The sequence below is a fragment of the Amblyomma americanum genome, chromosome 4 (genome assembly GCF_052857255.1).
Source record: "Amblyomma americanum isolate KBUSLIRL-KWMA chromosome 4, ASM5285725v1, whole genome shotgun sequence".
NCBI classification, from domain to species: domain Eukaryota; kingdom Metazoa; phylum Arthropoda; class Arachnida; order Ixodida; family Ixodidae; genus Amblyomma; species Amblyomma americanum.
This window is the reverse complement of record NC_135500.1, coordinates 169,704,136-169,776,224: the sequence shown is the minus strand read 5'-3', so window position 1 is coordinate 169,776,224 and position 72,089 is coordinate 169,704,136. Positions and strand designations below refer to the sequence as shown.

General features: G+C 44.8%; 1 protein-coding gene across 1 annotated transcript; it reads right to left on the bottom strand.

The window, feature by feature from the left end:
* Positions 1 to 14,536: 14,536 nt before the first annotated feature.
* On the bottom strand, positions 14,537 to 23,162 carry LOC144129909 (uncharacterized). The gene is made up of 2 exons (XM_077663968.1): positions 22,678 to 23,162; positions 14,537 to 14,663 (listed from the first exon to the last, which is right to left on the bottom strand). The coding sequence occupies exons 1-2, from the start codon at positions 23,160 to 23,162 to the stop codon at positions 14,537 to 14,539; spliced, it is 612 nt and encodes a 203-aa protein (XP_077520094.1).
* Between the last annotated feature and the right edge of the window lie 48,927 nt (positions 23,163 to 72,089).

Below are 72,089 nucleotides of genomic sequence, written 5' to 3'. Positions count from 1 at the left end.
ATGGACACAAGACCGAAAGTGTGCTGACGATGAGTGGTGAAAATCTAGCTGCTCAATGTGTAACTGCATTGCAAGCATTAGCAATATTAATTTGTGGAATAATTGTCTCATTAAATGCTTTTAACACCTCCACCTCTATTGCATCGAGTTCGTGTTGCTCATGCATAAATAATGAATAACACACATATTTATTCTCGTCATTTTATATAGTGTTGAAAGTTACGATGATTTGCAAGGTTACCTTGATCTCTTCAATAATTATAAGGCAGAGTTTCGACCAGCGAGCTTAAATGCGGAGAATCTTTGGTGAGAACAAGTACCCTGATTTGTTTTCTTCCATTCTGAACAAAAGGCGAAGATTAAGGATCAGTCTACCCCTGAAAGGCTTTTCGTTTTTTGTATGATGTTGACATATGAAAAAAAGAGGCACTCTGGAGCATTGATTAAAAACTTCGTGCTCTTAATTTCGCCAGAATCAGGCAGACAACTGGCAGCAATGGCTGCGAAAGGAGCAAGATCTTGCGACGTCAGCGGCACAAACAGCCAATACAGGCAGTGCTCCAGTAGCAACCACTGGATGTTTGTTGCGTGCCTAAGATTATTCCACCTCCTTCGAATCAAGCCTTTTTAACTTGTCGCAAATTCAGAGAAGTAAGTGTCTGCGCAGCTGGAGCGTGTTGTCTAAGTTGCGGCATCAGCAAGCGTTCGTCCAAGAGTCCCATTACCAAGCGTTCGTGACAGCGTGAAGTTCCAAGAGGGCATGGGTGGCCGTAAACATTTATTTGCATATGCAAATAGGCTGTCCAGCAGAGCAGGATCTGTCGCCATCTCGACGACGCTGCAGGTTCGCAGGAGTTGGAATCCCTACCTCTTAGCGCAACTGATGCTGAAAGGAAAATCGGACTTCGCATAGTTACTCTGGAGTTCTTAAAACCAGTCTTCCGTTCCTGGCAGTTCGGAGGTTGCCAATGGAGATGAAGTCACACTGCAAAAATTAACCGGTTAGTCAATGGAGACACCTTGAGTCATAATTAGGTAGGTATGTGTGCGCCCCATGTGTTATTCTCGGTATGTCCTTAAGAGTGCCCTCTGAACGGGGCTCATTTTTTGTAGGGATAGCTACATTACGGTAGCATTTCGAGCCTTCAGCGTGGCGGCGCCGCCACCCCGTGGCTGCGCCACCACGCTGTCACGTGGTTCGTCACGTGGTGCGGAGCTGCTTCCGGCGGCGCGGTGCCGTGGCTGATCACGTGGTTCGTCACTCTTTGCTATGGCCTGCAATCTCTATTTCTTAGCTTACGATTCAGTGTAATACTTCCTGCCTTCTCACTTTCTGCATAAAAAGTGTCATAACCATGGGCTGCAGTGTCTGCTGTGAAATAGATTGAAACTAAACATTTTGACAGATTTGCCTATCTGGTTGGGTTTGAAGACTTATAATAAACTGGACATCTCCAACCAAAAATTTAATTTGAACCCAACGTTTTGATCCGGCTCGGCTGCTTCATCAGGGGTGACAGAGAGCAGTAGCTAGCGTCCTTAAGTAGGGAGGGGAGGAGGGGGTCAAGGAAAGAAAGCTGTGATGCGAAAGGCTTGGGGAAGGGGGAGGAAGGGCGTTAAGGCTGTTAGTCACGTTGTCGCACTGTGGGGAGGCGGTCAATGGCAACTTTTTTCTTTCGTTGAGTTGAAGAGCGAAGTCCGTGGGCATATACTGGGGGCAGGTTTCCTTTTGTGTGGTTGATGTTGTTTGGGGGCGATTTGGACGTGCCAGGCTTCTCCTGGAATCCTGGCACGTCGAAACCAAACCAATAGAAGGAGTGTCATCATAAACAGGGAGTCGGCGACTTCGTCGTCGGCAAGTTCCTTCTTAAGATGCGAGGATGCGGCAGTGAAGCCGGCTAAAAGAAAAGAAAAAGAACTGGCGGCCGATCTCAGGTAAAATATCCTGCTCGCGCAGCACTCTTTAAGACGTACATTTTTGTCGGTGTTGCCATGCTTTCAGTTGCCGGACATTCAGTTGTATGTGTGCTGCAGCTTTCGGAGGCTCGTGCACTCGTCAGAAGACTGGCATGTTTCTAGCCATCAATCCCTTGTAAGCTGTTTCCCACAGTGACTTGCCGGCGCGGATTTGGTCCGTTATTAAAGTAGGCCAAGTGCAGTGGTTTTATTTCTTCCGATTCAGTAAAAAGGTGCTTATAAGATTCGGTGTATGTTCGCGAACAGCAATATATTGAATTATTACGATATTACGAGCAGCTTATTCTGAGCATAGTGATCGAAGCGGATCCGGAGCACGTCCTAGTATACGGCCTCAGTTTTTCTCTTGCGTCTGGCACCTGCACCAGCGTCTAGCGCCACGCAGCTAGAATAATGGTCCCTGCCCCGGCGCTCAGTGCCACCTCTCAACTCGTGGACGCAGCTGGGTGTCCTCCAGGTCAGGTCAGACGTCGTGTTCATTTGGTCTGCATGCAAAGCATGACGGGTCCAATAGGCACGGTCGCTCGCCAGCGACCTTCTTCTTCTTCTTCTTCGACCTCCTCCTCCTCCTCCTCCTCCTCCTCCTCCTCCTTCTTCTTCTTCTTCTTCTTCTTCTTCTTCTTGATCTTCTTCTTCTTAAGATATGGCACATACCCACATGGGTGGATTGGCCAAGGTGTAGTGGTATAAACAAGGAAATTTCCATAGGAGATTACGACAAAAATATTCCACCAAGCGTGAATATTTAAGAATGTAACAATAAAACCGACAGAAGAACATTTAAAGTAAAATTACAGACAGCATTTTGGTTAAAAAAGAAGAGCTCGAATAAATTTAAAGGAATTAGCAAATCAATCTACCAGTTACAATTTTGTAATCATGGAGAGTCCCACAAATTACACCGGATGTAAATCCTTTGGCGCTCGCACCGTACAATAACACTGGCAGAGATAGCGGGAGCCCTAACCTGGGGAGAGGGACCTCCAGGTAAACCTTTCTCTGAAGTGCGAACTGTGGAATGTAGAGGAGATAATGGTCTACAGATTCAACTTCCCCGCATCCGTCACATAGGTTTGTCGGTGTCAACCCACACCTGCATAGATACAAATTCAAACTGGGAATCCTGCACCGCAACCGCGTCATTGATACCTCACACAGCCTGGTGTTACACGGACGTTTTACAACGGACGTTCCAATTATATGCTAAGTGCTGATAATCTGTGGTATTTAGTAAGGAGTCACGTAGCCTGGCTGCGATAAACCATCCTCCTTTTTCTCGTCGTTCGGGAGCCACCCTCAGATTGAGGCAACATCGTAGCCCCAGCTCTGGTGACGTACTACTGGGGAAAAGACTTAACGGGAAGCGAGTTGTAGGAAAGACGCGTCTATTGTAGCTCCACCTCGCTACCCAGTCGCCTGATATTGTGAAGAGAGAAAGGGGCATTTAGGCCTTTAATACCTTCATACAATATCAGGCGACTGCGTGGCGAGGTGGAGATACAAATAGACGTCTTGTTTAGAACTCGCGTCCTGTTAACTCTCGTCCCCAGTAGTAAATTGAAGTTACCTACAAAATATATTCCCTCGGATAAATGCAGCGCAGCAACTTTCTCTAAAAGAAGTCGCAGCGATCGTGGTTGACACCCGTCTCAGGCCTCTGATACGCCATGGTCAGGATCCCTCTGCGGCCCCTCAGACTGCATCACAACCTTACTACCTATTCGGTGATGTTGCAGTCTGCTACCGCATCCAGTTTCTCTTTTGGAATGTCTCAGCGAACGAACACCGCAGTCTGAACCTCGGCACATGTCTTCGTGCCACAGGCATAGTGCATCACCGGTTGGAAGTACTCCTGGTTGCAGCTAAGCTGGGGTTTCTGCCTTTTGTTTCCTACAGCAGAAGAGCCGCGGGCATTCATACGGAATTCCAAATGCAAGCTTTCCTTGCGTAAGCATGAAGATGAAGAAAAGGTGCCGTGAGCATCTTCACAATCGCTTGTCACCCGAGCACGAGCTTCAAGCTCATTCTGTTTGTAGGCGTTGGTCGCTCCTGCTTGTTCTGCCTTAACTGCTTTGTAGCTTCTCCGAGAGCAGTAAATTGATGATTCATTTCGCAGAGGTGCTGTGAGTCTCGACCGTGCCGTCTCCCTAGGAGCCGAAATCACACGGGACCCGCTCCAGTGGCGGACCCGAGCCAGCAGACCTCGGCGCTATGCGCCAGCGGGATCCAGCCATCTACAGTGGCACTAGCGATCAGGATCTAGAGGAGTGGTTGTCTGATTCCTAATGGGCTAGCCAACACAACAGCTAGGGCGATGCTCTCAAGCTCAAAAACGTATATTTTACTTGCGGCGTCAACAACCACTGGTGGTTTATACATTGTGATCCCTTTATGTTATATTTGTAGTTTTCAACCAGGCCGTATTCCCCTTTCCGCCCCCCTCCCTCTAATTACGCTCGCAGCATATAAAGTGGCGATTGCCTCTCGTATATTTTAAAAACTTGTTTTGTTTCAAAATCACGAAATGGCTGCGTTTTCGCGCACAACAGTGCATGCTATATTTTTAATATTTGTGACTGCATGTGGCGTCCTGGTCCTTATCGGAACGGGATGTTTGGTTTATGATTTATGAAGGTTTAACATCCCAAAGCGACTCAGGCTATGAGGGACGCCGTAGTGGAGGGCTCCGGAAATTTCAACCACCTGGGGTTTCTTACCGTGCACTGACATCGCACAGCATACGGGCCTCTAGATTTTCGCGTCCATCGAAATTCGACCGCCGCGGCCGGGATCGAACCTGCGTCTTTCGGTCCAGCAGCCGAGCGCTACAACCACTCAGCCACCGCGGCGGCGGAACGGGATGTTAAAACGTCCAGTGCCATGATTATTTTGGGTACCAATATTACAAATAGAAAAGCCTACTTAGTGCTAGTAGTGAGAGACGTAAAGAAGTGATGGTTATAAATGAAATACACTTTTTTTTGCCACTAGTAAAGGGAAGGAAATGCCACCAAATCGCAAAACCAAGTGAGCGACAAATAACCTGGAGCATCCTCTTAGTCCACAGGTTCAGGGGATGGAAGGAATTATATCATCTGAGGAAGAAAAATTGGCAACTTTTACACGAGACTAGAACCAAGTATGTCGCCTTAACGGTTCGTCGCCATGCTTTGCATGCTTCAGCCTGCCGAGGGTTCGCATGCATTTGCTTTGTTTGTCTCAGTATTCTTCATCTTCTACGGATAACGCACCTCTATCTATTGAGCTTTTGGCTTATATTTCTTTCGCTTTTTCAAGTGCAGTGAGAGGATCTTTTTTCTCTTCAAGCAAGAACGTGGGCTGCAGTGTAATAAAATTTTTGTGGCAGCTAATCAGCGGCATAATGTGCAGAATGAATGGCTAGAGTGAATAAAAAAAAAGATTCAAAATGGCTGAGCAGTCAAAGATTGAAAATATCAAGCAGTCTATTCAACTGTTTCAATATTCCTGAGTTTGCTAACAAGTATATATTGAGAACAACGCTTTCTATACAGGTTTCTGTCTGAGGTCTTATGCAACCCTTTCACGTTGCATCATGGTTGGATATCGTTACAGATATGAGTAAATATGACTAAGCAAAACCGTTACCATTTCATATGAGCAGGAAGAGAGAAAACATCTTAGTTCTTCCACGTTTAAGTGTTTTCTGAGAAGAAACAGTATTGCAGCATCTTCTTGCACTCTTCTGTATTGAGCTTCTCTATCGCAGGATTCGCTTCTTTGCGAAAGAAAAATAACGCAACACTTTCAAGAATGCGTAGTCGTTCGAGTTGCCTTGAAGAGTGTCTTTGAACTTGGTGCGTAAGAATTCCCTGGCGTTTCGGCGCATTCTGCATCTCGGTAGCGCCAAATGTGCGTGTCGCGTCAGTCTTGCATCGACCGATGCTTTCAAGTGCTTTGCGAACTTTTTAATAATGATGGGGCGAACAACTTCTCTTCTTGAATAAAAGACTCCCGAATGCCAAAATCGTAACATTTTAGCGCGTGTGGCTCAAGAGTTTCAAATTTGTGGTTTCAATTTTGAGCAATTTCATATATTCTTCGGTGTAGAGAAGAGGCCCCAGGTTCCGCCTTCATTGACAAAAAATCATTTCCTATTTGGACAGCTTTTCATAGTTGAACAAAGAAAACTTCCTCTGAAAAGGCGTCGGTCCTTAATAAAAGCACTCCTGATGGGGTAAAATGTAGGATGACGACATCATATGAGAAGAAAGGAAATAAAAGACACGGCCGGCATTCTGTTGGCTTCTGTGAATGAGACTTAGCCCCTTCTCGGACGACGCTAGTAACTGTTTCCAACCTTAGTACGCGCCTAGAGAATACGCCGATGTGTTCGAACAGCGAAGGCGTTGGCCACAAGTGGGCACGAAGATATTAACCTGGCGTTAATACGGCCATTTTCGTTCAGTGAACTCTGACACTAAAACAGAGTTGTTTGAAGCAGCTGAACGCCTACCCATAACCACCGTGTGCGGCTCCAAGGTGAGCACGCTCCCATCATCGGCATTGCCTACCGTGAATTGGTTCTGCGTCCTTCGCCAACCATTTTCAAACGCTGTGCTATCTCCGTTCCACACGTGGTGGGTGAGTTGCAGCGCCTCTCACATGCAGGCGAAACGTATACCGTTGTTTAAGAGGGCGTATACGCCTGACTCGCGGTAGAACTTTCGTCAACAATTTTTATTCAGCTCAATAAAATGTACACGTGTCTCTGCTGTCAAACGACTTCTCGGCCTACAATAAATTTGAGCCTCACACAGTGGCGAACAAAGAACAACTTCTTTCGAAATGAGTTCATTGCTTTACGGGAGCGCTGCTTTTGGACCAGTGGAGCTGCCAAATCTTAGACGTGGTGGTTAGACGTGGTATTAAAGCCAAAGCTTGAAGGGGGAGCGATTGTCACGATGTTTCTTTCTGTTTTCGTCCGTCGCAAATTTGTCGTTTCCTTGTATATTGTTCATATGACGCCGCATTTTTGATAAACTTGCGGAGTAAATACTACCCGCTTTCACTTCAATAGCGAATGGTTTGGCTCTTATTGTTTACAATTTGTTTCCAGTTTATACAGAACTTGAAAGCGCAGAACAGATGCCTCTGCGGTCACTTTTACGATGCTTCTGACGAACACTGTCTGTGACTGTGGCCGCTATCATCTGAGAAATCCTCCGTGTAGAAGCTTCTGTTTGCAAAATAGCACTCAACCTTTGGCGAAGGCACCACATTCTGCCAAACACCAAAGTACATGCTCATTGGCGGAGCTACATGCTATTAATAAGAAGCAGCTGCAATTGTTTGAAATTTCGTGCTTGTTCAGCTAATTTCCACATTTTTTCTTTCCTCTTTCTCTCTCCTTTCCAAAGCCGTTCCCCTACAAAGGCGCTTCTTACAACCGCATACTAAATACGCGTACACTGAGGATGCAAGGATGTATCTACTTCAGTTTCACTTTCTTTCTACCTTTCGAACAAAATGCATTTGCGTGCTATCTCTGCTATTGCTGAACAGGCAAGCACCATGTAGATCCCCTGGGGAAATTTGTGCGCTTTAACAAAGTTACTGAAGCTGACGTCACGATGGCTACTGACGGAGACAAAAGCCATAATAAGTATTTTTGCATCTGAAGTGCATTTTAGAGTGCTTCATATATGCAACCTAAGAACATTCGAGTTGAATTGAGATGAGAGATAACTAAAACTAAACAGTAAAATACTAACAACTGATGTTTTCGCAGAATACAATTAATTTGTAATTTCCTTGTAGTGATATCACGCTGTGGAAGCACTTTCAGCTAGTTTCTAAGCATATCATCGACATGGGCCGCATTGCAAACTAGTTTAGAAACCTATATGCGAACGCAGCTTATGAAGCAAAGCCACGTACAATTTTCCCTGTGAAGGTTGTGGTTTGGTGAATTTGCCTATTTGGCTTGTCTTACTGATCAGCGATCAATATGAGCTTCTTGAAAAAAGCTTTATGATGTTATTCAGTCCTGCCTAGTGCTCTAGACTTAATAGGCAATCTTTGATAGTGGTTCACTGAGTAATGGGTGAACGCATATTATTACAATAATATGCGCGCGTATTTTTCAATTCATATGTTACTGAGCATCGGTGATTGCACCAGTATTAAAAAAAGCAGGTTATTTTGAAAGAGGCAATATGCGGGCAGCGGGAAAATACTTCTTTCATATTTGTGTGGACACGGAAGCACATAGCATTTGAACACTCATTTTTATGCCTGTACGTCTGCTATTCCTAGCTCCTGTTTTATTAGCAAATCGTCCTTTAACGGTGAACCCTATTAGTCCTACTTTCTCATGACTACACGCGAGACATTAATCAAATCTAGGCACTCGTTCATCATTGGGAGATACACTACGTCTATAAAATGCGGCCGCAAAAATTCCCCATGTGCAGCTTATTTACCGCTTAGTTTAGTACTAATTCTTGTTCTGGAAAAGGGCTGCGTTGGTGAACTCGCAGTGGAGCTCTCTCTGCGGTCCTGCATGCTTCTGTTTTCATCACAAGAGAGCAGTAAAATATTTACGCGCTCTGAGGGTTTGTCTGCCCTTACAATTAGGTCTCTGGAGTTTTTAATTTTTGTCGTTTACTTAAGAGAAGAGTTCTGGAGCAGAAAGAATTAAGTGACTCCTGCGGCTAGTGAAACATGCGTTAAATTGTAAGAAATACTTTATCAGCAAATCCACGTGGCAACTGTAGCAGTTAAGGCTTTTTTTGCGATTCTTGCGCAGATAATTCAGTGTTCTTAGCTTAGTAGTATGTTTTTGCTGAAAATACAAATTAAAATGGGATACGGAACACTGAATTGAGGTAAAAAATCTTTCTTGTGTGGCGTAAATATTGGTAGTGATACTCAAGTGGTCTCAGATTTTCAGTTTGGCAGACAAAAGTATAAAAATGAGCGACACGCAAGAACATACGTACCACAGAAGCCGACAGCCAGTGAAACGAAGGAAAGTAAATACGATTGATTTTATTTTATAATGGTCTTGATCGACATGAAGTTAATAGTATTTTACCCGGAATACTTTTTATTAGAAGGTAGAAGAAAAAAAGGCAGCCAATTTAGCTTGGTTAGGCGATAAGTGAATTAGATGCACTAGCATTTCGGTTGCGGTTCGAGGCTCGGTTTCCAAGGTAAAGCATGCTCGAGATGAAGATTTGCGAATTCGGATTAAGTTCCGCCTTTAGGGTATGACATGATAGCGGAAATGGCTAATGCCCATGTATGTCGAACTTTTCATTCTCTGCTTTATATTCATAGATCCCTGGGAAGTCATCATACCACTCCTGGTGCAACGGTTCAGCGGTGAAGCCATACGCCGCTGCCCTGCAATGGCAGCACCTGTCATTGCAGGTGCTGGAATGTTTAGTGCTAGCGCAATAAAAATTTGATCAATGCTTAGCCGTTGCATTTAAGCAGCAATGCTTAAGCGCCATCAGCGGCTCCTCCGGACGCTAAACCACGCCGTGTAAAACCATGGATGCTCGCTGGAAGCACACTTTTAGTCGGCGCTCGTGTGTCTCTCACAGCGCTGTTGAGGTGTCATTCGGCGGTCAGCTAGTTATTCGTATTTACTCAGATACATTGCAGGGCTACGCCAGGATTAAAAGGGCTCTGAAACACCTTCCGAGGATAGCACGTCCACTCGCTACATCACTGCATTTCCTTGTCCTTAACAACTCATCATATAATGCACTTCTACGCGCAGCAGGGAACTAACAATCACGCGTGAAACTTGGCGAGGCTTTTCAGGCGACATTTCATGCTCGCATCCTCTGTGCTCCAACCGCTCGTGCGTGTATTAGTTAAGCGATGGTCATTAGTTAGATTTTTTCAGACGTCGGGCAGCTACCACCGCCGCGGCCAGTCAGCGTCGTAGCTCCGGCGGGTGAGGAGGCTCCGCTCCCGGAGGTGAGCCCGGCGGTGGTGCGCCGACCATTCAGCGTGGAAAAAGTAACGAAGGAGGGAAAGGTGCGAAGACGATGAAATTCAAAATTTGTAGCAGATAATTCAGCTTCATAGCAAATGTCACTATTTTAGAAACAAGAGCGCGCAACCTTTTTTGATAAGTGTGCACTAGCGGATTAAAGTGGTAGTGCGCATCTTTCTTTCTCTCGTAATGGTTGCTCGCATTTTTTTGTGGTAACGGCTATATCAAATGCGTCATTTCTAATTCCGAGCTGGTACTTGGATATCTACAGCGCCAGTCTTCGACTGCGCCAGCTACGCGTGAGCTACCGTTACATAAAAAAACCGCAGCATGCGCTATTAAAGCTATTTCAAAATTGTCCTATCTTTCTTAAGACACCAGCCTTTTCTCTTTGTTTCAGTTTCATGCGCATACAAAAAAAGTATTTTATATAGCAGACATTGATTGCCCTGTCGTGCGTCGTGTTGATTATTCAGCAAAACTTATATTCTTAGCATGGCTCCTAGAACCTTCTAGCATGTCCTTGACCCACGAAATATGCTAGCAACCATCGTTTCAGAATGGTTGTAGCATCTTCCGATAGCAGCTTTTCAATTGCTCGTTCATAAACTCATGTTGAGGGGTACTGATTTTGTCATGATCCATCAGCGGAGGTCATATTATTGCAGGAAAAATTTTTCGCTATTTTTGTGCATTTGAAGCTTTTCGTAATTTCAACTTTCTTTTGCATGGAATATATTAGCTCGGAAAATCTTTAAGCAGAAAGAAGAATAATTAAATGAGCAGAGTATGAAACACTCAACCACAAGCACGTAATGCATGTAGTAGTTAAAAGGCTGTTAAGAGGTCCGGAGTAAAGCACGAATCTGAAAGGGGACGTCCTTCTTGAAATCCACAATCAAATAAGTTGTTATCAAATATCCAAACGGTGCGATGAGACTCCGCAGCACCTAGTTTCATTACGCTTTTGTTTAGAGTCACTTAAAAATATACATGCGGTCGACTCAATGTTTTGTGAATACAGTTATGCAGTGATATTTGGCGACAACCGGCTGTTATTCATTTGTATTTGAATGAAGAAAAGAGGAATTTTGTGGTCTAGGGGACAATTAGCTTGATGGCGCTTACTGGAATAAAAAAGTTACGAGGGGGTGTTTTCTTCGTAGAATTGATGTTCTGAGGTTCAAATTTACGTTTTCATTCTATCTGAGAGTTAATATACGTACTACGTACTACGAAATACGTACTATTGAACTTCTATTGAGATTCTTCTTATTGCTATGCATAAAATACGTGGCAAAAACCTAGGTTATTCTATCGTTCTGTTTTTCTTTTTGCTCGGTCATGAGATGTGGCTTAAACTTTTTACGGCATTGACTGAAGTAGCATACTGACTGTTATATACGACGATGAATGCTCATGCAGTAGGAAGGGTTGAATAGCTTGCAACATTTTTTGCTGGCTTCATTCCTCTAATAAATTATAAATCACCTTAGAGGCACTGACTGAATACTGGAAATGCAGTGCTTTTCAAGAAAAACTCGTGATTCCGATGTTAAGTCTTGCAGTTGATTACCGTTAATCCGTGAATAATCGTGTGTAATCATGATTCTTTGCCTTTGCAACGCTTGCATTTGCATGTGATTTGAAGCCAATGGCGAAAAGCATTTTTCACACGCGGCTTGACTTATTATGCGTCTTATCGAACTGCCTCCCTCCGAGGCCGTGGTTAGGGTGGACCCTATTGGCATGCATGATTTTCTCTCCAACTTGTATTTCCGGCTCCAGGAGTCATCTGAGCAGATTGAGACGTACATGTAGCGATATGCCTTTATCTACCAACGGTCGGAAACGGTCGGAACTGGTAAGTACTATAACAGGTAGTGAAGCCAAGAACGGAAACATGACAAATGCAAACGCTCTCAAAAATATACTTCGTGTATTTTTCTTAAGTTTTGCGGCATCGCCGGTTAAATGCATGTTATAAGCTCGGTTAGAAACGTCCAGGGCCTAGCCTACCTGTTTCACATGACCACACAAGTCGTTTTCTCGATAGCTCTCACTTCCCTTGACGTCCTGAGAACCGTGCAAAATATTGGTTCATCTATTGGTCAACAGTAATGACGCATAGATAAGCACGGCGTGTTTTAGATCACTGCATAATACCAAGTTCATCAGTTTAACAAGTAAAAATGCTCCCGTAAAGTTTGCTGGAAAATGAGCGTACAGTGCTTCATATTTTGATTTTATCCAAAAACACAATAAGACTGCTTCAAGCCTAAAGGGTAGCGATGAAAGATCGGTTCACATTTCGAGTGACAAGAATGTTTGCGAAAAATAGAGAAAACAATATTTGATAGGAAGGAGACGAGGTGACGGCGCCGCAGCAAGACTTTGACTATTCTTTCTCGCTTCCTTTACGCTTGGCTTCCACAGTGTAAAAGAAAGGGCAAGAGTATGAAGAAAAAGAAGACTATCCAATCACGTTCCTGCCCTCGTTGTATAATCATCAGTATTCCCCTCCGACTCCGTTTCAGCATGTCGGTAATAACTTGCTCTTCATTTTCTCACAGTGAGAAATCATGGCTTAATTGATTGCCTGTTCGTGCTTAAGCACCTAGAAGGTTTATAAAATATTGACGACGATTTATATTTTTTCCCTGATAAGCCTCAATCTTGTATCGGTACGAAAGAGCCCTGTGATATACTTTAGTAGTACCTGATCATGAACAGAAAAGGATAGCGTACTTATTATTTCAGTTATTGCGTCAAATAAACAGCGCATTGAGGTGATGAGTAGCACGTGTAGTTGATAATTACGGACCGAAAAAAGCCGCAAAACAGTTGCCTACTAATTGCATTACCGTTCTTTGGAATTTATGTTGTGTTAATGTTAAAGCATTTTCGCGCACTATGAGCAGTCTCCAAGCGTCACCTAGTATAAATGTTGTTGGGGATAGGGGATTTCTGACAGTGCGCGTGCGTGTATTTACGCGCGATATCGGGCTTTTTAACGCGAAAGCCTTTCTTGGCTAATGAGTGGTGCCCGCCGCGGTGGCTCAGTGGTTAGGGCGCTCGACAACAAATCCGGAGTTCCCGGGTTCGAACCCGACCGCGGCGGCTGCGTTTTTATGGAGGAAAAACGATAAGGCGCCCGTGTGCTGTGCGATGGCAGTGCACGTTAAAGATCCCCAGGTGGTCGAAATTATTCCGGAGCCCTCCACTACGGCACCCCTTTATTTATTTCTTCTTTCACTCCCTCCCTTATCCCTTCCCTTACGGCGCGGTTCAGGTGTCCAACGATATATGAGACAGGTACTGCGCCATTTCCTTTCCCCCCAAAATCCAATTATATATAATGAGTGGAGTCGACGGAAGTTGCAGACAGGCTGTCCCCAAAGTGTCCGCAAGAACTGTAATTCATAAGCTGTATGGTAATTAAAATAAGAATGTAAAAACTGATTACACAACAGTTCATAAGCAACATAAGTGCAATCAGTCAGTCAGTCAGCCAATAAATCAATCAATCAATCAATCAATCAATCAATCAATCAATCAATCAATCAATCAATCAATCAATCAATCAATCAATCAATGTTTTCGGTGCCCACGAACAACCCAAACGTCTTGGTGCTGATACACCATACACACGCACAAAATGCAAATTCATTTCCCCGCAAAGGAAGACAATCAAGTGAGGTAATGCAGCAGTCAAGGCGATAGAAAAAAAAGACATCAACCAGGCGTGACAGCGAGCGTAAAGCATAAAAAGCGAAACAAAGAAAACAGCGAGAACAGCGGGAAATGGAAACAGCTAGAACAGGCAACAGTCATATAAATAACTAACAGAAACAATAAACAAAGGGAATAAACACAAAGAACGACCTGTTACAGTAAAGTACAGCAATATACAATAAAAAATAAACCAATCCTGATATGAACGAATATGAAATATCTAAAATGCAAGCTACAAATACAATCATGCCCAATAAGAAATGTAATTAGTGAACGCGTTGCACACAATTAAATATGAGTACACAGTTTTAAAGCAGTAATATTAATGAAAACAAGTAGAAGTGATGAAACAATTAAGGAGAAAAAACTAATATAATACAGGTGGAAATGCACAAGTGAAGTAAAGACAAAATCATTGAAAGGGGAAGTTAAATATGAAATAAAGAGTAGACATAGTAAACATAGTTATAGATAGTGATAATGACAGTTGCCGATAGTGATAGTGCTAGAGATAGCGATAGTGGTAATGATAGCTACTGACAGTGATAGAGATAGTGATATTGATGATAGTGTTTATAGCTATATTGGTAGTTGGTGATAGCGATGATGATGCTGTTAGTGATCGTGATAGAAATAGTGATAGTAATAGTGATGATGATAGTGGTGTTGTTAGTGGCGATGATCGTGATGATCATGACGATAATGACAGCAAAAAAGGTCGCGGTTTCGAATCCACAAAGGTTGTGGGTTCGACTTGAGTTCCGCAAAGATCTTGGGTTTAAGTCCCCTGGAGGTCGTGGGTTCGAGTCCCGCAAAGGTCACGGGTTCGAATCACTTGAAGATCATGGGTTCGAGTTCCGTGAAGGTCGTGAGCTTTAGTTCCGTGAAGGTCATGGGTTCGAGTCCCGCAGAGGTCGTTCGGAAGTCACGAGAGTCATGAACGTCGACATAGTCACGCCTACAAAAGGCAGCATAGTGCCACCTGCAGATCAGTTCACTCCCAGGCGCCGAGGACGGCTTTTGCATTTCCACTCTTAAGCAGAAATAAGTTCAATCCTTTAATTTTTTTAACGCAATAATTCGGTGAAAGTGTCGCTATCCTTTTGGCCTTACAGAAGGGCTCAAATATTGTGCCTGTTTCTCATTACGATCTTTTAGGCAGTCTTTGTCCGGAATACAACGCCTAATAGCTTTACCATTGAGTGTTTGCGAGAGAACCTTTTTACACCTTTTTGCGGAACGAAGCTTGCGTTTCGGATCATCGTGTCTGGAGTGGAAAAGAAGTTGCTGATCGGGAGACATTAAGGAATAAGTCAGTGGCTGCCTATTGCGCGGGTGGTGTTACGTCTCGCCTACAACGCGCGGTATAGCCGGCGCGGATGCAACGGACGCCGCGGCTTCGTTCATCGCGGCCGCAACGCCTCCCGCCAAGCGCGTCCAGGCAGGTTTCAGTGCCACGTGTCGTCGTGCGTGCGTGTGTGTGTGTGTGCATGCTGGTGCCCACGCTTGTCAAAGCGCGGCAGCCGGGGAGAGGAGCTCCCCAACTGGGAGGCGAGGAGGTCTGACCGGCGCCGGCCTGGCGGACGCGCCCGTCACGTCTGGACATGTTGAAGCAACGCCGTATCGGGCGCCTCTTCCCAAGCCGTTCCCTCTTGCCCTCGACTCCGAGGGTATAAAAGAAGACAGCTGCGCCGGACGCAAGAGAGGGACTCCGATTTCTTCCTTCGAGTAACGTGGTCGCCCTGACCGGCTGCTCTTTTGCGATGCCAGAATAAACAAGTTGTTCTGTTGCCAGTCGACTCATCCTTTGCCGGGACCTTCGGATGTTTCCAGCTTTGCCCCAGGCCGCCAGGCCAACGCTACCCTTGGGGCTTGCAACCCATTTGCAACAACTGGTTGCCAGCGGTGAGATCGCGACAACGGAGGCCAGCAGCGAAGATATGCGGTCAACTGTATGCTGAGCAGCTCAACGACCATCCGGGAGCAGTGCAACGAGCCCTGTGTGATGACTGGTTGCCTGCAGCGGAACGACTGCGCTGAATTCTTGGCTGCGAGGTTTGGTGAGTGCGGGACTTTCTTCTTCTGAGTTTCGCCAGGCTTTTGTTAGTGTCAGAAACAGAGCTGGTAATTGTGTTGTCGTTGTTGCCGGGTTAGTTTGCGGCAAGACAATAGTAGGCAGTAGAGAAAGCAGCATTCGGAGCAGCCATGGATTTGAAGTCGTTGCGCAAACCGAAATTGCTGGAGCTTGCAAGAGAGTTGGGTCTGGATGTCTCAGACAAACTCAGAAAACCAGAACTGCTAAGGGCTATTCTTGAGTTGGAGGCTGAGGATGACGAGCTGTCGGAATGCCTTGAGACGATTGAGGAGAGGGAACAAAAAGAGGAGCGCGAACGTAAAGAGCAAAAAGACGAGCGCGAACGTAAAGAACAAAAAGATAAAGACGAGCGCGACCGTCAACACGGTTTGGAAATGAAGCGTCTCGAGGTAGAGATGGAACGCGCTCGTAATGGAAGTCAGGCACACGGTGCAGGAGAGCGGGTATCGTTCAAAATGACTGACCTGATGCGGCCGTTTAAGCTTGGAGAGGACATTGGTTTGTTCCTGGTTAACTTTGAGCGAACGTGCGAGAAGCAGGGGTTCTCTCGGGAAACGTGGCCACAGCGCTTGCTCACTTTGTTACCCGGCGAGGCGGCCGACGTAGTCGCTCGCTTGAAGAGAGAGGAGGCAGAGGATTTCGACCAAGTGAAATCGAGTCTGCTAAAAAAGTACAGGCTGTCAGCGGAGGCGTTCCGTCGGAAGTTTCGGGAAAATGAAAAAGGCAGAAATGAGTCATATACAGAGTTTGCCTACAGGCTTATGTCAAACATGCAGGAGTGGCTCAAAGAAGAGAAAGCGTTTGGTGACCACGAGAAAATTCTGCAGTGTTTCGGGCTGGAACAGTTTTATAGTCGGTTACCTGAGAACGTGCGGTACTGGGTCTTGGATAGGCCAGACGTTGGTACTGTGGCTAAAGCCGCCGAGCTAGCCGAGGAGTTTGTGACGCGTCGGGCTCGCGGAGCTAAGGACGGTCAAACGGGTGAATTTCGCTCCAAGTCTGAGAGGCCGAAGTTCACACCCATGAGAGCAAGGGGGGACACGCGTAGTGCGGATGCGAGTGAAAGCAGTCCGACCGAACGTAAGGAGACGGCGGCGGCCGAAGCCGAACGCAGAAAGCGGTTCGAGGCGAGGCAAGCGCGCGTGTGTTATACGTGCCAGAAGCCGGGTCACTTTTCGGCGCAGTGTCCAGAAACAAAAACAAAAGTCGTGTTTTTGTCATTATGCAGCACTGACGAGAACATGAAGCTTCTCGAGCCTTACATGCGAGACTTCCTCGTGAACGGGAAAGAGTGCCGAGTGCTTCGTGATTCCGCAGCTACAATGGATGTAGTTCACCCCTCTTACGTAGAACCCGATATGTTCACGGGCGAGTGCGCATGGATCAAGCAAGCCGTGGAAGCTCACAGCGTGTGTCTGCCCGTAGCAAAAGTGGTTATTGAAGGACCTTTCGGAGCAATTGAGACGGAGGCCGCAGTGTCATCTATGCTGCCCCCCCAGTACCCGTACCTATTTTCGAACAGGTCCGATCACCTCCTGCGCGAGAAGGGGCTTTTGTTTGGTGAGGCTAGCGTTCAGGCCTTAACCAGATCGAGAGTTCGGGAGCTCGCTGCAAAGGCGGTAGTTGCGGGGCCGACGTTGTCGAGCAATGAGAAAGGGTCGGAGGCGCAGCAAGCTGATATTCAGAGCACGTCCGAACTGAATAAAATTGAGCCTGTAGCGCTTAAGGCACCAGGTACTGGAGAGGAAATGCCCGACACGGGAAAATTAGAAGAGCTATCTGCAGATTTGCTCATCGCGCCTACGTCCGATGGACTTAATAGGTTGCTAAAAGTCAGCCGGTCGGCTTTGATAGCCGAGCAAAAAAAGGATGGCAGCCTAGAAAACATGCGCTGCAATGTCAAGGAAGGTATCGCCAAGAAAAATGTTCGTTTTGTGGAAAGAGGTGGGGTCTTGTACCGGAAGTATCTAGACCGCAGGGGAGTCGAATTCGATCAGCTGATCGTGCCTCAGTGCTACCGTCAGGATCTGTTGCGCTTGTCGCATGGCGGTTCGTGGTCCGGACACCTAGGAGTTAAGAAGACTAAGGACCGTCTCTTGCAAGAGTACTATTGGCCAGGGTGTTTTCGTGACGTAGAAACCTTTGTGAGGACATGTGACACCTGTCAGCGGGTTGGCAAACCAGGGGACAAATCGAGGGCGCCGTTGAAGTTGGTGCCTATCATTACGGAGCCTTTTAGACGGCTCGTTATTGATACAGTGGGACCTCTGCCGGTAACAGCCACGGGGTACAGACACATTTTGACTGTGATCTGCCCAGCGACAAAGTTCCCTGAAGCAGTGCCGCTTAAAGAACTCAGCTCAGTTGAGATAGTCAATGCACTACTGTCCATATTTGCGCGAGTTGGTTTTCCTGCGGAAATCCTGTCAGATCAGGGCACAGTGTTTACTAGCGCTTTGACGACAGCCTTTCTCGAAAGGTGTGGGGTAAAGCTGTTACACAGCTCAGTGTACCACCCACAGTCGAATTCCGTTGAGAAGCTCCACTCCGTCATGAAGCGCGCGTTGAGAGCATTGTGTTTTGAGCAACAAAGTGATTGGGAGCTGTGTCTGCCTGGGGTGATGTTTGCATTAAGGACCGCGCCGCATGCGGCTACGGGGTTTTCGCCAGCTGAGCTGGTGTACGGTCGCTCGCTGCGGTCTCCGCTTCGCATGCTTCGAGACTCGTGGGAAGGCAGGGGCGACGACCCAGTCGTGGTCGAGTACGTTCTTAGTCTCCTCGAACGCTTAAGAAGGGCACAGGAGTTGTCAGGTGAAGCAATGGCAAAGGCCCAGCAGAGGGCCAAGGTTTATTATGATCGGACAGCCAGGGCCCGTCGTTTTGAGGTGGGCGATGAGGTAATGGTATTGCGCACATCGCTAAAAAACAAACTCGACGTGCAGTGGGAGGGCCCAGCACGGATTGTTCAAAAACTGTCGGATGTTAACTACGTGGTGAGTCTGCCAGGAAAGCGGAAAGCACAGCAAGTTTACCACTGTAATCTGCTCAAGCCCTATAGACAACGGGAAGCAGTGGTGTGTATGATGGTAAACGTTCCCGAAGAGCTTCCGGTCGAGCTTCCGGGACTAGGCTCAGTGACGAACAGGGAAGACACTGATCAGGTCATTAGTGACTTAATCATTAAAGCACCGCTGTCAGCTGAGCGGAAAACCGAACTACACCAACTCGTACAAGAGTTTCAAGGTCAGTTCTCTGAGAGGCCTGGTAGGACTTCTGTCCTTACGCATGATATAGAACTTACCTCCCCAGAGCCAGTACGATCCAAGGCGTACCGGGTGTCACCCCGCCAGCGCGATATTATGGAGGCGGAGGTAAAGAAAATGCTACAGCTCGGTGTTATTGAGGCGGGTGAGAGTGATTATACCTCCCCTTTGATTTTAGTTGAGGTACCGGGCAAGGAACCTCGTCCTTGCGTCGACTACCGCAGGCTTAATTCCATTACTAAGGATCAAATTTATCCGATCCCTAACATCGAGGAGCGCCTTGAGAAAGTTAGTAGCGCTCAGTTTATTTCCACCCTAGATCTTGTCAGGGGTTATTGGCAGGTTCCACTTACAGAAGAGGCTAGTAGGTATGCGGCGTTCATTTCACCAATGGGAACATTCCGTCCTAAAGTTTTGAGTTTTGGTTTGAAGAACGCGCCATACTGCTTTTCAAGCCTCATGGACAAAGTGTTACGGGGACAGGAAGAATTTGCTTTACCGTATTTAGACGACGTAGCGATATTCTCCGCATCCTGGTCTGAGCATATGGCACACTTGCGGGCAGTGCTAACCCGCCTGCGCGAAGCGGGCTTGACAGTCAAGGCTCCCAAGTGCCAATTAGCACAGGCCGAGGTTGTCTACCTCGGTCACGTGATTGGACAGGGTCGTCGCCGCCCCTCTGAAATAAAAGTGGCCGCTGTGCGAGACTTCCCGCAACCGCGCACGAAGACCGATATTCGGTCGTTCTTAGGTTTCGCCGGCTACTATCAGAGGTACATCCCCAGGTACTCCGATATCGCGGCTCCCCTGACGGATGCTCTAAGAAAAACAGAGCCCCAAACAGTCGTCTGGAGCGAGACAAAGGAAAGAGCTTTTAGCGCCTTAAAGAGCGCCCTAACAAGCCAGCCTGTGCTACGATCGCCAGACTACACAAAAGGGTTCGTTGTTCAGTGCGATGCTAGTGAGCGAGGCATGGGCGTTGTACTGTGCCAAAGGGACAATGGAGAAGTGGAACACCCCGTCCTGTATGCTAGTCGTAAGCTGACCTGTCGTGAGCAGGCGTACAGCGCCACCGAGAAAGAGTGTGCGTGTCTCGTGTGGGCCGTTCAGAAATTGTCATGCTACCTAGCCGGCTCGAGGTTTATCATTGAGACGGATCACTGCCCTCTCCAATGGCTGCAGACCATCTCTCCCAAAAATGGCCGCCTCCTGCGCTGGAGCCTCGCTTTGCAACAATATTCCTTTGAGGTGCGTTACAAAAAGGGGAGTCTCAACGGTAACGCCGATGGCTTAAGTCGAAGCCCCTAACGTAGGAATCCGCCTCAAAGTTGTTGGTTACTGATGTTTTCTTCCTGAGGCAGGATTTTTAACATATTGCTTTTGTTTAGTGTTTCAAAGTGATTATGTGCTTTCTAGTGCAATTTTCCAATTTGTGGACGCGTTCTGAGTGCTGTTTGACTACTGTAAGGAACTAGGCAGTAGTATAAAAGGGGAAAGAGCCTGGCAGAGCTTAGTGAGGGTTGTCTCGTGCTTGCTGACTGAGCGGTTGCGTTTCGGCGTAGTTCTAACGCTTGCTGGGAACGAGCACAAAAATGGCAACTCTCCCGAAGTGACTTTGCAGTGTCCTATGTGATCCTGAACCCGAGAACGAGGCCTTCTCTGTGCGCTGCGCTCAAGCAACGTCGAGGGACGACCGGTTTCGATTATGAGCATCATCGAGCGACATCCCTCTGGACAGCGGATGCAGTCCCCTGACCATCGGGATCTCCTTCTCCCGGCGGGGCGGTCTGTTACGTCTCGCCTACAACGCGCGGTATAGCCGGCGCGGATGCAACGGACGCCGCGGCTTCGTTCATCGCGGCCGCAACGCCTCCCGCCAAGCGCGTCCAGGCAGGTTTCAGTGCCACGTGTCGTCGTGCGTGCGTGTGTGTGTGTGTGCATGCTGGTGCCCACGCTTGTCAAAGCGCGGCAGCCGGGGAGAGGAGCTCCCCAACTGGGAGGCGAGGAGGTCTGACCGGCGCCGGCCTGGCGGACGCGCCCGTCACGTCTGGACATGTTGAAGCAACGCCGTATCGGGCGCCTCTTCCCAAGCCGTTCCCTCTTGCCCTCGACTCCGAGGGTATAAAAGAAGACAGCTGCGCCGGACGCAAGAGAGGGACTCCGATTTCTTCCTTCGAGTAACGTGGTCGCCCTGACCGGCTGCTCTTTTGCGATGCCAGAATAAACAAGTTGTTCTGTTGCCAGTCGACTCATCCTTTGCCGGGACCTTCGGATGTTTCCAGCTTTGCCCCAGGCCGCCAGGCCAACGCTACCCTTGGGGCTTGCAACCCATTTGCAACAGTGGACTAGCCTCACATCCCAGAATGTAAACGTCCCATTTGCGCTACTCACGTCTGTTGCTCTTAAACAGTTGCAGTTTTTGTAAGCTATTTGCCTAAAAAATAGTGGGTGGGCAACACTGTCACTAAAAACATGTTTGTTATCACTTCCGCGAAAGATTTGGTTCCTTTTCAAAAACACCAGAATTCGTATGTATGCATGTTCGGGTATTCAAAAAAATTTAAAATTTGCCAGTGCCCCGAATCGTCTGATATATCGGCGCGGGGTATTGTCAAGTCAGACGCATTGTCATCGAAGAGTGATGATTGATTAGATTTTCTTGATTAAACTCAATTTCGCACCTTCGTCAACATCATGATCCGGATTATGTCCCCTGCAGGCCAGCAGCTTTTCATAGCACTTTCATTTGCGCCAGCTTCACTCACCCTATCCTCTCGAATTTCCTTTTCTCATCATTGAACCTGGCAATGGCCGCTCACAGTTACGTTTTTATTCCCTTGAAATCCACGTTCTTGCTGTACAAGGACATTGGATTTGTGTTCAGCGTGAAAAAAAAACATCGTCCGAGTTTTACCATCCTGCCTTCCGAAAGGCAGATACGACTTACTTGCAATGCCCGCACAGTGATTTCGTTTCTAGTACACAGCAGCAAGCTCTTCAGATCTCATTCTCATTTGTCATCATCTCTGGAAAACAGGTGCAAAATCTGAAGCTTGCAATCTGCCTTCTGAAATTTTTTTGCGACGTTTTTGCCGAGGTTCTTTTATAAATTGACGACGAGTAGACATGGTTGTCTCGTTTATGGAGGTTAAAATGGACATCTATATTTCCAAAACACGTGAATCCGGTGTTTCAACTTGTGACGATTCCCCAAGGCAGCGGACGCGACGCACACCGCAGGCGCCTTCTCAGCGGCACCCTGCTGCACGGGGGGATAGAAAGAAGATAGCAAATTCTCCCCCGCTTTTCATCTTCCATGTCTGGTAGACATATGACTGGATTTCAGGAAGATTTCCACGGTCCGCAAGGCAGTGAACTGGCTGCTTTTTTTTGCATTTGCGTATTGTGCTTCCTTGAGACCTTCTTTCGCTTCGTGTCGGTAGCCTTTGAGCGTCATACCCTGGCCAGATGCCCCGTCTTGCTGCATGCGTTGCACGAGGATATGGCGTGCTGGCATACTGTTGCGTAGTGCGTCTCTCCAAAGCGATAAAAACTTATCGTCTGTTTCATTTGCGCTCGCATTGCACTGAGAACTGGCTTCGCTTCCGTCATACCCTGGGCTTGCATCAACATGCTTGAGTCTTTTTTTCGTCGTCTCTATTGCAACTAGGACCTTGACTGCAGACTCAAACGTGAGGTCCAGCTCTTCAAGCATGCGCCGTTGCATTGGCGCGTCATTAATGCCGCAAACGAGCCTCTCCCGCGGCATGTCAGGAAGAAAGGTGCCGTACTCATAGTTTGCTGATAGCTTTTTCAGTGATTCGATGTAGTCGCTGACAGATTCCTCCGGTTGGCAAGAGCGACTATTGATTCTGAATCTGAAACGGAAGACCGCCACGGAAGGCTTCAGAATGTAGTGGCCCGAGAGCACGGTGAATATCTCGTCGATGGAGACTTGATTTGGGGTTTTAAGCGTCAGCAGGCTCCGTTGTAAGGAGTAGGTGCTGGGCCGGCAGCATGTCACTAACACGGACCATTTCTTCACCTCTGGAGCGCTATTGGCGCCGAAGAACCGCTTGAATCTTTGCAAGTACTTCATTCAGGCTCCTCCTTCCCCGTGGAATGGCTCCAATGCTTCATAGGTCGGCATGGTTGCTGGAAATGCGATGCCGGAAAGCTTTTACCTCATCACCAGAATAGTTACAGCATTGTAAGGGGGCGAGCTTTTAAGCGAATGCCGAAACAGGTCACCAACGTGCCCTGAGGAGGGTGCGGGAAAAGGCGCCCCTTAAATTGACAGCACACGTTGCTGGCGGGAGTCAGGCTGGTTCCTCTCCCTGAAAAGCGGGGGGCGTTTATTATCTTTGCCCTATCCTCCCGTGCAGCTGGTTGCCGCGGAGAAGGTGCCTGCGGTGTCCGTCGCGTCCGCTGCATTGGGGAATGGTCACACAAGTACAGACCTTTGTTTTCGCTCGGCAAACTTGTTTCACGTCATTTTGCTTTCATACTTCATGAAACGCGTTTTAAAGCCGCTAACTTCATCTATTCACCTTAGTTTTTGCAAATAATTTTGGCTCCATAATCGTTAGATGTCCCTTCGTTAATATCTTCATCATTCTTAATTTTGTTGAAGCTGTACTTTTATATATACAGTTGCGAAAACATGACGTACTTGACTGCTTAAAATAATAAAGAGTGAAGTATACGCTTTGTTTAAGGAAACATTTTTATTTTACACGACTTGTCGATCGGAATACCGATCTTTTTTATGAAATCGGTCCAGCGATCGAAACGTAGAGTAAAATAAAAATGTTCCCTTAAAATTGTTTCCTAGACACAGATTTATTTTGAGTCGACGTTTCGGACAGAGGTAGTCCTTTCTCGCTGTCTAAAGGAAGCGTTTCAGAACTTTGCATTTTATCTCTAGCAACCAAATACGTTTATCTTTCTTCTTTCTATATATATATAAGTAAAGAGTTACTCTTTACTTATGTTATAAGCGGTCGAGTAAGTTTTTTATCGAAACACACACACACACACACACACACACACACACACACACACACACACACACACACACACACACACACACACACACACACACACACACACACACACACACACACACACACACACACACACACACACACACACACACACACACACACACACACACACACACACACACACACACACACACACACACACACACACACACACACACACACACACACACACACACACACACACACACACACACACACACACACACACACACACACACACACACACACACACACACACACACACACACACACACACACACACACACACACACACACACACACACACACACACACACACACACACACACACACACACACACACACACACACACACACACACACACACACACACACACACACACACACACACACACACACACACACACATATATATATATATATATATAGAGAGAGAGAGAGAGAGAGAGAGAGAGAAACACGAACGGAAAGGGACGGAGGTTAGCTAGGCAACGCCCGGTATGATACTTTACACGTGGGAAGGGAACGGAATGAGAAATAGAAAGGGGAGATGGAACGGGAGATCCCTTTTCCACGTGTCCCTCGGCCATTACTCTCAGGGTACACAGAGAACACACCGTTACGTTATACACGTTTTGCCTATCTGTATAAAGGCTGGCTCGTAGAGCTGCGAACTCTAAGAAGCTTGCGCTTTTCGATTCTGTGCATGGTCCACGCATAACCTGTCAATTCCCATCGAAAGTTTGTCACCGGGAAGCCTTTCGACTTGCATCGAAAAGGAGATACATTGAATTTTTGTTTCATATTTCTCATCACGTACCTCCATCTACTGAGGAGATCTATTCAGTTATAGTGACCTTTGCCCACTATCTGTAGCCTGCTCTCCCTGTATATATTTTTAGCGCGTCCTGATAACTCCTCTCTGACTCTTTTTTTTTTCTATTCTAACAATCGTAGCTCGCCTGTGCAGAATTCAAACCAAAGAATGCTCCCCAAAACTGTCGCATTAATATCACTTACGCCCAATAAAGACAGGAAAGAGTTAACGAAGCACCAGCACAGCACAATAAATAAGCCACAGGGAAGATTCCGGAGCAAAAAAATAATAAAAGGAAATGCGCAGAAGCTGCTCTGCACAAAATGACATTTGACGACGGCACCACGCCACATTTCGTCACAGGAAATGGATCGGGTACGTCGACTAAGACTTGAGTGCGTTAGTTCTGTCTTTCGTTTTTCCTATATTTGCCTGTATTTTTAACATCGTTTCGCTATGACAGGAGTCTTGCACGAACAATATACTTCGATAGCAGCGGTACGCAGCGGCAATTTCTAAAAACGGACGTCTAGGCGGAAGCTGACTACGCATGTCTCTTCTTTATCACCGTATCCCCCTTAATGGAAGCCAGCTTAGAAGACACAGAGGACGCTGAAACTTGGTCCAGCAAAGGTAATAATGCCACGTGCCTTACACTTTTTCTTTTTTCGGCTGTCGCCGAATCCGGGGCTCAGTTATATTTCCGTTTTTACGTGCAGCTCGTGTTACGGGAGATTGCCGGTTCCCATCGGCTCCTTTGATATCGCAAGAAATAGTTGTCTTCAGGAAAGTATGAATAAAAAAATTACGATTACCTCGATGGACCAGCGCCGCTCGCAGGGTCAAGACACCGCTCTCGGCGGGGGAATGTTTGGTCCCACTCTCCCGTTCAGCTGCACTGAACACAATGCGGCGGTGCGCTGTTTCGAAGAGAAAACTGCAGCTGCCGCGTGGAATTCAGGAAATGTGGTGTTCTACTGAGACGTAGTAGTACCAGAGATTGTTTAAACAGTGAATCAGAGCTAGCTACTCTAAAGTATACTATCTTTAATGATAATAATAAGAGCATTCTTAAAACTTGCGTAGCATATTCTACTGCAATGCAATCTCTTGACCGGGATACTCTACATTTCAATTACTTTTTCAAAAATCAGGATTACTTATTTCATGCCATTAAATCAATGCGGAAAGTTGTGATTCATGGCTGCTAATTTAAACAATTATGAGGATGGAAAGATAAGTTGTGCATTATACCACTGTCCCCAGCAGAAATTGTTCTGGAAAACAAGCGGTTCGCATGCCTTAATTCTCATACTCTGAGGTTTACTGTTGGTCAGGCAGTTCGGTTTGATCTGCAATTGGCAATTTTTCCCGCGCGCGCTGTCACGAGCAAAGCCAAATAGCCGGTGCACTTTAATAGTGTAGGCAGAACACCCGGAAACATAAGTCCCTCAAGACTTGGTATCTGACTGCTGCATCACATACACTACGAGCTCATTTCAAGTAAAGGGGCGTGGCCCGTTTGCACCTCGGTTTTGCAAGTTTTGTGCGTTCTCCGCCGCATTTCTTTTTCCTATTAGAGGCGCCTCGTTATCGTTACGCGTCGCGACCTTTCTTCTCCCTATTACAGCCGCCTCGGTACATATCGCACGATCTGCACCACAGTGTCATAAGTCGCATGCTTTGTCCACCAGACCACAAGCGCTCGCACTAGGCCAATGCCAAGAAAGTCAAGAGCGTAGGCCAAGAAAGCTGAAAGGCGAGTGTTAAAACCTGCCAGGCTACATAAAAATTTGCCGAGCGGCTTTCTCACAACCTTATCACGAAGGTGTTTCCCAATCAGGCAGCTGTATTACGTAGAAGCTCTTGCGGGTAAGCGTATATGAAGTTCTCGTCGCAGCGTTTTGTTCAGTTTATTATTTGTTTTACCTTAATGCCACGAAGGCATTATTACCTCTCCCATCTCTCTACTTCTATGCGCCAGCTCACTACGAAAATCATGGCGCCAAACCTATCTTCTGTGCGTCAGTAAGCCATGAAGCCGCGGCTTCGTGAGGCTGAAAGAAAGGCGGCTGTTTTTCTCACAAAATGTTCATTTTTCTTCCTTTTCGTGTCGCTCTTAAAGGAACCACAAGTAGAGAAAAATGCCTGTTCTCATTGCCGTAACACAGCCATGTCAGTAAAATTCGTCACGCGTGTTTTTGGGCAACCATATCCTATAGATTACTTTTTTTTCCCTCTTTCGACGACAGCAGCAGCAGGGATGAAAGCTTGTCAGTCATGTTCACTAGCCCGCGCCTTCCCGCGGGCATTACCTCAAACGTGGATTTACAAATAGCCAAGACTCATTCCTTTATGAGAGATCTATTGGCTTGTCCGACGACTATCGAGTGAGACAGCAAGCACGCTTCTCTTAGCAACTGTAGGAGGCAGTTCCACAGAAACGAGTAAGGTTTTCGATCACAACCGTGGTGGCCGCGTTTCGATGGAGGCTAAACGCAAAGGCGGCTGTGTTCTATCGGTGATCGAAATTATTCCGGAGCTCTCCACAACGGCATTTCTTTCCCTCTTTCCTCTTTTACTCCCACCTTCCTTCCTTCATTTACTCCGCGGATCGGGTGTCCATCGAAACGTACGGGACAATTACTGCGCCCTTTCATTTCCTCACGAACCAATTATATTCTTTTCCTATGTTCCTCCCCCTCCTCTTTCTTAGTTTACCCTGAAGCAGGGACAATGAGATTGAAAATAAGTCGTTATCAGGGGCTGATTTTGCGAGGTCTCTTTGTGGATCAGTCGCTTTTGAGTATTTTCCTTCATGTTTTGAAAGGAAAAATAAATTGTTAAGATAAACTTGTCCTCGAATAAAGCGACTTAGTCACTACGAATTAGAAAGACGTCGTCGCATCGCATCATCAGTCTACGTGTAGTCAACAGCATTCAAAAAGAAACGCAGACAACTGAATTATTTTGTTGCGGCTCAAGCCACTAAGGGAAGCTGTTTAGAAAATATGACCATTTGGTTTCAGACGTGTCCTGAGCTTTTCACTCCAGAGCAGTGAGGCGACACATTACTTGGAAGAAAAAGTTGACATTTTTATGTCGAATTTTGCACATACGGTGCAGCAACAAGACGAAGGCAGTTTAGAGAATGTTGGAAAAATAGATGTTGACGACAAAAAAAATATTATATTTGGCAGGTCATGCATGCTCCGCGCTGTTTGTATACAAGAGGAACTTGGTGCCCTGTGAACAGTCTTTACGTTCAAAACAACAAATATAGCATAATTCTATGGAATTTGGTGACCCTAATAAAGTACATGTTATCGCTATAAAGGAACACAAATAACTGCTGTTCTTTTAAAGTGCAGACGTTGACTGGAAAACACAGCAGTCAGTCATTACTTTTCGATTACCGTGTAGTCGGAGCGAGTGCATCATGCATAAAATACGCTGAAAACTGCAAAAACGTCACTGCAAGGAGTGAAACAAGTATGTACTGTCAATTTCCAGGTCAGTAGCATTATAGCAGTCGCCACGTGACCGAACAGAAACCGTGACACACGCGTAGCGCACTGCACGCAACTGACGCGTGGGACTTAAGATGCCGCTGCGAGGGGTAAAAGGCGGCGCGGGGTAGTACAGAGGGTGTCCCCACCCTGAAAGCAGAGGTGGGCGGGCATCCAGGCACACTAACCACCCCGAGATCAAAGCGCCATCTGTGGCTGCAACTAGAAAACAGCGCATCTCGCACTGAGACTTGTAGCGTCATCTACAATAGCATTGTAGAAACAACCACCTGCCAATGATGACGTAACGGTCTAATATGGCGGGTAGAGGTGGAACTATGTGAGTATGACGTCTGGGGAAGAAATGGTGGCACAGTTTCGGTTTCTTGAATCCAAGATGGCGGCCATATAAATTGGTGGTGCCCTCTCATCCCTTTTCCCCCTCACCAAAAAACACCTTAAAACAGGTAGGAAAACTGTCCCGTTACGGGACGGAACGCTATGCATGTGCACATTCGTCCCACTATATATACTCCTACAACAACGGGCACCCATCCGGGACAGTTGTATACCGAATTTCATTGGGAAATAAAGCGCTAAGGGTTGTGGCATACATATAAAAACATAATTAAATAATAGGTAAGCATTTTATCATGCAATTACTAATTGAAGCCTTACCATTTCGCACCGCAAGCCGAATCCTAGGCGCGCTTTGACCACCCCAAACGAAGCAAATTCCGTTTGGAATTATCTTGAGGGGGTGCCACTCGACAATGGGGGGGGGGGGGGGGGGGGTGGACGTGCATAGTAATTTCTCTGATAGATGGCGCTAGGCGGCGATCGTTCCTCTAGGCGGCGTGCGTGCACGCGTAGCCAAGCATGGTGGCAATCCACCCCGTTTCAAAGCGTATTACATTCCGTTTCTCGAGACGAGCAGTGCGTTCTTCTTCGCTTTCTTCATTTAGTAAACCAAACAGCTAACGCTCGTTACTTCAACGTCTTACAGACTGTGGCGGCCTTTTTTTTTAAGGCGAAAGCTTTTTATGGCTCATAAGTGGCGGGGAGAGGATGCGTCATGCTTTTATCAATCTACAATGCAATCTCCAGACATCCAACAAGCCAATACGCATTCGAATCCATAATTCACAAAGCCAAAACATGATCGGCAATCCAATCCATAATCCAATCTATACCAAAAAGACCTTAACAGAAAATTATGAAAAATAAGAAAATTTGAGTCTAGCCGTGCACCAAACTCATCCCGGCGGCTTGCGGGACGGCGACGATTCCATTGCGCCACGACGGGTCTTTTATTCGCTATTGATTGGAAATAGCACAAACAAAGGAAAATCGTAGTATCGGCATGCTAGAAAACACGGCGCTGTGTAATTCGAGCCCACCATATTCCTGCACGTCCCTGCATTCCCAAACATCAAATTTCTGTAAAGCACATACATGCATTTAGCCAGCTTTTTGCACGGTTTGACGTTTGCAGCTGTATAAAGACAAGTCTGCATTCTTGTGAATACAGAGTTGTCTTAGAAGCGTACATGAGTAATTATGGGCATATAAATTACAGATGTCGCAATTATCCGAGTACAAAAGTACGTTTCTGGTAAATTTACTTCTTGCTTGGCGTGTCGCAGTGCCATCATGCGGCACCCTCTGAAAACCACGCTAGGAATGTAGGACGCGAGCACAGCAGATGGCGCCAAAATGCAGGCGCAAATGTTTTCGTATTATTGTACGTGAGTTGTCTTAAGTGCCTCCTTGAGTTTTTCGTTTAGGGATCCACACTTAAGCGCCTACTGGCCATTTTTCATAACGTCGGTATAATTCCTGCGACCCCCCCCCCCGCTTATGATATTAAAGTTTTAGCTCATTATTAGAAATGTATTTACATTTTAACGCTATGTGTTGTTAATAAAAATTATTGCTGGCGCAAGCGGAATCTGGAAAATCAGCGCCTAAAATACCAATTTTCTTTGACACGCCTGTTTGCGTCAAGTTTCTTTAAAGAACTACGGCACCAAAACGAGGGCAGCTTGTGCAGCGCTTAAAAAATGGGAATGCAGGGTAGGTTTTTGTTCTCGTGATTGGCTATTTAGAATCAGCGCTCTTAAAATATAAGAAAAACATAAAACGAGACATATTTCGGGCTCAATACTGGACGTCTTTTTGACAAGATGCCAGCATATTTGGTACAATTGTCGGTCATGCATACTTCGTTAAGTCAAGAAAATTTCTTTGGGCTGCACATAAAAGTTCTTTACTTATTCTTGTCTAAGGTTAATAGCCATCACGCTTAGCTTTGCACAACTAAAGCTTAACAACTTCTAGTGCGCTCAAAAAAAATTTTGCATGCCTGGCAGAATATGTAATATCCATATATGTGCCAAATATGCTTCCCTTTTGTTTTTTAGAGTGGAAGTTATTGAGCGAGTAGTATGCGCCATTTTTTAATTCCAGGTTTTTTTTGAGCGCCGGGTTTAAATAAGCATCATCTGGAGCCAAACACATCAAGGAATTTCTCGATATTAATACAGCCGAGCCAACTTATAACGAACCTGACGGTCACACCAATGACGTTCATTGTATCCGACGTTCGTACAAAGAGGACAGCCCGTCACATCTATTGAAAGTAGCCCATACCGCTGCGCTTTTCAAGTTCTCCAGAGCGATCATGGTTTTCTCGCCGAGACCCTCGCTTCGGACAGTCTGCTTTCGAGACAGGACAAAGCTTATCGTTGCTGAAAGTGTCCAAGGCAGCTTGACCGGCCGCATCGATCAGATGGCTAGCGGTAGGGCATTGCTCGTACTCCTCGCACAACTGCTTCGTTAGAGCACGGCTCTGCGATGTTGTCTTCCGCACGGAAGTAGTCATGAGAGGCGAGTTCTGGCCAACTGTGTGTCAATGACGCCTTGCCACAAATCTGCATGCGACTGATCTTGTGGGTTTTGGCAAGCTTCATCTATCGTTCCTGGGCCCCATGCAGCTATGAAAGTAGCGCAGCGCACGTTCACTCAGAATCTGTCGGCTGCACTGCTCCTATCGGGGGCGGCCTGCACGTGGTACGAGCTGCGCAGGAGGAGGAGCAGAGTGGTGAGGCGACGCAACCAACGTGGCCAGCAAGGCATTCAGAGTTCCATACTCGGTGTTGTGAGTTTATCTTCGACCTTGGGCAGCAGCTTCGCTATTGACGCTCCCTCTGTCTTGCGCCATACGCACTTCTTCTACCAGCTGAGATCCTCCGCTCAGCCGACGTACATGCAGACAATGATTAACCTTGGTTTGGTTTGGTTTATTGGGGTTTATCGTCCGAAAGCGACTCAGATACAACTTATTGTGTATCGGCGCGCGCTCTGCCGGCGGTTAATTAGAGTTCTATTCACCTTTTTATGGCTTTTTTGGATTGACATGTTTTTTCTGGGGTGGTCTCATGGGTTTCGGGAGACGCTCTTAGGTCTCTCAGATGGCCTGGAAGAGAAAATTTTTCAATTTTGTGGGCATGTTTACGGCGCCTCCTCATTCGCCACAACCGAGTAGTGCGGCCAAAGTTGTTCATTGTATCTGAGATGAATTGCGTTTGCTTATGATGCTCCAGTCGGCGCGCAGTACTGTAAGCGGCATACACGCAAAACATGAGGCCACTTACACGCCTAATTAGCCTCGGTCTCCGCTGGAACGTTGATGTGTTTTTTAGCTGACAGTAGATTAAGGTGTACGAAAAAGTAGACTCCTAATGATGTCCGAAAAAAAAATAATGCAGAATATGCGGGACCCTGGAACTCTACCTCGAGTGTGATTACGGTGACATTTCAATATTTTTTCTCAACCGAGCAAATAAAAATACGGTAACATAACAGAAGCTGTGCCGACTGAAAAAAAGAAAAAGTAAGCATGGTTTTAAATGTACACATTGAGTCGCTCTACACGCTAGGCTTTCTGGAGAAAGATATGTCCCTGCGTGCCATAGTGTTGGTAATCAGCTTGCGCCTCTTGAGAGCACGACAGAGTTTGCTGATGTTCTGCCGGCCGGGACGCATTTACTAGAAGCGCTGGCTTCTCGCTCCAATATGCCTACCGTCTCGAATGAAGCATGAAAGTCTGCTAATGCGCGCTCTTAATGAGCGATGCCTCCCATGAACTGGCACTGAAATATGACGCTAAAAATTGTAGGAATCCTCCTCATTCCTTCGAACTGGAAGGAACATTCAGTGTTCTTACATAATAAAAAGAAATTGAGAATGACAATGTTTGATTTCAACAAGAAGAGACAGCAAAAAACTGAAAATAAATACAAATTTCACAAAAAAATTTAGACCACAAGCGCGAAATGTACAGAATTGAGGTGTGGACATCGATAGCAGATGGCTGAGTAGCACACAGCCGGTACGCAACAAAATAAGGATGACATGCGGTGCGGTACTGGCTTGAATGCGAAGGCCGTATCAAGAGCAACATTGCACGAACCAATCATTAAAAATGGCAAGGAAGGCTTTTATACTATATTCTTAGAATTGAATGCTCTAGGTCTATATTAATTTATTTATTCTCACTGATAAAATCTTCTTCATAGAAACATTCACGCCACTTTAGACCGCGGCACGCTTCCTGCTGAGTACGCTGTGTGAGTACCTAAGCCGCAGATAATTCCTTTGATGCTGAGCAGGGTTGGGAATTGAGGGCTCGTTACTTCATATTTATGGCGGAAGCGAAAAGTAATTGAAATAGAGCAAAGCATAGGGGAATGTGTTCTTTTTACGCTGAGCAAAGAGGAATTGGCAGTGCAGCTATTCTTCCCGGAAAATATTTTGTTACAAAGCACAAGAGAAGAGAACCACATGCCTTAGGTAGGATCTGAACTCACGACCTTCGCATGTTGCGTACGATATTCTACAAACTGAGCTGCAGCGGCTGTACAATCCTACTGTCGAGTGTAGATAAGTTGCGTATAGCCTAACCTTGAAAGTATTAAGAAAATTCGCAGGGACACGCAATTACCACCTGTGTTGGCAGTGCGATGGCAATAAAAGTTGATGACCTTATCTAAAGTGACGTAACTTCCACTTGAGAACCAGCCGTTCTGGTGTGCTACTTCTTTCCAGTCAGCGGGAACTGTCCATTCTGACAACATCATCTCCCACTAGGAAATTGGCGAATTTTATGAGAGGTCTTTTTTTCCCGATAACGCTTTTACTGGAATCGCGTTGAAAGCGGCACCCTCAATCATAGCGACGAACGTGGGACGTCGTGTAATATCGCAAGTGCCAAGTGGACCATGATGAACGGTGATGGCGGAAGTTCTGCGACACTACTTTTTTGATTCCTATGCTATCAAGACTGCCAGAAACGAAGCCTCTTTTCGGCCGATAACCGTCCCTGAAGGAAACCCTCGGCATAGTTTTCAGAAAGACATGGGCAATTTCAGCATCATTAATAGCCTGCACAACTGCAAGCTTTGTTTCGTGGAGACATACAGAATGCAGATTCTGCGGCCGTTGATCCAACAAGTGCGATGATTTCGCCTGTTCTGCATCCGAATTCGATTCAAATAGAGTAAACTTGGAATCAATCGGCATTGATGACCGACCAGCACGTGGACGTTGCTCGCGGATTATTTGAGTACGTCTATATTTTAACAGACGATTGTTGAGTAAGGAATGGAAGATCCGCGTAAAAAACTTTTATTTCAAATGCGCGCGATAGCCTAATTGTAGAAGTGTATTCTTGCTCTTAAATACCGCTGCCCTCATATTCAGAACTGGTATACATAACGGTTAATGCATGCAATTAAGATAGTTGCTGACTGGTTTGGGTATGCATTTTTCTGACGTTCATAAGGAACAAGGAACAAGAAACAGACAGCCGTAACATGACTTACACATCCTCTGAAACAGAAGGAGAATAATATAAAGGCAGAGAGGTTGATTAGGCAGTGCCCGGTTTCCTAAACTACACCATTGTTTTGCGGTCGTGGCTGAAAATATATATAAGTAAAAATAGGCTGATCGATAAAATTTATAAAAGAACAGGAAACGTGGATACAGAATAACATCACCATTGACTCAACAAGTGACGGAAATGAGCAGAGAGATTTTAAATCCTCTCATATCACACATGACTCTCTAAAAGGGCTACCTCCTTGCCCTTTAAGAAATCTCATTCATTGCTAATATAATGCTTGCAGCCGTGCTAGAAAGAAGACTTCCAATACGCCCCTCTCGGTTCTTGCACCGCCTGCAGTGAATGGCTAAAACATTTGACGCTGCAACAGCCTCGACTGCTGTGTGGTGCGCCCTGAACCTGTCATTAACGCCCCTTCCCATCAGGCCAACTTGAATCTTTCTACACATCAACGGAATTTTGTTCACCACATTGCTGGTGCAAGCAAAAGAAAACTGTGCCGTGTTCCTTCGAGAGGGCAAAATCTTTCCTGTATTCTACGATAATCAGGCATAGTCTTGTCAGCTTGTTCGGAGCAGGAAAAAAAACTCTGGAGCCACACTTTCCCTTGACCTTTTTCGATCGGCGAGACGCACAGTGCCGATACAGAACCACCCCGAGCTTCTTCCTGAACTGATCAACAATGCCCGGTCTATCCATCGCCCGGCCTGCCGTTACGTTTTGTAGCGAAAGCTACAGTGGCCAAGAACTCGTAATTTCTTTGTGCTCGCATTCCCACCGTGGTCGCACCGCCCCACGTGACTAACAAGTCACTGGTAACGTCACCAACCGCGTGACGAATCACGTGACAAGTAACCAGACAACCAGACTTGTCTAGACTTGCAATTAAGATTAACCAAGGCTAATCAGGCTATGCCTTAGCTTTCGCTACGCATATCCTGGCATAGCCGAGCTAAGCCACTGTCAATTTTTTTAATGTAGCGCTCTGTGACTGAACTAAAGAAAAAAAGCAGCGCAAAAGCATGCAATCACACAACAAGAAAGGACAAGCCACAAGCGCTGCCCTTTCTTCTTGTGTGGTTGCATGCTTTTGCGCTGCTCCTTTTCCTTGGTTCAAAATGCACCAACTATCCCAAAAAGAAGTTTTACTGAAGTCTCTGTGACTGAGGTCTTTTGAGTAGATTGATTTTTGTAGCCTCACCACTGCGTGCGCACACGTCTGCGTGCGCATAAGGGAAAAAAATTGGTCAGTGTGAGTACCTGCCTTTCAAAAGAAAAAAAATCAGATGACGTCTGGCATACGTTGCCTCTTTCTGCTTCCTGTCTCAAGTCTTCTATGAGGTCTTGAGAAAATGCAGTTTCCGGTGCTACAGAGCGCCTGGTTAGCGGTGCTGCAGCCGGTATCGACAACCCAAGCACGCTGAGCTCTTTCTGCAAGTGCAGAAACACGAAGCAGGGGTCTGCGCCCACGAGCCACTGTGGCGTGCCGCTTGCAGATATTTATTCGCACAGCACTTCATGATGACACGCAGAGCACGTCGCGTTGTTCACTAGCACTGCGAGCGTACTTGCGAGAGTCTACGAGAAGGGCGGCGTCACAAGCAGCAGTGCCAGCAAAAATAACACATCAGTACACTTCGTTGGCAATCTGCCCAAATCCCATGTCCTTGAAGAAGTACTTTCTTTTCGTTTATGGTGTTCGCATATCCACCACGCACACAGCAGGTTCTGAAATGTAGGAGAACGGCTATGAATGGCCTGGGCACGCGAGTTTTGAAAATCAAAAGTGAAGCAAAGGACGATTGCTATTTGAACTTAAAATATGGAGTGAGTTTTAGTATTCACCTCTGCCAACAATCTTTATTTTCTTTTGGGCAGGATGACGTAGGTAACCGCAGTGGTATCGATTTAGCTCCCAGGCATCAAAACACAGTGAATGCTCGCTTAAAACGAAAGAATGCTTTTTGTTACTTTTTTTTTCTGGTAGAGGTGGGCGCACTGTGCAGAAAAAAAAGGCGAATTGCCTTGCGGGATGAAATCCACTTTTTGGAGTGAGAGCCTCCGATACAGATCCTCTGTCTCAACAGTTTTTACAAGGCGCCTATACCTTGAAGATGCATTAAAAGTTTGAATTGAAAACTATAGGATTTATTCTTTTTGTTTTCAAGCTCTCGACACCAAACGGAAGTAGAATAGGAGGAACTCCGTAAGTATTGAATGAGTTAAAATTGATTGAAAGCTGTCAGTGGTAACAGTGCAGCGGTAGCTGGTCGAACAATTTTCTTTGCGACTGCACAATTCTGGGAGCCAATTCCAGGAAGGCTGCACTCAGGAAACGGAACAAAAGGAATGCTGATGGTGCGGCGGGAGGAATCAGGATAAAAATAAAAAGCGACAAGGAAAGACTAGATCAAGTGGGAGAGATGCACTTACGCCTTCGGAAACATTTACGAATAAGACTCCCACCCCTTCCGACACGGACGAGACAGCAGACAAAGAGAAATCGATGAGCTTTTCGCTTGGGGCTTCTCCGTCATGGTTCCACTTAGAGAAAATTAAAGCCACCGTTCCGCCATCGTCGCGCGCGGCGCTTTCCTTAACAGATATTGACCCACTGGCGCATGCACGAAACCTCGCGGGCTCGCTTTGCTCGGGAGAGGCGTCCTGATTTATTCTCATCGCAATCAAATGCCCGTATGTCATGCAGGCTGGCACAGCTGAAGCGGGAGTGAACTGCAGCCAAAGGGTAGGATTGCCTGAGACGAGATTGCTGTATTTAATTCTAGGTAGATCAGCAGCGTACGGCAAGAACCACTGGGAGCAAGTGATATTTCTGAAACCGGCTTCAATGGTGAAATAAATGTCGCTAATGAAACTTTCAAGAAACAATTACGCTGGCTTCTATCAGGCACAGCAGGAGAGGTGTTAGTTCATCAAGATGTTCTCAGTTATGGGACAAGAGTGCCCCCCCCCCCCCCTCTCGCCTTTTATGAGAAGTTCTAGGCGAAGTAAAGAAATGAGCAACCATGACTGTAATAGTAAGATTCTGTTATTTTGAGGTGGCGTTTCTTTTGGTGATCGCTGAACACGTGGACCGCAAGCCTGAGTCGACATTTCTAACTCATATTTATTGGTACTCTGTCCTTTGATAACACCGTTCTTGAAAAAAACAACAACAACGGCGGACACATCCCGAAGAAAAGCTTTGTATATCATTGATGTTAGTAGCTGCAGTGTTGTTCTAAGAACTTTCTTCCAGGCTGATTTGTTTGTTCGACTTGCCAGGCAAATTGAGCAATTGAAAGGCAGAACAGGCTTCTGGTATGACGGAAACAGTGGCGATGCGAGCACGACTGATGCCGAATAAGTGCACTAGAGTAAGCAGTGCGTGGAACTGAACTGGATTCGAGCTGGATTTTTTCGTCGACAGCGACATAAGGTGACTGTAGTGCTCTAGTCGCTGATATACGTGAATATCAGCCATTCAGTTCTCCGCATACTTAGAAATACTTGATATTTTGCTCTTTAATTTATTACGCGTAAAAAAATACAAGTACTCACGTCTGTATTTTGGTAGTGCATAAAAGGTTTTTCTCATCACATGAGTGTTTTATGTTACAAGTGCCGACGCCTTCACTACTTTCGGTTCAATTTTTTTTCTACGTCATCACTGGCTAATTTTTTCTTTCCATTGGAAAAAAAAAACAAGCATCCACAGGTTGTAAAGTGGGACATCGATTTGGTCGGGAATAGCGACACGTGACATGGCAGTCGAAATGGCAGTAGATATCTTTTTTCTTCACGGCGTGCATTACCGCTACTGTTCAGATCTCACGCTCTTTAATAAGTTTGCAAAAAACCGAGAAATTTGGTGCGAAGTGCGCGATTAAAAGAGTGTTTTACATAGCAGAAGCAATATGTATGATGAAGCTATTAACGAAAGCTTTAACTTCACAAGTTTTTACTTCATAACAACTTTCTCCCACTTTCATCCCATTAGAAGAAACTTTCTGTTTAAAAAGTTTCCTGTCCCCATACTATAGCTCGGATGAAAAATGCTCATGTCGCTCTCGATGCTTATGGGATTTACCACAACATGTGCAGAAAAAGTAGATTTTCAATAAAATTTTTGCTGGGCGAGTTGATTCGTTTTACTTGAGGGGATACTTGTAGCGCGTCAAAAAAACAAACAAGCGACAGAAAATGAACAGGACAAGCGCTTGTCCCGTTCATCTTCTGTTTCTTGTCTGTTTTTGTCGCGCTACAAGCATACCCTCAAGTGAAGAAGACGTTGAAGCTGTGTTAGCACCATATTCCATGTTATGATCAGAATTACAACACAACTACAACATTAAATTTTTAAGAAGACCTCTCGATGAAGTTACATTTTTCAGCAATTACTTTGCTGTCACGCATCAGCTCTTTAGTGCTTTATTGACTGCATTTCGGGGAGCTTCCAGTGAAATTAACTCGTTTGTTAGCATCACCGTCGCACGATCCAACGCTAAAGTGGCGATCTGAAATACAGGGACGTGCAGTCCGCTTCCTTCGGACGTTTTGTCGAGGCAGATTACGATATTCAGGCCTGCTCTACAGTGTACACTTTAACCACAGTCGGTGGCCTGACGTCTACCGTAGCACGGAGCGATTTCTTCTGTGGTGGGCATTCAGACTGCGCTCTTAGGACTAAAGAGGAAGTCTTTAAGCTTGCTGGCTTTGCTGCCTCGAAAGGGGAAGTCGAACGGCATGGTTCTGAACTTTGGCCAATGTGATTGTATTGCAAAATCTGCAGTTTTGGAGCTGCACCAAAAAGTAACGACCACCTGGAAGCCTACTCTGACCACTCTAGATTTCTTTATTCCACATGCGGGAACCCGCTTTTGTTTTATATGAGTTGATTTTCAGTAGTCAAAGGGTTCTTTTTGTAATCAACGTGCTTCTCTTCGCTGTACGGCCCTTGGCAGTAAATAAATATTTTGACCGATATTGAGCGAGGTTCGCAACAAGTACGGCAAACATTAATTCTGAGCACCAGGCACTATAAAATGACGGGAGGCGTCTATCGCAATCCATTTAACAGCTTTGCATGACCCTTACTGTTCAGAACCTCCGCCTTTATTCTAAACACGTCAAAACAATGCCCTAGATGGGACTATCTGGTCTGTGAAATCAACGAAGGGGAATTTACAATTACATGTTTTAACTGAGGAAGTGAACATCTTAAAATAAAATAAAAAACTGCAAAGAAGCATGCATAGGGAGAACTAGAAAGTTAGATTTGATTTATGGGGGTTTAGCGTCCCAAAGCGATTCGGGCTATGAGGGACGCTGTAGTGAAGGGCTCCGGGAATTTCGACCAACTGGGGTTCTTTAACGTGCACTGACATCGCACAGCACACGGGCCTCTAGAATTTCGCCTCCATAGAAATTCGACTGCTGCGGCTCGGATCGAACCCCTGTCTTTCGAGCCAGCAGCCGAGCGCCATAACCACTCAGCCACCGCGGCGGCAGAACTAGAAAGTGTTTCTAGCAATTCTTCGAAGGGACATTGCCGGCAATAAACTTGCTGTGAGCTCCTGAGGCCACTGCGACAAACCAAATAGTGATGTTACCACAAGGACTGTGCTAGACCACAGTCTCTATCAGAGTTTTTATTGCCAAAGAATAAAAAATTGCATGCGAAGGAGTGAAATTCGCCACATCTTATATAATTCGCCACATCTTCGCCACCACAACTGTTACGTACTCAGCAGGCACTGAGTGAGTCTGGGGAGTTTATTTAAGAGATTTAGCGACGGGGCGCAGAGCTCAAACCGATCAGACCGACTAGCTTCCTTTTTCTCTACGTTTCTGATCTCCGCTCCTTTGTCGTCTACGCAAAGCACGATACAATACATATAAATGAAAACCGACAATGAATGGCCGCGTGGTGTTAGAAGCACAGCTGCCGTACATTTGGATATATCTTTAGCACCTTGGCGCTTCTATTCAAGCAAATCCGAAGATTTGATTTCTGATGTAAGAATATTTCGCACCTTTACCGGATGAGGAAAGAGCGAGTAATATCTAATTTTATCTGCATAAAGTTAGCGGCGCAAAAGACAGGATTTAGAAGAAGGAAGACACACATAAGCGTTGGTGTACGTCTTCTTTCTTCTAAGTCTTGTCTGTTGCGCTGCTAATTTTGGGTCATGTACTAACTGGTCTAGATGAACTTCTATGCTGGATTTAGTTGGACAACGAGGTCTAATGAGCTAACTTCAAATGATATCCGTGGCGATAGTATCGTAGTAAAAACCGAAGCATACGCAGTCTCCAAAACTAGTCATGTTTGTGAATATTTTAACGGTGCAATACTTTTGCCCAACGTGTCACTGCAGAGGAAAAAATGTTCAAAAAATCGTACTTTAGCTCTAGCAATTATATTTTATCATTCCGCAAACCTTTGATATGAATCATCTTCTTTTTTGTTCTGCAAGATTTTAGCTTTTACAGAGGCAAGTAAAATTTCATTATTTACATTGAAGGTCACTTCGGGGTTTGTTAAAGGCCCGTGGACAAACGTGCAAAATGCAGCACCGATGCAGTAGGTACCTATTTATGCTTGCGAAATAATTCATGCAAGTGAATTTTGTTTTGTTACCAGATTACATATCAGCGGACTGGGTATACAGGGTTTGTTCGTCAAAATCTCCTAACCGTGCTGCGTAAGCCACGTATGAGCATTTGTGTCTTTGTGCCCAATGTCGTTAAATAAACGTGTTTGGTGTGAAGAACAAAGGCTGCGGCCTGTTCACATTGCGCTCCTAATTTATTTATTCATTTGTTTACACCTCAACGGTCCCAGTTTTGTAGTTTACATCAATAAGAGAAGCACTTGCCAATTTATAGCATTAACAAAACAAATACCAGCGATAAAATAAAATCTCGTTTCAAAACAATGCTGGAGCAAAACAAGAACATTATATGAATGAAGAGCAAAGCGAGAACGAGAAAAAATTACAAACTGAAAGGTCTATCAAATACAAGCGAGGGATTTTGTATCCAGGAATCCTTTCAGAATTCTCATGTGAGCTTCGACGTACATGAGGCGATAATCATTTCTGCCGAAAACCTTGCGCTGAAAACGACATTGTTTCGATAGCCCAGTTACTAAACAGGAAAAGGATGTACAGAAAAAAAAGAAACGAATAGAGATCTACAAGCAAAACTGAAAAGCGGTATGTACCAGCTGTAAGAGTGCCGAGGGATGCCGGAGGGTGACGCACTGACGTGCTTAGACTATACCGTGAACACGACGATGTCTCTTTTTAGTGTCGAATCGACAAAGGGACTCAAGGCGCCCGCTTTAAGAAGCGGGGCAGGGTTTCTTTTCTGCCTTGGTGAAGACGGCTAATCACCGAAAGGCGACGACTTCGACTGCTCTGTCTAGGTCGGAAACTCTGTACCAAAGGGGGCTGAATGGTGGAGAAGAAAAAGCGGTGACACGCAAAACTATGTAGGAACCGGTGCAGGTTACAGCGACCATGTTTTTTTTCTTTGGTGTGTTTCAAGGTTGACATGTGTCAAGGACAACGAGGTGCTCCGCCGACTAAGATCGCACTGTGGACGAGGAAAAGCGATTTTGTGGAGCGTACAAAATTTTTAATCCCCTCAACTCATAATGAGAAAGGCAGAAATTCTGCGACCACTGCATGCCACTAATCGTACAGCTACTGTCCCGCGACACGAAAGAGCGGTTAGAACAACTTGCGTTAAAGCGGGCTTTTATTTAAATTATCAGTTCTTTCTTCAGCAACACTTGAAGGATTTCTCTGTGCTGTGAGGGGGAACTGGTTAATATAGTACCCCTGCATACATGTGGACAACGAAGATTTCAGAGGAACAAGTGCGCGGCCCGTGTTCTCTCCTCGGCCGCTCTTGCGGACCGCTGCGGTGCCTGATTGTTCGGGCTCGTCCTTGACTCACCCGCAAGGATATGTACCTTGGTCACGTAGGCTATTTACCTACGTAAATAGCCTACGTTAATGCGTACGAAACATATCACATATAGTTCGTAAAGCTATAACAAAGGGAAAAAAATAGTACAATTGCTCAAGCGACGTATATGGAACGTCGCTTTTTTTGGTGTCTGTTACACGAGCGCACGTACCCACTCATCTGTTTTTCATGTGAAAAATTGTGTATATAGTGGTGTGAAAACATGGTTAGGGAAATACTTCTTCGGGACTTTATTCTATCGGTGTGCTTTTTCTTCCTGTCGTGCTAGCATGTGAAGTGCATCGATGTCCCTCCCGCCTTTTAATTACCTTTGTGTTTCTCTTTGTAAGCATCGAACAAGACAGATTGCAGTTAGTAAGTGACATGAAGGGGCACTTTATTGGTCGTGTATATGCTCATGTTGCAAATTGGTTTACATTACATATGTAAAATATAACCGGGTCATCGTTCTGCTGGAACTGTCTGGTGCCGTGCATTTGGTTTTAGTGAATTAGTGATTTTTGGACAGTTTTTGTTGAACTCGGTTGCTCGGTAAGCGGGATATATTTCGCATATCTAAATTATTAAGCAACACCAAAAAAATAGCCTCAAGTCTCCTGAGAACAATACACTACAAGTGATGATAGTGCTGTGCCAGAAAGCTAAAGAAACATTCAGTTTTTGAAAGAGGTAATAACTGTCGCTTATAGTTTGTGGGCAATGGACAACGAAAATCGCATTTTTCTCAAACAGGCCAAGCGAACAATTTCATTCTCTTAAGTATTGAGTCAAAAGTACTTGATTGCGTACGCTCCAAGGAAAGCCGCCTTTCGTCCTCGTCGGTGAATGACCTGATAAGCACTAAACATTTACATTTGTGTTCACCGACCAAATTCGCCATGTAGTAACACCTGTTTTAGGGTTCTGCATGAGAGATAATGTGGTTAAATGCGAAGGCCAAGCCCTGAATCACAGTCATAGAGGAGAGAAAAAATAACACACTGCCTGATCGACAAGTAATAAATAATTCCTTACATGCATGAGCTGTGAGTGCCCGGTCACAACGCGTCACGGCCTGCATCCTAATTTCACATATCTCAGGAGTGCCAAATGGAAGATTTTCCTGGAATTCAAGATTCAACAGCAAAATACTGGCTACAGTAAAGCGGACTAGCTATTCAGCAACTTTCACAAAAAGAAAATGCAGGGGAGGGGGTAGGATGTTGTTGTCCCTGTTTGCTGGCATGATGAGGCGCATGTAATAAGGCGGATGTTAAAAAAAAGCTAAGAATAATACGACGCACGGTACCTCAAATATTTTGTGAACGCATTAAGACGAATAGCGCGGTTCCACTTAAGAGCCTTAATACATGAAATTGTAGCTCTGTTCATCGACAGATCAAACACCAGTGGCTGTCAAAACGCATTCGGATTGGACGGTGCCAGGTGATACTATTTCAGAATCTACATACCTAATACATGGTTGAGTAGTTGCTCAGAGGATCTTCCGAAGTTGCACGTCAGTGTGCTTTCTAATATTTGGTTTCTTGATCAGTAAGGCTTCTTAAAAAGGACTGCTTGCAGGGCGTGTTTATAAAACAAAGGAAAAGTAATGCAATCAGTCTCTTGAGCATGCGTCAGTACTGGCGGCATCTTGTTTTGAAGAAGTTGAAAAGCAGAGGGAATCCGCTGTGTGGTTTCACTTCTTTGGTAGGCTTTCGGAATGAGTGAAAATACATTTTTTGGTAAGAGTTCAGCTGACTCACTTAAAGTATTGGCCAGTCCTAGTAACCTCGTGAGCACTGGTAATATGCAAGACATGTCTCCTGCTATAAATCTTGAAATCGAGCTTTTCGTGCTTTAACCAAAATCGAGGAGCAAAATCGAAGATCCCTAACATGAGATGGTAGGAATCAGTGGCCGGTCGTTTCACTGAAAGGACTGCTTATGAGGTTTTTTGACGCCATGAATGTTAATAAGAACAGTAGGAACAAACCTCGCTCTCTGTTAATGAATAGCTTCTGAAGATATGTATTTAGAAGAAATACATCGCGCTTTTTAAAATCGAAAAATTCGAAACTAAACTCGGCCTTAAAGCTTTGAGACAGCCAAGCACATGCAGTGCTTATGATTTCATATTGATATTCCTGAATTGACAATCAAATGTAGGTCAAGATTTATACCCGTTGGCGTGATGAAACTGAGGCAATCCCACCGCATCAATCAACATACTGAATTCTCTGTGTCGAGATGTTTTTCATATATCAAACAGCACGTTTTTGACAGCCTTGTTCGAAGCAATTTAAGGTGTTAGAAATCTTTGAATGTCGCATTAACTCGGATTTCGTCAAATTCGAGCTCGATAAAGACTCATTATAGAAATAAAAACCTGCGGCATGGCTTTTGTGGGAAACGCTTGGTGCTGCCACCGCTATAGTTGGGAGTCAGCTCAAAAAGTGTTATTTCTGGACCAGAAATGGAGACCTTCTTCGTCATTACCCTATTTCGAAGACGAAGCAATTCGGATCAGACACTTTGAATCGCTTGTGTTTTTTTTAGTCTCAGTCACCTTCATTGAACAGTAAAAAAAATAAAGTAGTGATCGTTCTGGACATCTTTAGATTGTGTCAGAAGGCTTGTTTTTATATTTAATGAACTGAGTCTGAACTCTTATTACTCTGCTTTACATACGAAAACAAAAACGCAACAGAATTGCAACCTACAAGACGGAAATCGAAGAGTGAATGAACTAAGCGGCTAAGATACTTGAAATATTTTTCTTATCTTGTTAAGAATACCGCATTTTTAAACGAAATTTTTTTAAAGCTATAAAAAGAACGCATTTCTTCCTTGTACTCTGATATTCGCTTTTCTTCCTGGAAAACTTCAGAATCGGCCAGTAAAAAGAAAACGAAATTGGAAAAAAAAACCATAGGTTTAGTTTTATTTAATTTTTGTTTGTTTTTCTTTCAGATTTGCTTGTTTTTCATCTTTCATGCTCATTGGTTTAACTACTTTCGGTTTATTTGTGCAGTTGAGCCGCTTGGCGATTAAGGCAAGGCTAAGCAAAACTACACGCTCCGTGGAGATGCTTGGAGCACCACCGCCGTGGGGCTGTATGCTCTCTCTGCGCGAACTCTTTAACCGCACTGTTTGATGTTACAACAAACAGCTTCGAGATGACTGGCCTCCATGAATGCCTCGGGTTCTGGGGTATGCAATAATGCTCTTGTGAACGGTTTGAAAGGTTATATTTTCGTACGAATCTCGATTTCCTTGCCACAACAGCCCAAGCTTTCTTTATCAAGAAGGCTGGCGACTATTACGTCAATACGCGTTCACTATCGTTGCTTGAGAACGAAATTACTTTTTTTGAAAAACACTGATTAGGTTCTACATCCCGGGAACTGTATGCATTTAAAGTTGAATATTTTGAAATAAAATAAGTTGGAGGTGCAGCACCTTTCGGTCTTGTTCGTTCTTGCTGTTGTGTGAACGTTTTATTTGTGCTGAGAATTTTTTTCCACGCCACAAAAAATTGAAACTCTTAATGCAAATAGTTACAATGAATTCTCGATCCGCATTTCATGTACGCTCCAGCTCATAGTTCCTGGTTTTATGCTTAGCTTGGCGTTGTGGATTTCACAAAATCCTCCCGGAATGAACGAGACTGAAATGCACTCCAGATGATAAGAGATCACTTGGTAAGGAAATTATTATTCGGTTATTGGTTAGGAATATGTTGAATTTGCTTGGTTACTTCTTCCTTGTAGATAATAAAAAGTGGCAGAAATTTTGTCATAATCGTTGCAAGATTTCTCTCGTTTTTCTTTACGTGTAGTTCAAACTGACTTTTATATCGTTTTGTATGCCCTCAGCTGTTGTTACTTGATTAGAACACAAAACCTACTTCAACTCTCTTCCAGAGAAAGAAAACCACATGGTGAACAGAAGCGGTAGTGGGCAGCCGATTAAACGTACTTTCTTCAAACCTTTTGGTTCTGCCCCTAAAGCGGGTCACAAGGATAGCGCATTCTTCTTGCGAAGCCGGTTCCAATGATTACGGTAGACGCATGCTCAATGAGCATCCCTACTGGCTTCTTAAGTACAGCTCATGTTGTGAGCTTGGGCTTATGCTCTGTCAAAGCAGCGCATTCTGCTTCTGTAAGCAAAACTGCCGTGCTTAGGAGTGCTTCATTTTTGCTACTTATAGGACGAATGGCATTATTTCCTCGGCGGCTTTGCAGTTGACTTTTGACGTACTGTTGAGAAATTAGAGAAGCTAAAAATCGAGGATTCGTGTAAAGGAATTAACTTCAGTTATCACATTCGTAACTGCTAGTGCGTGCTTGACATTTAGGCTTTGTTTTCGGGCACTATGCGGGACTGAGCTGACTTCCTTTTAAGCATGCTTTGCCGCGTGATCATTTGATAGAGGGAAATGCCATCTAACAAACTTCAACTCTATAATAGCGGCATGGAGAACTTAATTGTTAGAGAGAAGGCAGAAAGTTGAAATTCTTGACAACACAAAACAAAATGAACTATGATAGAGAAGAGGATACGACTGTTTGTAAATTTAAAATTTAAGCCATGCATAGGCAAAATTGGAAAAAAAACCACCAAATATTTAATGAACTATGCAGATCTTCGAACTGGGAAGCGATTAACCCCTGCCCCAAAAGCCGGATTGAATTTCACTGAAAGGATGATTTGTCTTTCTCAAGCGCCGGATAGGAAACAGTCTGTTCTTGCTGACGATAGGTGTTGGTTGTCAGTCCAATTTTTCAATACATTTCAAGCACATACTAGCACCGCTGAATTTTTTGACGGTTCATACCATATCTTCTACCCAGGAGCGCGGGAGTTGCTGGATCAGGACTGCCGAAAGATGGCAATTTTCGCCTTGTTCAGTCCCGCGACTGAACTACGCGATGTCTTAAAATAAACGGTTGCATTGAAAAGATTGCCCGGTTGGCATTTCCTTGTCTCCTAAAGAGATCTTTATGAAATCTAGAAGGTACAGCTCTAACTTCGAACGATCATTCCGTAATGTCAACAAATATGAAAATTTGCATCGAAATTCAAGGAACTCTAAAGCAGAAAATCACAGGGAGGCCTATTTTCATCATGTGTTTCTTTAGCAGCTGTTTATGCCTTTCCAGGAAGTGGAGTCACATCCGGTCTAGTGTCGTCATTTTCCTCTAGCCAGCGGGAAATCTTCTGTGTGGTGCTGCCACTTTCCTCGAATCAATCAACAACTTTAGCTTACGGGGGTGCATATTCTGGCTAACGAGATGTCTAACAGTATCACATAAAAACTGGGGCTTAGCTGTGATGTCGGCAGCATAAAAAAACAAAATTTAACTCCGGTACCACATGATAGCGAGTTTTGAGGGAAGCTTGTTTCGGTGCGACTTTCAAACATTGCCAAAAAACATTAATCTTTGTCTCCAGTGGTCACGAGCTTTTCCGTATCCATCGCCATGACTTTGAAATCTTAGTTATGCAAACACAGGCCAAGTGTTGTGTTTCAGCGGTGTGAGAAAAGTAAAAACAATTTGTAAATGACTACGTTCTTGGACTGCAATCTCAGAATTGCATTGTAATGCAATAAACGTAAAGAAATCACATTGAATGTTTCGCTGCTTACTTTAGTAAACAATCTTGGCCGACAATCAGTGCTGGTAGTGTTCAGAATATTCAGTGCCAGAAGCACCTGCTAGAGCTTTTGCTTGAAATATATTTTCTGCCCCTTAAAAAATACAAGTAAAATACGTCAACGATATTTTCTTAATCCCCCCAGGAATGCTCGTATGAGGAACAGTAAACCATTACATGCACAAGTAGTTAAAAGTTTTCTTTCGGTCACAACTATATATTCGCAATCAAGTTGACGTCGTTCCTGCCGTTTCCAAAGAGAAAACATCTGTTTCATTTGACACTTTGATACAGCGGACACAAATCTGATAAATAACATTCGAAAAAGCATGTTTTTTATTTTTATGAATATATAATAAACAGGACTGGACTGCTGTGCCACAGTGACATGAGGACGGAGCGAGGTGGATTGCTATCTGCGTTTAAATCAAAGCAGGCCGTGGAAGATGCATGAAAAAGCCCAAAAGAACCAATGCGCACATGGGTACTGCGAAATTTTGTGAGAAGCGGACGAAGTAAAGCTAGAAAGATCAAACACAAAAACAAAGCTCGATATGACAGAAACGCGCCTGTGCCAGCTGCGTATACGGAAGTCGTGGAGAGAAACGCAGCGTCTCCGGATCCCTCGAGTCGCACTCCTGGCTGGCCTGGGCGAAAAGAAAGAACAGAGAAAGCGTGACGTATAGCCCGGTAATGAAATTACGGCACCTTCGTTTCGGGCCAAGTTTGCATCGAGCTTTCACGGAGCTGTCAAGAGAATTAATTCAAAATCTGAAGGATGCTCCCGCCGAATTTAGACATTAAGCATGTAAACCATTTTCGACTTATTAATTAGAGCATGAGGGAAATGTGTCCGACCTTCAGACACATTTCAAAGCAAATACTCTAGTAGTAACTCTGAGACAGGCAGTGCAGTTTATTTACTCTAGGTAGGCTCGCGCTCATTGAGTTTGAACCACTAGAAGCTAACAAAATTCGCATCCTCGATTGAACACAGATCTTAAGCGTAACATAATGTTAACATTATGCAACATTATGGTGGCAATATGTTTGCTACTAACAAACTTGCATTTGAACCCAGCCTGCACATACACTCCCCTCTTCTAGACAGATTGGCCACCCCCATCTATTATCATAAACCGCGTGGTTTGCTACTCCTGATGTACTCTCTTTTCTCCAAACGCTGCCGCTAATTGCTATTGTTCACCTTCCAGCTCTCTCCTGCCCTGAGAATGAGGAGGTATATTCCTCTCGTATGCTTTGTCTCAAATTATGCGTTCCTGGTGCTGTCGTTTTCCTTACATTTTCTAGCAGGAAAATACGAAGAGAAAGGTTGCAAAGCTTTCAGGACTTCTAGTAAAGCTATTTCTTTGCTAAAATATAGTGCAAAATGTATTGAAAAAAAAACCGCCGCGAACCACCACTCAAAGGCTCATTAAAGACTGCCTCAGCCCTTGCTACCGACGCAGCTGTGCTCCGACTTCATCTCCTCGGATGGGGGCTCGCCTGCAGCCAACCTTTCCGCAGGCGTGCACGACATCACCCATAGACGTTTCCTTTTTTATCATCCATTGCATGCTTTCCGGACATTCCAGTCAGGGCATCCTGAATAGGCATTACGTTCAGTTCGCAAATACTGCTCCCCTAAAAAGAAATGCTCGGCAGGTGCCCGGAAAGCAGTCCTCAGTGCTGGTCCAGCATTCGCGTCTGGCCTTGCGCTTAAGTTCCTCCATTCGTTTTATCCTCCTTGCTTCCGATTGTCTAGCGTGACTTGAATGTCTGATGCACGCGAAACCGACGTGCATTGTCGCACGAGAGATAGTGGAGAAGACGGGAACTCACAAATCAGGAAGACTTGTCCTCTCTTAGGCGCAATAAGTATCCACAAAGAATGCAAGAGTAGAGAAATGCTAAATTGCTTTTTGTAGTAGATGTATGGAAAATCGTACCCGAATTTTGCCGTCGAAGAAAAAGGACGCTGATAGAATGCTTGCATTTGTTTGCTTTCTACTCAGCATGAGGTCTGAAATGAGATGAGTTGCATGGAATTTACTGTTTTCTACCGCGACATCCTAATTCTTGCAATAGCTTCTTCATACACCCATCTGCTTTGGCGGAGTTATCGTGAATGACTGTGATAATACAAGGTATAACGCGGAATGTTCAAACGCTTTACATAACGTTGTTTACGAGGAGAACCTCTTGCTCTGCTTACGAAGCAGGCATGTTGCGTCGTGTTAAGGAGTGTTTTGGTGCTATTTCGCACTAATTTTCTCAGTTCGCGTTTATTACGGAGCTCCCGAGGCTATAATTTAAGCCGCGTTAGGCAACAAACGTCCATCTCTGCCATGCAGTTTGCGGCGGCTATGCAGTTGCACTGATTGGCTTAAAGAGACAGAGGACAAAATGAAGTTGGACTCTGCTGATGGATTATCGCTTTTTTAATAAAAAAGAGACACTTTTCCCTGTAAGAGCTTTCTTAAGCTGCCACATATAAAAAAAATGAGATTCAAGTGCTACCATCACCGGCTGATTTCGGAAGTAAAATGCAAGATACTGACACATGGGAATTTATGAAAAGTTTAGAAGTCCTTCATCCTTAATATAGCAAAGAAACAGCAGCGATAGCTGTTGTACGCCTTCCCACTTTCTAGCAATATTTTAATTAAAAGAGAAATATGTTATCTTCAAAAATTTATACAGACGGCTCAAGAACAAGAATTTCCGTTGGAAGTGCTGTCGCACAAGATGTGTGAGAAAAAAATTAATATCGCTGCTTATGTGTGCATTCATTTTAACTTCCGACGCTTATTCAACGAGTGCAGTTATGGGCGACGTAAAAACGGAACTCATCGAAAACAAAATAATCAACTCTGTCTCCGTCACAAGTGCAACATTCTAGAAATGCAGCTAAACATTTAGTAGGAAGCATCATACATGATGTTTAGAAATAGACACAACTTAACGATATTTGATACGATTATTATGGATCCTGAGTTCAGTTTCTATAAGCAGCAGTGTGTGAGCCGACATATGTACCGCACAAGGTCGCAGTTTATAAGAACGTGAATGCGCCCCCTAGAGACGAGAGAATAATAATGAGTAAATTGAACAATTCATGTCAAGCGGCTTCAGTGAATGAAATAAACAACAAACTGCATTTTGTAAAGCCCATCTTGGGAGAGTGGAAGTCATGCAGGCAGCAGTAATGTTTTGTCGAAGGTTTCGCATTAGACACACACACCACGCTCACAACTTCCTACTGACATAAAAAACAAGCTTTTATGTGAAATATGTCCAGGCAAACTATCAGTAAACCACGTTTCATTCTCAAGCCAGTAAACTCAAACAATTGAGAAAAAAAATGTGTACTGTATTTTGCAATGAACATATTCCTTTTCGGTCAGTGTTGCTTTAAAGAGAAAAATCGATTCCGCATTTCTTACCGGCTTTTAAGGTGAGAAATAGTCATTAACACTGTGCTTGGTGCATCCTATCCTAAGCCACTTATGCATCATGAAACTCATCTCTCAATTTCGAAGAATGATATCTTTTACAAAAAAATTTAAGATACGATCAGAAAAGGCGCAGAAAAATATCCAAGAGAAAGGCAAAAGTGAGGAAAAGAAATTAGCTCGCCAGCTGCAAATTTCAGGCACGCTGTAGAAACATGTAGCAGAAGCTTCATCCAATCAGCTAACCTTTTTCCAATAATTTAATCACTACCACATTCTTTATCACACCTTCACCCATTTCTGATGGCCTGAGGCAATAGATATCGCTAAAAAAAAGAGGATTTCTTTCCTATCGCGTGCCAGTCCTTTGCACTTCAGGAGAACGGTGGATAAAAAGAAATCGGCTTGAAGAAACGCTAGGGTTTAAAATGTTAAGTTCATTTATGACTGAATAATTTTATTACAGTTTTCGGTGCAAAGATGGAAAACTCATCTTTATTCTGGCGTCCTAGTAGTTTCATTGAAACTTCAGGATAATTTGTCTACCCAGCATTTGGACTTGTCAAATGACTGTGGAGCGTCAGGAGAGTGCTTGCCTGAGCGATGGTCTGTCAGAGCAAGCCGAGGTCCGTATGCACCAGGAAAGAAGAAAATCAGGAGCCTTTAGCCAACCTAAAAAACCAGAATTGAAGTACTCAATTTTCCAGCATCTAAAGAAAGCTTAAAAAGATGCCGCAATTCTGCTAGTCCTTTAAACCTGCCGTGAGTTATTAAAAGAGCCAAAAACTTTGTATTATAGCAATTTAATGAACGAGACCGTCACACGCAGAAAGGAAGAAATACTGGCATTAGACCCAGAAAAAATTTCTTAAGCCTGGGCGGCTATGTTCCTGACTACTAGCCGCTTTTTCGAGACAATCCCTCCCCCATCAGTTACTCGGAGCTCTGCCAGTGCACAAATGGCAGAACTGCGGCAACGACACTGAGCGGGAGGTCAAGAAAGATGAGTCTACCGGGACGTTTGTTGAATATTGTCCTTGACAAATGACTTTAATCAGACCGAAAACGAGGCTCCTTTATCGCTATTACATTCTTTTGGCGCTTGGGTTTAGAAACAGGCACTCTCGAGATCAATGACCGTAAAACGTATATAGCTGAGACCGGAAGCACCGGGCAGTTGAACTGGGATGACCACGAAAGTTCGCCCTATTTTCTGATGGCTGGAGTGTCTTAAGACATGTAGAACATCTTTGACACTTTATGAGCGCTCATGTCTCTCGTCTCGGTTTGTGTGTATATTTGGTGGCAGAACAAACTGCCAACCGTCGTTCTACCAAAATAAATAATTCGCGATTTTAATTTACAATTAGTAAAGAGGACATGATGTGTTTTCACCGAAAAAAATAGCCTGTACTTCTCTCACTGGAGGGGGACACACCCACGCAATAAACCAAGAATAATAGGAGGGGGTGAAAGGAGTGGGAGACCAATTGTCTCTGGGGTGCAAGCCACTCGAATGATTATAACTGATGTTATTGCGAGATCATAAGAACCTAAAAAGAACAAAAAGTTGTCGCGGGTCATAAAACTCCCCCTTGGCTGGAGCTATGCGATGTCACCGGAACCGAAGTGGTGTCGCTTCGCGTAAAACATTAGCACTCACTCTTTATTCCCGTGAACTTTTTTAGCCCTTCTGTGGTACCACATACAACACGGGCGTCTTTTCCATTTTGCATTCATCGCAATGTTGCTGACGCTGCCGGGATTGCATTCGGCAGTACCGTGCTTAGTATGCGAATACCACAGGCATTCATTGAGCCAGCACAGCGAAGTTTTCTTAGCTTTAAAGCAGGGCTTTTTGCGGCCAGGGCTACGCATATTGGGGTAAAGGCTAGATATGTGTAAGGGAGGCTTGCGTAGGCTACTACCTTCCGTGTTGGTGGAGTGAAGAAAGCGTCGCTGGAGGAGCCCTCATGTACACAGAATCATGCTGTTAATACTCGGACTGAGCGAGATCTGGTTCAAAGAAAGCTGCAGTTGCGGTTTGTGCACCTTGTAAACCACCAGATTTGCAAGCCTTCGGCAGCGTCAAGCGGATAATGCCGCACGTTGAGGTAACTTCAGCTATTTTAGTGGAGTCCTGGAAACTATCTCTCTGATTTACCACAATACTTCGCGTTCGTAACTTTCGCGAATCCGCACAAGCTAGGAAATTTCCGAGGAACGACTCGAATCATTTTTGGTTTTTATCGCAGCAATGTAATATTCCATGAGAGTGGTTTCTCTTTGAGCGCTGCTTCGGCTGCCACTTCGTGGACAGTTCCTGCTGGCGAATGTATCGGCTTTGGTAGCCAGAACCGAACTTTGATACAAGCGACTTTGAGAATACGGGACCAGCTTTGCAAATGTAGTGGTCAAAGTTTGCGTCAGTGTGTGCAAAATTGGATCTTGCAGCACTACTCAGCATTTATTGTCTCGCTTTGAAGCTAATCATATTTCTTAGAAATCGATGTCATACATCGTACACAGGTGGCGAATGTATCGGTTTTAGTAGTTAGAAGCGACCTTTGATACACGCAGCTTTGAAAATACGGGAGCAGCTTTGCAAGTGCAGTAGTCAAATTCTGCTTCAATGGTGTGTGCGAGAGTGGATCTTGAAGCATTACTAAGCATTGATGGCCTCGCTTTGAAGCTAATCGTATTTCCTAGAATTCGATGTCATACATCGTAAACAGGTGCAGCAAAGCATCACGCCGTCGTGGTGGCTGAATGGTTACGGCGCTCGGCTGCTGACCCGAAAGACGCGAGTTCGATCGCGGCCGCAGTGGTCGCGTTTCGATATAGGCGAAATGCTATAGGCCTGTGTACTGTGCGATATCGGTGCACGTTGAAGAACTCTAGGTGGTCGAAACTTCCGGCGCTCATCACTACAGCGTCCCTCATAGCCTGGGTCACATTTGTACATTAAACGCCCACAAGCCATTAATCGTATCAAACCATCTGCCTTTGTGGAGTTGCTTTTTGCAAATTTCTTTCTCCAGGATAGGCCTCAAAAAGAACTGCGCTTCGAAAAAGTATGGTGATCTGAACGATTGCTTGCAAATATGGCCTTGGCATGAGCTTGAACAAATCACTCCATTTCTATCGAAGAAAAGTTACGAACTGAATTCATGTTAATGAAGGGGGGGGGGGGGGGGGGACCGGTTCACACAATACACTAAGCGCCGACTGCTGGCCTAGTCCGTGGTTCGTGACACTGTGAGTCAAGTTTACAGGAATAAAAACACATGAACAGAGGGACACAGAGGACATTTGTGGCGTCTACTACTCCTTTGTCCGTGTGTTTTCGCGTTGGAAACATTACTCATAGTGTTCGTGCAATGTCTAGCCTGTCGCCTAAGGGTGCACGAAGTTTGATTCCTCAGAATAACTGATTTTTTTAGCCACGGTAATATTGACTGAGTTCAAATATAAAGAATAGATACATTCTCTAACGCTTTTTAAAAATCTCCGACGCTCAGCATAATGTACGCCAAGAGAGCAACAACTTTTTTAAACGGTTTTTTTCAAAAAGCTTCACATTTGGACACTCTAGGTTCTTAGTGGACCTCAAGACCAACGGCAGGAACATATAGTGACGGCCTAAAAAGAGTAATTATTGCAGAAAGCGAAGAAACTTCGCGAAGAAGGTTTATCATGGCTTATTATAAGAGGATTAAAGACTCGGAGTTATATGAAGGAAAGCTATGATGCAAACTATCACTCAAATATCACTTCCTCGCATAGTGAGTACGCTAGAAATCAATGACTTTTTTCTATCGGGTCATTGACGGACGGCATTTTTTGGGGGTCATTAATCTACTCGAGCGATTACTTCCAATTAAGATGACGCCACGCAAGAAAGATATGTAATACGTTCTGGAGAGAATAAACTTATATGTGGCTTTTTTTTTCCAGGAAAAGGCTTTGGTGACACAAGCCCTAAGATTAACTATAACGAATGAATGTTTAATAGGAAGCGAATTTGGCGAGCATAGTAAATTGGTATGAATAAACATTGCTTCGCGTCTTGGGGCAGAGATAATCTTAAGCGACGTAATAAGCGCCCTTCCTTTCTTCTATTTTCTTTCTGCTTAGAGCTGATGTTTCCTGCACCATTATGATGAGAAAAAGTTCTACTTTTTCAGCTCACAAAGAGGTGTATCAATTTTTTTTCTTGTTTGCATTTAAGAAATGTGTTTCCTCCAAAAGGTATTCGTTGATGTACAAAAGAAAGTTTCGGTCGTCACTTAAAATGTTCCATCTGTGTTGCAATCTTGGCGAATATCTAGTCATACATATCAGAATTTGTACTCCAAACCACATAATCCCTAAGACATACGCGACGACCTCACTGATGCCCCTAACTCACCACGACAAAATTAGGAGGATCCATGGCCATGAGAGTATCAGAAGCAATACACTTGTACACAAGCTCGCCCGCGAAACTTTAACACGACCACCTGCGACCGCCCTACGACCTGCGACTTTGACCTGTTCTACAAACGCAATACTAAAGCACACCAAACACAGGTTCGTAACTGTTTTCATGCATTTCTCTAACCCGACCCTCAACTCCGCGTTGCCTGAACACATATTCCGCGCAAGCTTCACACCAACACCCTTCCAACAGTAGTCCGCCTGCACCTTTTGCGCATTCGGTCAGACCCATCCTGCCCCAACTGCCCTTCATTCTACGCCAATCTTGAGCACATTTTATCTGTCAGCACCCTGTAGTCTTCTGAACCCCTTTCCTTCCTAAAGTGCCTGGCTGTCGTCTGAGCCACTGGAAGACCAGTGCTCTCTGGTTTGCCGTGCATAAGACCTTTGGGCGCTTAAGATGCTTCACTTTGTTAAAGTTATTTTTTTCTCTTTCTCTTCAGGTATTTATTTTGTTTAGCACCTACAACGGCAGAATAAACAGGGTTTTGGAGCATTACAGAATAAAGTTGCTTGTTTTTGCTGGGATGTACCTGAGAAATTTATCTTTTTGTCCGCCAAGAGTAAGAGGCTTGCTGCAACACACGCAAGGTATAAAACTGTAATATGCAAAAAAACAGCTTTTTTACTGCAATAAGTTGCAATAATTGTTGCAGCGGTTATTATCCTGGTAAGGATTTCAACATCAGCATGGAAGCTATCGTGGAAAACTAGGCAGTAATATAGCTATCCTCAAATGAGTTTTAATTACGTGGAAAACACCACTATCTTTCATGTTTAATTGTTTTATTCTTAATTTACAGACATGGCACAAAATATTGATATATTGATTGCTGTTCACAATAAGATTTGGCTTCAAGCAGTTGTTCGTTGACGACGAAGTGGCAGAATGCGCCAGCATTTGATATCAACAAGCTAAGAGAATTTGCATCTAAAAGCTCATCGGAAATATTACCACGTGACCATATTTTTCTCTTGAGTTCCGGACCTGCTCATCTTTCTTTATCAGATATTTTCACTCGGGCAAGATTTCTTTTTGTTGAAATCCTACTACATATTCTTCCAGCAGTTATACCATTCTGCACCACCCCACAGCAAAAAAACTAATGTGGATTGGCTCAGCTAATCCAGTATATACAAATCGAAAGCTGTCAGTGTTCATTGTGTTTACTGGCGTTGACAACGTTCTAGACGCCAATGATTTTAAGGAAAGGAAGGGCGCATGTTCTATGCTCATAGCGGCTGTGCCGCGCCTGAGGATGTAAGCCGCGGAGCGGCCGCTGGTCATGGGAGAAGGCGCAGTGCGAGAAGACACGGCTGGTGGCCGCGTGTATAGCAAACGGCATCTTCAGAGCCCACAGGAAGCTGCTTCTACCGACCCTGAATTCATTGCCTGGCGTTATTGTGCCCGTCTACGTAAGATGAAGCGCGGAGAGCTACGCACGTGTTGGAGACGCCAGAGGTACGTGAAGAACGTCTCACCAAGCTTCTTCTTCTTCCATTGCTCCCTCTGAAGGCAAGGAGACGAGCGGCCGCTCCATGGCTTATATCCTCCGCCGCGGCGCGGCCACTAAGAGCATAGCGCATGCGCAGTAAGGCGCATAGTTAAGTAATGACCTCAGGCCCGGCACTTCGCGGAGACCGGCGAGGCGAAGGCGCGCGGCTCAGAGCATCGCGCATGCGCAATTAAGCAAATAGCAAAGTGATGACGTCACGCGCAGCACTGCGCATAGACCGGCGAGGCGATGGCGCGCAGCGAACACCTGCGACTCGGCGCTGCTGGTTGCCATGGTTACGGCGCATGCGCAAAAGTGACTAGCGCAGACCGCCTTAAATGCGCTGTTGACTAGCCTAGTGTAACTTTCGCTACAAAACAATGTTTCGACTGACAATGAAATTGAACTGAAAGGAGAATATTTACAGTTTTACGCACCTCGTGAAAACTCACTGCGAAATATCACTGCTATTTCGTCATGAACTGCACACATGCGGTGCTCTTGACGTGGCCTTTTTTCTTTTAATTGAACTGAAAGTAGAATATTTACATTTTTACGCCGCTCCTGAAAACTCACCGCGAAATGTCACTGCTATTTTGTCATGAACTACACATATGTGGCGCTCTTGACGTGGCTTCCGAACTCGCATTCCAGCCTGTTTAGACCGCGCCTCCTTGAGAGTTAACCATGCCTCCTTGCGCGTGGTAATGGTGCATGATGCACGTTCAGAAGATAAGTGGGCAGAATTTAGAAGCTTCACAAGAATGTTTTTTTTTTTATCGCGTGGTGTTTTTCTGTCTCGAGGCGTTATGTTGAACAGCGGATGGTTGGTCGCATATGCTTTCCTTGTCCGCTGGTTACGCCTGGTGTTTTTCTATTATTACATATATCTGACGTTTTCTCGCTGAGTCTTTCTTGTCATGTTTTTGATACCATTGAACATTGACCATTTTTTTATATATATACAGACGTAATTAGCGTTGCATTACGTCATTTCGTTTCTCTTATTTAAGGTATGTGAAATAGCTCCGCGAGGGGTATTGTGTTCTCCTGAGCCTTGTGCACATTTGTATCTTTTCCATTTCTGCTTCTCCTGCCCCTTTGTCAGTGCCTTCTGAGAGATATTGTTTATTATTCATCTCGTCTGCATGCCTGTGAGAAGTGTTCGCTCCTTACTGTTTTAGCACAGAGAAAAATGAAAGGCTGAATAAGTAACGTGAATAACCTAAGAGAAACACAGAGCATGTTCAGCATGCCAACGTCTGGGCATACTGTTTATGGAACACTATTTGCCGGAGGCAGTAATTCAGTTTTCCGGCAGCTGCACTCTTGATGAGTTTGAATATGCAGCTGCTTTTCTTCCAGGCACACTTCCCCGACGACGGGAGCGAAGGGCACTGCGCTTCTCGGGATATAAATTTGATTTTCTCTGCGCATACTCTGATGCACGGTGATTGATTGCTGGCACAAGAAGACAGAGCCAAGCTGAATTGAATATGCGTGCTAGGGACCGCAGGCTTGAAACTTGGGCCTTGAACATATTTTTGGCACTGTTCTGTTACCGCGAAAAAGCTGTTTGTTTCTTCTGTTGGATTCCTATTGTTTGTCGGGAAAACAAAACTTTTGTTTCTTTATTGTGCCTTAGACATTACAAAACTACGGTCATAGGGCAGAGGCAAAAGGCGGTAACAATGATTACCCGACTAGGTCCTTGTCCCAGCAATAACTTGCAGCACAAGCAAGCAGGTGCAAAAAGTGCATTCTATACAATCAACCCAAAAACGTGCGAGACATGGGCGATGATAGAATATGAACGTATCAGCAAAAAAGCGGAGCAAGTCTGCATGCCTGAACTACCAGCGTATTTTTACTATCTATCTCGATTAACTGAATCTTCCCCTTCACTGAATCTTGCTCCTCACTGTATTCAGTCATACTGCCAGTAAACACCAGTAAACAGCTGTTATGCCTAAATTTAATGCTACTGAAAACAGGAGAGGCCAAAATTAAACGTATAACTGTTCTGGCTGCTCTGTTTAGAGGCCAACATAACTGAGCAGTGTGGCGAAAAATGAGTAGCAGATTTAAACATCATCTCGCGGCAAGTGTTATGCCTCTTCAAAGAGTTAGCCAACGTAGATTCCCAGTGCACATCTCAAGGAAATTTCCTCAAAGGAGGCTCGAATTTCTTCTCGAGATAACGCCAGGAAAAGAAAAGGAGTCGTTGCCTCATTCTGTGCACTGCATCTTACGCAGAAGTCATTCGGATGTGGGGGTTTTCTTTATTATGTGGCCCTAACAAAGACGAGAACGTTCTGAGACTTCAATGTATCAAATCGAGCTGATATCTCTCCTAATGTCCAGGCGAGATATGCGCTATTTTGGCGATCAAATTCAAGTTGTGCGCACACAGGAGAAAAATCTGTGCCTCTGACAGTGATAAATTCTCGCGGTTGCAAGGTTCATTTGATGCGACTTAATGGTTAATCGATTATTGAAAAGTGTGTTCATAAACAGTTTCTAATTAGAATGTGTTCGCCATGGCAGACTAATTCTGCCCGCGCAGTACAAAAAAAATTAAAGATAATAGTTCTGCGGTACATATGTTTAAAATTCAGTTACTTACCGTAAAGCGTAGTATTCTTAAGTGTAACTAAATCCTTAGGCGTCCACATACATCTGGGACACTGTATTCATTATGAAAGATGCTTCAAATCAAGACAGTTGGTAACAATGTTCGGGCGCCTGAAATAAAAAAAAGCAGTCGATAGTTTCCTATGCATTTAAATCAAGGTTATTTGAAAGGCGTAGCACGAGATGAATGAATATAGTAGTATAAATTAAAAGGAGAAATACTGCATAGTCGGCATCAAGATTAAGGAGGCATGAACTTCGCAACGTCATGAAAAAAAAAAAACTTGGCACAGGGTGCTGTTTAGAACCACGGTGCAGCTCTTTTTTTTTATGCTATGGAACATATGGTAAAAGACGTGGCGTCTTGATCTAGCTACTAGAGCAGGTTGTTGCATGACGCCTAGCAAGCGGCCTGTGACATTTGTGTGCGATATTGCGCAGTGAGTTTGTGTTCCCGTGCGTAAAGCAACTTAACTCCCCATTCACTTCGACCAAAATTTTCACCGTCTTTTGTATTTCTTTGCAAAATGAGGCTCAGCCCATTAGTACGCAAAGAAGAAAAAAACCGAAGCAAAAAGTGTCGGAAATTGCACTCATTAATAGCGCTGTTTTCGCTGCAGTGGCGTGGGCTATATTTATTAGCTGCGATTTCGAGGAACAAAAGCATTTCTGCCACCGCAAATGACGTTTTCCGAGTTACCATCCTCGGTTCTTTTCTTTTCACATCTCTCACGCATGGATCGCAGGCGTAAATGCTGGGTAAGCATTTGCTTCTCCGTTCCATTCGTTTCCGGGTCAGTGACCGCTGCTACAGAGAGATTATTGTGCTCGTAAACAGCACTGTAATGGACTTAGCGGTGTTATTCATTTCCTCTTAATAAAACATGACCGTTTACCACTGTGGGCTATTTCTGCGGGGTGGGTGGGGAAGTTTTATTTTCTTTTTTTAGGGAGCCCGGCCTAACTTGTGTGGGCGATTTCTCATGTAGGGACTCAGTCGCATTGCACGTAAAAATTTTCTGCCATTATACAGATCACAATACGCATGTACTGCGCTGGGTTTCGAAACCTTCATTATATAAATATGTGTCGGGAATTGCCTGAAATAGCTTGGTAATCTTAATTTAAGGGCCCTGTATTCTCAGCGAGCGGCAAAATTCATAGCATTTTCAGAATGCTTGTTGCCAATTGTTTTGATGGTGGGGTCATTTCTAACTACGAAATGCCAAGAATGCTGATTGCATTTGGCCCCCACGTTTATTCGCTCGCTGTAGTTTTCGTTTCTTGCATCCTGATCATACTTGAATTACATTTGCCGAAACGAGCATTTACTTGCATGTTCACTTTGTCACTGCACTGGTTCCTAAGCACCAATTCGTTGCACGTATGTCTTTGTGTTATAGGTTTTGTTGGGTTAACTTCGAGACTGAAGCCCTCTGACGTGGCATCGTCGATAAATTACTCGTACTTGATGAAGTCGACGTTGAAGTGCCAACTCATGACGTTTACCGAGGTGCAATAGAAACCGTCTGGAAAGTGCTTCACGAATTTGCAGATGTTTTATTGAAAGGAGTTTCGTCGTATTTACTGTCTTCTTGCGATTAAGCACCCTACTCGACGATAAGAAGGTAGCACGAGACGTGAAGCCCGGAAATTTTGCTCGTTCACTTGCAAATCATCATAGCCATTTCTGTTGAATTTTTATTAAACATAGACAAAATTGCCCTGCTCCCTCTTTCAGACTTCGAAGTGCAGTTATTGCGGCTTCATATTCATATCCTCCTATTCACAATGGTGGAAAAGAAAAGTCAATATGGAGGCAAATTTTTATCTTTGTTAATTAAGCCTAGGAGCGATAGTGGGAGAGGAAAGTCGGGTGATCGAGCAAACCAGCAAATTTAAATCCAGTCTCTCAGAGGCCAGGAGCTTTACTGGCGATCGGGACATTGATATGTGCTCGAGAATCGACATTTTTGCAGATGCGCCAGAACCGATAGGCGTTTTGTTCCATTTCCAACGTTATTTACTCTGTGCAAGTGAATCTGGTGAAAGGCACGCGAATAAAACTATCTGCACATCAACAATGTGTCCGACGGGGCAGGTCAGGTAATTCAGACGCTTTGTACACTTACCTAGGGCGTAATGCGAAAAAGAGCCTTAAAAAAAAGAAATAATTGGTGACAACCACCGCCCTTCGCAAAATGTACGTATACGCTGTACCTCTTTTATTTTCGGCATCCTAAACTGGCGGCAAAGTGCGTTACGAGCATGATAATTTACTGATTGTGCTGGGTATTGCGGCGAAGGTTAATTTTTTTTCTTATTCATATCAGTTTAGTGCATTTGGCCTATAACCACTGGCTTCAAATCTCCAACGCCCATTGCAGTGTTTTGCTCTTCTACAGGCGGTTGGTGCTCTCATGCCTCATCATTCTAAGACAATGTGAGCCCCAATGTTCCGTATATGCTATGCCGTTTGCATGGCTGCTGGCCTGAAGCACGATATTGTGGCGACGGAAGTCTATTCACTAAACGAAGTGAAATATTCTCAGGTGGGGCAATTCCTATGCCACTCCACTATGTTCATCTAAAGAACTTCAGCCTACTGTTGCAGTCCATCTTTACTGTACACCCCTTATCCCTAGCTAACTATAGACGCTTTGGCGCCTATGTAAGTTTGTTTTTTACACGAAGGTTCATTTTCACGGTGCCTGAGAGCACTTTGTTTTCCTAACTTGTATTCAGCCTTTGTTTGAGAGCGGGCATGGAAACTTGCAAAACCAGAAGCACTATCTCAGTCCTCTTTCAACAATGGCCCTTCCCCAGGCACAGTCTTGAGAGCTACTGCTTCTGAAGCAGAGACAACTCTAATAAACCCTAGATAGCGTTTCTGCGCTGAAAAAAATCGCATTAACATTTCTCGCTTTCCTAATAAAAATTGCTGAGAATGACACAAATTTTTGCTTCCATACAGGGTTTTTGTTTTGGCTGTGCTCGCTGCTTTTGTGATGATCAAGCGCGCCTTGTCGTCACTTGGCTGGCCTCGGGATGAACGCGCTGGCACTATTGCATTCCTCGGGCGATGTTGATGTTATTTTGCTGAGTTCTTGTGTCGGAGGCGTGCACCGTGTTTACAGAACACCTACGGCTTTGACAAACTCCGGGTTGCAATATCCGTGGAATGCAGAACCCGCGACGAAAAAGACAGCTGGAATCGAAGGAGCAATATTTATTCACTCTAGGCTTGTTTATTGATTGGCCGTAATGAAGCGGGGAGCATATATTGGCTGTCGCGTGGTCGTTCGAAGAGCATCCACACCTCATCTGTACGCCATGCAGCCTTCAGGTGCCTGCTTTTCCAGTTTGTTAATAAGGTTCTTTATCTTCTTTGGCCCGTTTCTTCTAGTTTAGCCTTTCTTCAAAGGAATAGAAGCGAATGGAATGCACTATCGAAACCCAATATTACTAAGCCAGGAATACAGCGGTCCGGCGGATAGTAAGCTCAGTTTAAATACACGAGATGTTATCTGGCAGCATTCTGCGAATCAGCATTTATACTAAGGGCGCTCACCTACATCACCAATGCCAGTTTTTTGTAGTGATCATATGTAAAACATTCTTCCTGGTTAGCAGGGCAGGAGAAGGACTGACATTATTGCCACACCTGCAACGTGCGGCGGCCGATAGCAATGATGAGCCAACCAAGGCTTGCTTTATCTGAAAGAAAGGAACAAGCAGCTCTGTGTAAATCATGCCCATGCGCTATTGACTTGCGACAATGAGCTAAGAAAGCGCATTGTTATTGTTTTCTCTTTACTAGTTCGAAAGGCCCATTAAATTCACGAAGGAAGAGCTTAACTGGTATATTAATGTATGAAATAACAACGGCGTGCCGGGCTGCCACGGAGCTGAGTGGCTGTGGCCCTCGGCGGCTGACCCAAAAGACTCGGTTTCAATCCCGGCCATGGAGGTCGAATTTCAATGCAGGTAAAATTCTAGGGGCCCCTGTACTGTGCGATGCCCGCGCATGTTAAAGTACCCCAGGTGGGCGAAATTTCCAGAGCCCTTCACTAAGGCATCCCTCATAGCCTGCGTCGCTTTGGGACGTTAAACAACCATAAACCCATAAACGAAAGGACGGCGTGTAGCGCGTCTCGAGATGGTGCCGCTAGTGGAGGCCCTCCTAGATATTAAAAATGCATGCTGCCCTAATGGCGCCTTTATGGGGCTTGCCAAGAGCTGCGGATGACCTCTATGAAAGGTAAGCACTTGCACAGCTTATGACTCTGTGTTGGTTCAGGTTATGCAAACGCATCAGCGTGAATGATGACATTAGACGATTAGCTCTTATTAGCTAATTCCTCAATTTCGCATCGTCGTTGGCATCAGCGCAGGCGACCGCAGCGCCTCCTGCCACCTGCCTCATTTGGCAGGTGGTAAAGTGGACGGAGATAAATACTCTATCCACTTTTAAGGAAATGAAGCGAGGGCGACAATGGGAGAGCGAAGGGGGGCATAGGTTGGGACGACGAGTGGTAAAATATATAGACAAGAATTACATGGTTAATATTTATTGGAGAAGAGAGAGAGGAAATGGAGTGAGGGTTGGAAACGACGGAAGGCCAAATGGCTTCGGCGTCCATGTTGGCTTCGGAAGAGGCTTGGTTCGAAACCTGTCGCAGGACGAGAATGGGTGCCAGCGCCCCTACCTTGCGCCCGCACTCCCTAGGGTTGTGCACTTTGAAGAGATTCTGCATAGTTGAGAAGATTCCGCAGAGAGGGCCCGCTTCAAACCGAGACATCTTTCGTTGTCTGGTGCATAGTTTTTGCTGTAGTGAAGCGATATGATTAGCAACTCAAGTAAGCTACTTCAAGTCTTTCTCCGTGAACAAAAAAGTAAAATACCCTTGTCATAAATGTTAATAAGAACGGAAAACTGGGCGAGTTGGTAGGTAATCATGTTTAACTGCGCAAAGAAACGGAGACAGAAAAGAAGAAGGCACGACACGAGCGCTCGTGTTGTGCCTTCTTCTTTTCTGTCTTCGTTTCTTTGCGCAGTTAAACATGATTCATAAATGTTCATGGGTCCAGCGCTATCTTGTTTTGTTGGGACACTATTGCAAAAAAAGGGGATGCCCCAATTTTTTTACGCAACAGGCTGTGCAATGTTTTCAGCCGCCTAAACTTTCTCTTTATAGTTTCCCTGTTCACGCGAATTCACATGTTTTTCTATCAGCGTACTGGTAATAAAAAACTCTGCTTACTTTTTCCCCTTATGTTTTACCCCAAGTGCTTGGTGCCAAATGTGTGCATGTGTATGCCTCCATCTGTCATGTAGAGATGCAAGATCCTCCTTTCGACGTAGGTACTGGGACAGCGTAATTTTCTCCACAGGGTCACAGGGTGAATAATAGCGAGGAGAAAGGTTCATTGGGCGTTCGCTCGAAGTGTGTCCAACAAGGAATACGCTTAATCTCGAATATGTCTGGCCTGCATAATCGAGGGGTGGAGCTCGCAGCAATCTCGGCTTGGATGGCCTCACAATGACACATGATGATGGGGTAGTTTTGCTGAATGCACTAAGCAGTATTGAGTATGTTCTTAACAGCTTGATTGTGGTCCCTATGTCATCCTGCCCAACCTTTCTTATTTCCGCTTACTTCTCCCAGCCGCCTGGTGCCTCTCTGGTTGCAAGCGGTATGGTAATGGATGCAGCTCAAGCTATCCGTTTATAATCGTGAGGAATTCAGCTCAGCCGTTTTTCTCCAAAGACGTCATGAAACGAGAAAAAAAAGGTTGCCCGAGCTAATTCCAAGCGTAATAGCATGGTAAATTGTTTTGCTCATAGGACAGTGTATGGGTTTAGACAAAAATAAAGTTGGAATCACTGTGGTAAAGATCATTTTGTATGGGTTGCGCGAGTTTTTGCTACTGTTTTCGTCACGTGCGATCTTTTTTCGAAGAATTTGTCCACTTAAAAAGCTTTTTGTGGACGAGGCGCCGAGTTAAAAATATTGCCAAAGAGGTTTTACAAATATGAACATGTCAAAAACAGAAATAATAGGACGGCTTTGTGGCAGGCTAGAAACTCCAGTAAATGAACACAATATCAGTGAATTTTCTGCAGAATAATGGAATAAAAACTAATAACATCGCAATGCAAAACGAAGCACGACTGGTGTCTCGCCGAGCATCAGACCAAAGTTTATTAAAGGACAGCGGTAGCCGCTGTTCGGTAGGGTGAAAAGACGACAAAAAGAACCTTACGCACTTGGAGTGCGACACTTGTCTAAACATTCCTAAAGGGCGAACACTTTATGCAAGTAGCATGTAAAAAAAAACTTACTTGCTAATCAGTAAGAGGAGTGACTGCAGGTGCTGCCCGTAAAAAAGCAGAAAGAATAGAGCAGGAGCGGTTCCCAGTACTCAAATATAGGTCGTCGCAGTCCATGGCAGCAAATGTAGGCAATTCTTGAGTATCTTTCACTGTGTGTTGGCAGTCAAGCAGAAAAACTGCTATAGAAATGCAGATTGGCTTCTATGCATCGCGCCCCAATACGGGTAGTACTTATTCCTGTACTCGAAAATATCAAGATAAGCTGAAAGTAAAGCGCAGAGAGCAACTGGGACCCAGAGGAGTGCCTTCAATACCTCCCTATTGTTGAACCGCATTGGCAAGAGGTCGCTGACTCTGCTTCAGAAACAGGCTCTGTGGAGGCTAGATTAATTTCGTTTATCATTGCAGCATAGTCCTCAGTGTTCATGGTCTGTTGATCGACCCTTGTTGTGGCGCTGTATTTCTGCTGCCCGCCGGTGATCGACGACAACTCTGTACGAATTGATGTCACGCGTGCTCTAGGGCTACGTCGGTGTAGAGCGTGCATTGATTATATCGGAAATAATTCTTTTGATCGATATCTTATATTTCGCGTCAAAAGCGTGTTCACTGCAGCTCAAATGTGTGCATGATAAGAATGACTTATGGCTCGGAGACTGTATAGCTCACTGGTAACATGACTAGAAAATCTGGACAAGCGTACTTTAAAAAAAAAGAAACGCTAATGGATATACATTTTTTTACATATCGCAAAATTACATCATAACAAAAATATATATATACACAAATCGCTGCTTGGCAGGCTCGCAGTTTATTGCTATTAACATTCTTGCTACAGTTAAAAACATTCCTGACTGTTTTTTTTTTATGGCAGTATTAACTACCCGAGATGAACGAAGGGCAAGCTTTAAAGGAAATAAGCTGCTACGAATCGAAAGATCGGACCAGTACATTCAATGTTTCCTTAAAGAAATTTTAAAATATTCCAAAGTTACCTCACAAATAACACTGGCGTCCAGGAGTCCTGGACATGCTTGCAGTAGTATAACATGCTGGTATATATGCGTACGGTGTTAGTAATAGGGTTTTGAAAAGGGGAGGTGTACTTGAGGAGCAACGAAAATAAATGAAATTGAATTTAAGGCATACAGATGGATTGTATCAAAATGCCCAGTTTTTAGAGCTTAGTTTACTTAGGTACACGGATTGACCACCGGCTCACGTGAGATTCAAAAAGAAATAATGATTAGACCATGACGTACTGTATTAGGGCTCGCTTGCATATTATTACCACACAGAAGCCGAGGCGCGCAAAAACACGTCTACATTTTCGGTTCATTTGTGTCCTTTTACTCAGTTCTTCCTAAGGTGCATCTATATTGGCTTTAGCCAGCCTAAAAAAAAAAGCTCATAAACGTCCCGTGTTATTGTCAGAGTTGTTAAAGGATTTCATTAGATGTTTAAAGCGGTAGTTTACTCCATAAAGTGTTGCTCGACTTAAAGCGTAATCGTAGTAGACGTCATCACGGTAACATGTTGGTCTCAAGTGAGAACTTGATGAAGTCGCCTCTACTACGGGAAGTGACGTAGGCCTTTTGTGTATTTGTTTAGAAAGCTGACCAAGAGGAATATGCCTCTTTCGGTCATCGCACAAATCTGGGCACTGGTTATGTAAAGAACGAGGCTAGCGAAGTCACCATTCTAAGCGCCCGCGCAGCGGGCCTTTACTGAGGGCGAAAAATTCGCGACGCATATACGTAACAGCACTTGACGTCTTTCTTGAGTCCCAAAGTAGAGAGTAAACATAGTTTTGATTTTTGTTGTTATGCGTGTGTGTTATTAAAATAAGTTGCAAGCTGTATGTGCAGCTTTCACAAGACCATTCAATATACAGAATATTTCAGTGCAAACGTGCTCTTATCCATCTGCTATTACTGTGGTGGTCGTGAAACCTGCCCACTAGGCAAGAGAACAATCGTTCTTGATTTACATGGTTCATCGTCCCAGAGCTACTCAGGCTATGAGGGATGACGTATTGGAGGGCTCGTGGGGTTCTTTAACGTGGGGTCTTTGAAACTTGGGGTTCTTTAACGTACACTGATTTCGTACAGCACACAGGGCGCTAGCATTTCGCCTCTGTATAAATTACACAACCGCGGCCCGGTTCGAACCCGCGTCTTTCGGCTACACAGTAAAGATGCATAACCAGTGAGCTACCAGGCGACAGTTCAGTAATTTTATAGCACAAAAAAGAACTAAATTAAGTGCTAAAGAAAAGATAATTTGGCTTTCCAGGAAAGGCGTAATGCAAACTTACATCGCAGGAGGTTGACAAAATGAACGGGCGTATGTAAAAACTCTCCTCTTTGGTTGAGACAAGCAGCCCTCGCTCATTCGAGGGAAGTTTTGGACTCGGGGAAGTAGGAAATGCGTGGACTAAAATGTAATTAGGTGCAAAGCAGAGACGATGATTCCATAGCTGTCACCACACATGACGCCAAGTTCAGTCCATGGTAAGGAAAAACTTTGCGGTTAAAGTGATGGTAAAGGTGGCCAATGTAGAACCGGATGAGCTGTGCTCTAGTCTTCGCGCATTTTGTGTACATTGTGTTCACGGTGTCTGTCACAAGACCTGTCGCGTTCCTTGTTCTTTTCTAAACAAAGAGAGAAATCGGAGCTCAGGAGAAAAAATGGAACGAAAATGGAAGCACCGCGGACAGTGGTTACTTCTTCACGTCGGATTCAACAACGGTGGCAAGCTGAACACAGTGTAGTTGGCAACGTCGGTCATTTCACCCGAACAAGTTTGTAGTTTCTTTTTACTAACAAAGATAACAGCGTAGAATTGTTAGTAGTAGGTCAGATTTAACGTCCAGAATTAGCATCTGGGCTCTGAGGAACAGCATAGTTGAGGCTGTTAAAGACCACTTGGGGTTCTTTAACGTGAGCTGACGCCACTCTGCACACAGGATCTTTGCATTTAACCGCCATAGAAATGCGGCCTCAGCGGCCGGGTTCGACCCCGCGACCTTGGAATCAGTAGCTGAAGCCAAAGCCACTCAGCCACCCTGCAGCTAGAGATTGCTAAAAATTGCAACTTTGGCTGGAGAGAAACGAATATTTTCGGATTTATTTAAACCATTATTACTTCTTCCTTGAAACCTGACAGTGAATTTATGAACCTTATTTAATTTATTAACCAGCAAAACTAAAGGTAGAATCTTGTCTCCTGAGCGCATCTGTTGTTTTTGTGACTTCCATTTTGAAGAATTTAGAATCAAAAAGGAAGAAACAATAGCTTTTAAAGCTTCTGTCGTGATGTCAGAACAAAATCGCGCATTATTCCCCGCTTACCCTTGTTGCACGTATTGAGGATATGTTCGTATATGTTTTTGACTCCCCGTGCGAGAAGTCATAGGTGTCTACATGGAATTGCCTCAGCAGCAGAGCTTGACCTTCTGGTTCTGTCGGCCTCAGCGGATAGCCAATGCCTGAATTACGATATAAAATATTACACTCTCAGTACAAGTGTCGAGAGTCGGACTATACTCCGTTATGCCCATGCTTTGCACATAAATATCGATATGACAGAATGAATAATGCGTGGTTAAGGGCTGTTGAATGTGCAGGCAGTCTGTATTGTTCTAGCTTTTGCAGGGAGCAGCAGACATCGTGTGTTAAGCATTAGTGATTTTTAAATTTACTCCTGACACTTTTTGCCATCTCCACGATCGCACGCGGAGGATATTGCCGTCACCACTCCACGCGTGGCTCTGGTGCTTTGCGCACATAGGTGGGGGACTGTGTTTTTTGTTGCCCAGACTTGAGACTAACGTGGCAAACACTACGTGGCTCTTCAGCTTTACTCTCTGTGAGACGAATAAAATCGCACATGAGAGTTTATATTTTCTCATCAGCCAAAAGCCTGGAGACCCGCGTTTCGGCTTTCGTCGTATACTTGGAAAATACAGCACAGAAATAGCCCTTCCGTTGACAGCTTCGGGAGATTGGCTGCGTGGGAAGGCCACGTCGCTGCAGCTTCAACTTACAAAACCACTACCTGTTCTGTTCCGAAGGCCAGTGCATTGCGAAGCCTTTCCCAACCCCGACAACAATAGACTGTCTGCCCTGATGCCGCAGTTTCTCAGTGCACATTTTACGACCGGTCGTTCCAGAGGCCTCATGGAGCGAGACTGTCCGATGTCGTCAGTCTCTGCACCACAGCAAAAAACAAATCTCTACGATTTACGCATTTCAACAACTCCATGCCCCACAAACGGCTTCGGTGGTTAGTAGCGATTTGTTTCTTGATTATTCGCAGAATCATTGAATTGTCTTTTTTATCTTCGGTTAAAGGCGCGAAACACACACCGACGCAAGGAAAGTAGACTGGACTGAGGGCTCAATCCCGTCCACGGTGTAAGAATATATTCTTGCATCGTGGTCCCGTCTGCCTTCCTTTTGTCTGTGTGTGTTTCGCGCCTTTAACCGAAGATGAGAAATTATAAAAAAGCCCAACAAGACGTTCTTCCCCTTTTTATTTGTTAATTTTCTATTCATGAGCACCTCAACGACCCTATTAAAGGTGCATTCTATGGAAAAGTGGAGAATACCGAAGTTGATTGTTTAGATGTACGATAGCAGGGGTGATAAATCGAGCGGATGTGCTACAGCGATTTGCTCTTTATTCCGGTCACTTGCTGTAGGAACAAAAAATGGTGACAAATGTGCAGATCTGCAGACAAATGTGCATAAAAAGGAGATATTCTCTTTTTCTGCACCTTTCCTTTGATTTACAGAGCGCTGAATTTGTTTCAATTACATGCAAATAACAACGAAAGCCACTCACCTCACCCTTCGTTTTCTGCTCACATGTGCGTACTCACGCATATGGTAAAGGTGGTAAGGGAACACTTCCGTATGGTTCGGGTTTAATTCTATGTTTACTTTATAGTTTTTCACGTATTAAGTTTGAAATGTGCTTCGTTAGAGAGTAAGAAGCAATGCCCACCACATATACTAAACGTTTTCGATAACAGTAGGTTGGTCGCGTACAAGAAACAAAGTGGTGGCGGGACATGGTGCATGCAAATCTTGCCGACCAGCGCATGCAAGCATGTTGTATGTGCAGGGAAAACCACGAAAGAATTTGTCTTGAATTTCGATGCTCTTTGCGACCTGGAAACGTCGACTCCCAGGTCTTACGAGCAAACAGTGCTCTCTCCGCAAGCGCCTGTCATATTTATTTTCTTTTTGTGCCATACCACGTGGTGGCCTGCTGTCGTCTGCATTTTTCTGTGCGCTGCTTTCCCAGGCCAGACAGCGTGCATGTATGCATGCTTGGTAGTGCATTTACATAACCTGCATTTGTGCGAGACATTCGACTGGATCGAAGTGCGGTGCTTTCTCGTGCAAGTTAGGGCAAGCAAGTGAAAGCAGCGAATCAGGCCAAAATATAAGTGCAGGGGAAAGTTTTCAACTATGGGAATGATCCCGAACGTCTGGCAGATGGCCGAAGAAAAATGGCAGTCAGTTTGGTAAGGGTGCTGCAGTAGCCATTCATAAAGCACACAAAGTCTTTTTTCTAAATAAGCTAAAGGGGCAGATAAAAGTGTGCTAGTATTCTAATAAATGTATAAAAGAAAAGTCTCAAATACTCGCAACGGTTCTAGCAAGTTCTCAGTAAAGATACTCTCCGCCCGAAT

Excerpts from the sequence above, each read along its gene's own strand:
- LOC144129909 (XM_077663968.1), bottom strand. The coding sequence starts at position 23,162 with ATGAAGTACTTGCAAAGATTCAAGCGGTTCTTCGGCGCCAATAGCGCT. Across the intron at positions 14,664-22,677 it reads CATGTTGATGCAAGCCCAGG|GCGTGACTATGTCGACGTTC; the intron begins GTATGACGGAAG and ends TGCCTTTTGTAG.